This window comes from Odocoileus virginianus, unplaced genomic scaffold (assembly GCF_023699985.2).
Source record: "Odocoileus virginianus isolate 20LAN1187 ecotype Illinois unplaced genomic scaffold, Ovbor_1.2 Unplaced_Scaffold_15, whole genome shotgun sequence".
NCBI classification, from domain to species: domain Eukaryota; kingdom Metazoa; phylum Chordata; class Mammalia; order Artiodactyla; family Cervidae; genus Odocoileus; species Odocoileus virginianus.
In genome coordinates this window covers 234238-306326 of record NW_027224277.1, presented here as the reverse complement: position 1 = coordinate 306326, position 72089 = coordinate 234238, and the positions used below count along the sequence as shown (strand labels likewise).

The following is a 72089-nucleotide window of genomic DNA, read 5'->3' as shown; positions in this document are numbered from 1 at the left end:
TGGCTAATTCATTTCAATGTATGACAAAAACTACTGTAATGATGTAAAGTAATTAGCCTCCAACTAATAAAAATAAATGGAAAAAAAAAATAAAGATGCTGTGAGGGAGGGGGTCTGCAGGGTCCATGGTCAACTTGTGCCCAATTCTTAAATTGGTTGGTATCAAGGTGAGGTTGCAAGCACCACCAACCTTCTGGTTTCAACCAGTCTGGGGTCTATGTCCTTATTGTCAGCAGTTTTCATCTGGTGGGGGTCTGCTCCCTGTAAAAACAATTTAGGAATGTGTGTCAGACTTTTATCTATATCTTTCAGGGAACTGGGAGTTCAGTGACTCTGCTGTGTGGCTGATTTATAGTCTAAATTATTACCAGTTTCCTAGCTCAACAGCTATTCTTTGTTTCTACGTCTCCACATTTCCTAATCATTAACTCTTGTGCAAGCCTTTTGAGACTCATAAGAGGCCTGAGAGACTAAACCAAAAGTCTTTTCTTTCAAGGACAGGAACACAGTATGTGGTTTCAAAACCACTGGACTGACTGCTTTTAAATATGTGGCATCTAGAATTCTAGGGCCCTCATAGAAGTGGGTCAGACGTCACGGCCGTCGTTCTCTCCCCAGACACCAGTACAGATGCCAGTGCCAGTCCAGTAAGGCTCACCCTGGACACCAGTACAGATGCCAGTGCCAGGCCAGTAAGGCTCACCCTCTAGCACATCCACAGCTACACCCTCTCACTCTCTGCCAGTGGCTGAGGGAGTTGACCTGTTCTCACAAGAGTCCCTCTTAGGATTTACAGATTTAATTTAGATTGACATAAAAAAAATCATGGACTATTTTCTGCAGGTTGCTGCTTAATTTTAGGGAGAGATAAGATGGGGTATGGTCTAAGGAAAGGGGGCAGCTGATGAGCTCCTAGAGTGATTACTTGTAACCTGGGACTGTGCCGTCCACTCTTGCTGGACTTACCAAATAGAGTTTCTGAGGGTGCTATAGGCTGGGCCCTGGAGACTGGGTCATCATGGACAGAGAATGTTCCCTGTCTTTAAGGGCAGGTGACTCAGGGAGTCCCACAGAGGACAGACTTGGAGCCGGGCTGGCAACTTCCTAGCTACTAACCTTCAGCACCCTCTGCTTTCCCAGCCAGGCATGGCTGGGGCCTGGGAGCAGATGGGCTAGGCATTCAGGGGCCCAGAGATCTCCATTTCCCAGAGGTCATGGCATGGGTCCCTCTGATTGGAGGCCCACGTGGTAGGTGTGTGGCTCTTCTCTCTGCAGGGGCCTGGACCTTGTGAAGCCTGGCCTCTAGGTGGGGGAGTGTGAGCACCAAATTCAGAGTCTCCCTGGCCTGAGCACAGTTACTACTGGTCAAAAGCTTTAGTACTATTATCATTTTTGTTTAGTTTTTAGTATTCCTGCCTTTTTCTTCACAAAAGGGCAAATTAAAATGAAGTAAGGCTTGTACCAGGACTGACATTTCCTCCTTGAAGCCTCCAAGACTAACATAATTCAAATTCTGACCAGTGTAATTTGAAATGCAGGTGGATTTTCACTTCCATCCTGTAGTATTTCCCCCAACCAGATTCAGTTTAGATTAAGGAGAACCAAAGTAGGGCATGTTTGCCTTTGGCTCCATCTATGGTACAGCTGTCACCCTCCTATCCTGCTGTGTGACTTGGTCTGAAAGTCAGTCCTTTGGTCTAAAAGGGATTGCAGAGAGGGGCTTTCCTAGAATGGATGGGATGGGTTGCTTTCGGACTCACTGCACCCTATGGCTAATCCTTTCCTTCTCATTATCCCTGTGTATGTTCTCCTGATTTGTCCCTCACCGTCTGCATGCCTCCTCCACGGTAGGGATTTCCAGGCCCTTGCCTCACCTCAGCCTTCTGAGTTCAGCTGCTCTGAGTCCCTTCACAGTCCTCCTCTGTCTGGGTTTTCTTTACAGACCGCGATAAGATGGTCTTGTTTGATGAGGAAGTCATAGAGCTCCCCAGCCCTTCTCAGCATCCTCACTGCTTCCTGCCACCACCTGGAGCCCACACTCTTTATCTCATCTCCTCCACCCTTCACCGGTGCTCTCGCCTGGGCCTTGCCTCCGCAGCAGCAGTGACCAAGGGAGACTGGCATAAAGGATGCTGCCGAGCACCTGGTGTGTGCCCAGCAAGGTGCTAATGTGCTGTGACTGAGAGCACAGGCTCGGGGCGTAGTAGTTTGTCCACATCTGACCCCAGAGTTAGAATCTGTGCCGGCTGGTGCAAGAGACACTGACCCTCTGGGCCTCCTCCTGTGCATGCATGCTCTGTCACATCTGACTTTGTGACTCCGTGGACTGCAGCCTGACAGGCTCCTCTGTCCATGGGATTCTCCAGGCAAGAATACTGGAGTGGGTTGCCATTTCCTTCTCCAGGGAGGGGATCTTCGCAACTCAGGCAATGGACTTGTGTCTCCCGTGGCTTCTGCATTGGAGGTGGAGTCTTTACCACCAAGCCACCTAGAAGACCTGGGCCTTCTCCTACCATCCATCAAATAAGAACCTGAAGAGATGTTTTCAGGTGCTCTAAGGTTCCTTTTGACTTTCCTCTTGCCTACCAGAGTCCAGATGTGACAGAAGGGATTAAAAGGCTCACATTCAAGTGCAGGACTGCCCTTAACTGTGGGGAAGATGGAGCCCCCTTCCTGGTCCTATATACAGAGGGCCCTACTCTGACCTCTCCATTTCTCATGAGTAGATGAATAAAAGGGTCAAAATGGACGTGTCTGCCCAAAGCCCATGCTCCCCTTCTGATCCATGCTCTATCTACCCAGGGCCCTGGAATTCCTGCTCAGGCAGTCTTGAACCTGCTTCCAGGGGCAACAGAAGGCACTTCCTTGTGTCTGTTCTCTGGAGGATGGACTGCTCTGTGCTATGCATATCCATATGGCAGGGGCTGCCTTATTCCCCTGTAGTCAAGACTTCAGCTTTCTAGGACTTGAGACTCAGGATAGATTAATGATCATAACTGGTCTGAAAGGAATGTAATTATTGATATTAATAATCTACTCCTGATGGAATAAAGCTTTGCTTTCTTGTCCCAGCTCTGTCACTATCTAGAAAAGGCTGGGGAGGGTCACATTAATCACGCTGTCTTGATGTTCCTGCCCACTCAATAGTCACAGGGATGAATATATTGCTCAGAAGACAGGGGAGGGATTGTTACCACACACACACTACAAAGGCATTATTGTCATTTCAGGCTGCTTGATGGTTTCATAATCTTAATAAAAGAACTGGCTTTTAGACTCAAAGGAGTGACTAATAAAGAAGTCCACAGCCATGTGGTAATGGCTAAAGTGCTCCCAACAGGGGAGGGCTGAGTTCTCTCGGAGTCTGAGGGCTCTCCTGCTGTCTCATCACTCCGCATCCAGCCCTTTGTCCTGCCTGCACAGCTCTCCTGCTTAAAGCTGTACAGTGAAACATTTCTCTAATCGGAGAGAAAAATATGCAGATAAGAAGCTTCTAACCGCTTGCATGAGTCAGGACCTTCTTGGTTGTCTGTGATAGAAACCTAACTCTGATTTAAGAAAAAAGAAAACGCAGCCTGAGCTGGGCACATGTGGATCGGCTCAAAGGACAACACAGACCGGGAGGACAGGTGTCCCTCCAGGCAAGACTGAAGCTCAGAGAATGGAAATGTAGACCTCCAGGCCCCAGCCCTGACTGCTCACCCCTTGCTCAGTTCCGCTTTCTCCTGGGTGCGCTGGTTGTCAGGCCATCCCCAGCAGCTGAGCCCAGGGGATGAGAAGCCGCCCTGCAAGCTTCTCCTCTGTCTGCTTTGCTTCTCACCCCCAGGCACCCCTTCCTTTGTCTGTTTGTTGTCTCCCTCCGGGGAGAGCAGGGGCTTTGCAGGATTCATTCTTTTATAGCCAGAGCTTCCAGCAGCACCTGGAACAGACAAAGCCCTGTGAAACATGTTCATAATCTTTCTAGGCAGAGAGGTTGACACTCAGAGAGAAGAAACAAGTTCCCTGAGGTCATTCAGCACACACGTGACAGAGCCCAGGTTTGCACACACATGATTAGATTTCAGACCCTCTGATGATGCACATTGTGTGGCAGAGTCTTGGATCCAGTGTCTATCTGAGCTGGGCAAGGAGGCCCTGGAGGGAGACAGAGGGAGGCAAAGAGAGAGAAGGGGAGGAAGGGAGAGGAAAGGCCAGGATACCAGGGCAGTGGGCAGCTCATCTGGTCCATCTCAGGGAGGGGAGATGGCACTCACTTCCCCCCCCAATGACAGCACTGGAATATGCCAGTTTGGGGAAAGGAAACTATTAAAGGAGCCTTTAAAATTGTTAGCAAAATCAAATTACTGCACAGTTCTGTTTTCCATGGGTCCTGACTCAAGCCATAGGTTCCTTTTCTATGATTCTCTGTACCAGACCACTGGGGCGCCTCACCTGTGTCCTGCAAGTGTCTCCAAGGTCAGGGCTTGGAAGGTAGGAAGATGGCTACCCAGAGAGGTCTGCATCCCCAATATATTTTGCTGTACTGGGAACACTAGTTTCAGAGCACCTGCTCGGGAATCTGACACTCTGAGGCTGAGGTCCAGCTCTGCCCTTCTCACTTCATGTGCTTGTAAGGCTCCTCTTTCGTGGGGCTGTTGAACAGATGCAGCTGGGTGGATGCGCTCTTCTCTCTCTGTGAGTGGCTCCCTGTGCTGCTTCTCTCACAGGGACTGAATGAGTGGTGGGGACGTGGCAGAGTCAGGGTCCTGCTGCTGTGGTTTTGGCTCCTTGCCTGCAAGGAGCCTGCAAGATGATGCCTGCAAGGTCACAGGCACATCCTCAAAACTTGCAAACTCTCCCTCCCTCCACAAAGTAGTCATGGAGTAGACCATCTCATTAGGTAGCTATTGGGTGCACATAAAAGTGGCTGCTACAAAGCCCATTAGTTAATTGCAAAGTAATTGCCAGCACACTGAAAGGAACATCTGTTTGATTTATTCTAATTGCCTAGATGTGATTAAGTCATCCAGACTTGAGTAAGAACCTTAGGAGGCTGGCAGCTTCCAAGTTCAGGAGCACCCTTGTGCTGAGATGGGATGGGGTGGACCTCAGGGCTCATGGAGTAACATAGTAAGGAGGCAAGGGTCCGGCCCCCAGTGAAGTTCTCAAAGCCCTCTGAAGCTCAGGGATGGAGCTTTCTTTGGAGTCTGCCAAGGCTTCTGTAGGGCTCCTCAGCAGGTGAACAGGGTTGCACATGGGGCATATGGAGAAGGAGGCCCAGGGCTCACAGCCAGTCCCCGGTTCTGCTGATGCAATCTGACCCTTGTCCCCACCTGTTCCATTCACACCCCAAGGCACTTTCTCAGACATGAATTTGCTCAGGTTGCCATGAAGTAGTACCGCACACTGAGTATGTTTATAGAAACTTTCTCACAGTTCTGTATGACAGAAAGCTGAAATCAAGGTGTCAGTTGGGCCATGTTCCCTCTGAAGCCTTCAGGGAGGCTGATTCCTTGTCTCTTCCAGTTATTCATAGCCTCAGACATCCATTCCTTGGCTTATAGTTGCATCATTCCAACCTCTACCTCCAACTTTACGTGGCTTTCTCTGCACATCTCTGTGTCTTCACATGGCCATCTTCTCATAAAGACATGAATCATATTGAATTTGTGTCCATCCCAACTCTAGTGACACTTCATTTGAATGAGCTACATCAGCAATGACCCTTCCACATCACCCCAGAAAGAATATGAGAGGAATGATAACCATAGAACCCTGTGGTCCTAATAGACTGAATGTCCTGCCTCCGTCCTGATCAGTTGACATTGTTAGACTGGGCTCAAAAGGAAGGCCTCTCCCAGTGATGGTCTAGTTAGAAAGATAATGCCAAGGCAAACTGGCCAAATATGTCCTTCCATAGAACCCAGAGACGAGAGATTATTTCCCAGAATAAGTGACTTTTCTGTTAAAATAACTCTTATATTTTTGCTTTCCTTACACATGACCTGTCTTTAGAATGATGTTGGAGAATAGAATAAGAGCCTTTCACACTTGAGAAATTAGCTGCAAGTTGACTTGTGTTTTCTCATTGACTTTCACTGTCAAATCAGAGATATGTTCTCTGACCACCTACTAGGCCTGCACATTTCTCTCTTCTTTCTCTGTATCTTTCCTTTCTGTGACCTTCATTTTAAGCTCACATGGAGTCTGCTAAACAGGACCCAAGTAGGTCCTCCCCTTTGCCAATTCTTTGCTCCAGTTCTGCAGTGGCCTTCTTATGTGGCTTTTTAAAATGCCATACCATCCACCTGAATCCCACAACTTCCCACCAAGGAAAAGGAGAGACCCCTATATTAGCATCTCCATGACCTAGTTCTTTTGCTCATTAACCCATGGTGCTCTCATCTTCCCAGCAGGGTTTCAGGGCACAAGCAGGAACCCTTCTTCACCACGCCATGGGTGTATCTTGGGAAATATGCAGGTTTCTTTTCCTGGATTACCCCACTACTTTGCTTCCAAGCATCTGAATTCCCTTTGGATTTTGCATCCCTCATAAAGTCGCAGTGAGAAGGTCATGTCTGCTTTGGCAAACTCCTGCAGCACCCCGTAGGAAGCAGGATGCAGCACGACAAGAGCCAGGTGACAAGAACAAGACAGACTTGACTGCTGGTCTCTTCTCTCTGAGTGTGTTCGGGGTCTCTTTCCCTTCCTTCCTCTTAAGGGGGTGGTTTGCTGCATGGGTAAAATGAAGGACTGTTCTCCCTAGTGATGCTAGCAGTAAAGAACCTACCTGCCAATGCAGGAGGTGTAAGAGACACAGGTTCTATCTGGGTCAGGAAGATCCCCTGGAGAGTCATCATGAACAAAAGAACTACAGTCCATGGGGTGAGATGCAACTAAAGCACCTTAGCATGCACTTATGCAAAATGGAGGACAAGTCTAGCTGGTAGGTCTCCAGGTCAAAGAGGTTATTTTCTGTTTATTGTTGTTTAGTCCCTTGGTTATTGTTGTTTAGTCACTTGGTTATTGCTGTTTAGTTGCTAAGCTGTGTCTGATTCTTTTGTGACTCCATGGACTATAGACTTGCTAGGCTCCTCTGTCCATGGGATTTTTCAGGCAAGAATACTGGAGTGATTTTGGAACCCAAGAAAATTAAGTCTGTCACTGTTTCCATTGTTTCCCCATTTATTTGCTATGAAGTGATGGGGCCAGATGCCATGATCTTAGGTTTTTGAATGTTGAGTTTTAAACCAGCTTTTCACTCACTTTCATCAAGAGGCTCTTTATTTCTTTTTCACTTTCTGCCATAAGGGTGGTGTCATCTGCATATCTGAGGTTATTGATATTTCTCCTAACAATCAGCTTTCAGCTTGTGCTTCATCCAGCCTGGCATTTTGCATGATGTACTCTGCATATAAGTTAAATAAGCAGGGTGACAATCAGTCCATTGTTCCATGACCAGTTCTAACTGTTGCTTCTTGACTTGCATACAGATTTCTCAGGAGGCAGGTAAGGCAGTCTGGTATTCCAATTCTTTGAAGTATTTTCCACAGTTTGTTATGATCTACACAGTCAAAGACTTTGACATCATCAATAAAGCAGAAGTAGATGATTTTATGGAAGTCTCTTGCTATTTCTATGATCCAACAGGCATTGGCAATTTGATTTCTGGTTCCTCTGCCTTTTCTAAATCCAGCTTGAACATCTGGAAGTTCACAGTTCACATACTGTTGAAGCCTGGCTTGGAGAATTTTGAGCATTACTTTACTAGCATGTGAGATGAGTGCAACTGTGTGGTAGTTTGAATGTTCTTTCGTGTTGCATTTCTTTGGAATTGGAAGGAAAACTGACATTTTCCAGTCCTGTGGCCACTGCTGAGTTTTCCAAATTTGCTGGTATATTGAGTGCAGCAATTTAACAGCACCATCTTTTAGGTTTTGAAATAGCTTAGCTGGAATTCCATTACCTGCACTAGCTTTGTTCATAGTTATGTCCTCTATGCCCCATCTGAACTCACACTTCAGGATGTCTGGCTCTAGGTGAGTGATCACACCATCATGGTTATATGGGTCTTGAAGATCTTTTTTGTATAGTTCTTCTGTGTATTCTTGCCACCTTTTCTTAATATCTTCTGCTTCTGTTAGGTCCATACCACTTGTATCCTTTATTGTGCCCATCTTTGCTCCCTTGGAATCTCTAATTTTCTTGAAGAGATCTCAAGTCTTTCCCGTTTTATTGTTATCCTCTATTTCTTTGCACTGATCACTGAGGAAGGCTTTCTTATCTCTCCTTGCTATTCTTTGGAACTCTGCATTCAAATGGGTATATCTTTCCTTTTCCCCTTTGCCTTTCACTTCTCTTCTTTTCTCAGCTATTTGTAAGATACCCTCAGACAGACATTTTGCCTTTTTGCATTTCTTTTTCTTGGAGATGATCTTGATCATTGTCTCCTGTACAATTTCATGAACCTCTGTCCATAGTTCTTCAGAATCTCTGTCTATCAGATCTAAACACTTGAATCTATTTGTCACTTCCACTGTATAATCATAAGGGATTTGGTTGAGGTCATACCTGAATGATCTAATGGTTTTCCCTACCTGCTTCAATTTAAGTCTGAATTTTGTAATAAGGAGTTCATGATCTTAGCCACAGTCAGCTCCCTGTCTTGTTTTTGCTGACTGTATCTTCTCCATCTTCGATTGCAAAGAATATAATCAATCTGGTTTTGGTATTGACCATCTGGTGATTTCCATGTACAGAGACGTCTGTTGTGCTTTTGGCAGATAGTGTATGCTCTGACCAGTGCGTTCTCTTGGCAAAACTCTGTTAGCCTTTGCCCTGCTTCATTTTGTAGTCCAAGGCCAAACTTGCCTGTTACTTCCAGGTATCTCTTGACTTCCTACTTTTTCATTCCAGTCCCCTATGATGAAAAGGACATCTTTTTTTTTTTTTTTGGTGTTAGTTCTAGAAGGTCTTGTAGATCATCATAGAACCATTCAACTTCAGCTTCTTCAGCATTACTGTTTGGGTATAGACTTGGATTACTGTGATATTGAATGATTTGCCTTGAAAACAAACAGCGACCATTCTGTTGTTTTAGATATTGCACCCAAACATTGCATTTTGGACTCTTTCATTGACTATGAGGGCTACTTCTAAGGGATTCTTGCCCACATTAGTAGATATAATGGTCATCTGAATTAAATTCACCCCTTCTTGTCCATTTTAGTTCACTGATTCCTAAAATGTCAATGTTCACTCTTGCCATGATAGCTTACAGTGAATGATGTCAGATTCGTGATCTCCAAAGAAGATTTAGCTTTGGGACCAGGGACCAGGCTTGATCACTCAAGAGCTTTTGTGTAGCAGAGTTTTATTAAAGTATAAAAAGGGACAGAGAAAGCTTCTGACACAGACATCAGAAGGGGGACAGAGTGCCCCCCTCGCTAGTCTTAGCAAGGGAGCTATATACTTTTTCAATTGGTTATTACAGTAAATCAAAAGAATGTCTCAAGGTTGTAAAGGTCTTACTGGATCCATTCCCACAATATACATTTTAAGATAACAGGATTAGTCAGAAGGTTCTCAAGAAGGAGAAACATGTCCTCAAGCAGGATACATTGTTGTTATATAATCATTAGTACAGAGTTTAAGGAAAAACATATCTTTGAGCAAGATGAGTTGTTTTGTTGTGCAATCATCAGCTCTGGAAAAAGAAAAAAAGTTTGTCCTTTTCTCCTCCTTGAGAACTCCAGGCCTTTATTTCCTCCTCAAGAGCCCCAGACTTCTTATCAACCTGCCCAGGAATTGACTCTCTCAGCCATCTCCTGTGTGACTGCTTCCAATTTACCTTGATTCATGGACCTAACATTCGAGGTTCCTATGCAATATTGTTCTTTACAGCATTGGACTTTATTTCCATCACCGTCATATCCACAGCTGGGGGTTGTTTTCACTTTGGCTCGGTCTCTTTATAGTTTCTGGAGTTCTTTCTCCAGTCTTCTCCAGGCGCACCTACTGACCTGGGAGTTCATCTTTTAGTGTTATATCTTTTTGCCTTTCATACTGTTCATGGGGTTCTCAAGGCAAGAATACTGAAGCGGTTTGCCATTCCTTTTTCCAGTAGACCACGTTTTGTCAGAACTCTCTACCATGACCCATCCATCTTGGGTGACCCCTACATAGCATGGCTTATAGTTTCATTGAATTAGACTAGGCTGTGGTCCATATGGTCAGTTTTGTTAGTTTTCTGTGATTGTGGTTTTCAATTCTATCTGCCCTCTGATGAATAATGATAAAAGGTTTATGGAAGCTTCCTGATGGGAGAGGTTGAATGTGGGGGAAACTGGGTCTTGTTCTGATGGGGGAAACTGGGTCTTGTTTATATACAATGACCAGGCTACTTTGTTAATTACAATTTAATTAGATTTTAAACATGCCTTGTATGGTTTCACTCTCATGCCTTTAAAAAAATACTGCTAGTTCTTCAAGATTTATAAAAAAGACTTTTCTAAGATTAACTGATAAATTTTGTTTGTTTGCTATCTGGTAAATTGGTAACAGACTGGAATTTAGTCTACTCTCTATGTTAAGAGAACAAAGTTTTCTTAGAATGAATCTTTCAATAACAGATTATGAATTTCTTTGCCTTTAAGTGATTTATATTTGTTTTTAAAATCTTTTGTTACTTTAGTAAAGTAAATACATGTAAAAGCTCATTCTGCTTCTACCAAAAATAACCCCTCACTGTTAGACTTGTGCTATCTTAATGTCTTAAAACTGACAATGCCCCTGCTTACACTTCTAAATCTTTTCAAGACTTTTGTACAAGGTTTCATATAAAACATAGCACAGGTATCCCTTATAACCCACAGGGACAAGCCATCGTAGAAAGAGCACATCAGACCCTAAAAACTCAAATTTTAAAACTACAGGAAGGTGAATTTAAGTATAGTTCCCCTCACCAGATTCTACAACACGCTCTTTTTGTGATAAACAATCTAAACACTGATTCATTTGGGGTTACTGCAATGCTCCGACATTGGAGTCCAGAGCAGCAGAGTACAAAACCTCTGGTTAAATGGAAAAACCTTCTTTCAGGACAATGGAGGGGTCCTGACCCATTACTAACCAGCGGCCGAGGGTGTGCTTGTATTTTCCCCCAGGGTGCTGAGTAGCCAATTTGGATCCCGGACAGACTGATTCGCCATGTTGCAGTCCCCCAGACATCCGGTTCCCCCATTGCTTCGACCACAAAAGAAGAAGGACACTCCTCTGCCCCTGCCTCCGCCGCCCACCTGAAAGGTCCAGCAGACTCTGAAACAACCGGCAGCGGAGATCCCGGGAAAACAAACGGAAATCACCAGGACATCCTGCGCGAGCAACTCAACAAGCTTCCATACCCACATGGGGGCAAATGAAGTCGCTGTGCCATCAAGCACAGGGAATAGCTTCCTACAGGGATCTTCAGCCTCTCCTGAAAGGGTTTTTATTGCTATGCTTGCTTTACTTTCTTGCCAGGCAAGTGCTACCTCTTCTACATCAGAAAAATATTGGGCATATTTCCCTGATCCCCCGACCTTCCAAGTAGTTACTTGGAACAATGACCCTATACGGTCAACACAGACCAGCCTCATCTCTTGGGAGGACCCTATACTTCTTATAATAAAGATCATTATCTCATCAATTTAAACTATACTTTTAGGGGATTAACGGATGGCCTCCCCCTTTGCTTTAACCTCCCGCATAGTCATACAAGCGATCTCATCACTCCCTCTAAGGAGGGGTGTGTTGGAGTCTCCAAGAAAGCAATTCTGACAGATTCTCCAGCATTAAGATTTTCAGACAAAACAGGAGATCAGCTGGTTTGGATATTACAGGCCTGTATGCCCAGGGTCCTTGACCCCTATAAATCCTTGTTCCTCAACGCTCCACCAAAATATCCAAATTGTATTGATGTTGCTCCTTCAGACGTCATATGGAAAACTATAGACAACCGCCTTGGATACCTGGTATGGAAATCTTGTACTTATAATTCAAAAATAGATTATAGAATACCGGGAGGCGGAAACTATTCGGTACAAGACTGGAGCAATCCAAATCCAAGTCAGGATCCAGGATCTGTTCCTGACTATGTCAATAGGTTTAGCAATTGGAAAAATGATTCCCTCCCTTGGCCATTGGTGGCCAGCAGATGGCGCTATAGTCAATTTGTTCCCCCCATGTTGTCCTATACAACTAAGGGGAAAACTTTTTGGCAACCAGAAATTTGGAGAGCCCTTGCTGCCACCTCCCTTGTTACTCTATCTCGGCCAGAAAATGATTCCACCTATTCTGTGCTGGCTTGTTTACCCTCCCCTTACGTTTTTTTGTTCACTAATAACTCTAAAAAGGCTTCATATACAGATGAACTATTCAGGTGGACCAAATATAGTCTACTGTGAACAGTGCATGCTCTCATCCTGCCTAACCCCTCAATATAATATTTGTTCTTTTGTGGTGCTGCAACGCCCACCTTACCTTATGGTGCCCGTCGCAGTGAATGCCTATTGGTATGACAATTACAGTTTAGCCGTTCTGCAACAACTACAAGATTTAATGCGTTCCCAAAGGTTTGTAGGGATTATTATTATTATTATTATTATTATTATTATTATTCTAGGGATTTCAGCTTTGATAACAGCAATTACCTCTGTCACTGTGGCAACGATATCATTGACTCAACAAGTACATACTGCTCAATATGTCAATGATATGTCAAAAAATGTTTCTTTAGCTCTAGCTATGCAAGAGATTATAGATAGGAAATTAGAAGTAAAAATAGATGCCCTAGAAGAAGCAGTCATGCATATTGGAACTGAGTTGCAGGCTTTAAGGGTAAAGTTAGCATTATCCTGTCACGCCGACTATCAGTGGATTGTGTAACACCCCTAAAAGTAAATGATACAGACTATAATTGGGAAAAATCGCATTTCAGGTGTATGGAATAGCTCCAGCATTAGTTTAGATCTTGGAAAGCTTCACGGTCAGATAAAAACCTTAGAACATTCCCGCCTGGACTTTACTGCTGCAGGAGCTGCTAATGACTTTTTCATACCTTTTCTAACTTTATTACTGGAAAAAATATCCTATCAACTATCTTCAGTTACGCTGCTGTAGCAGCCCTAGTTTTACTTCTCATTATAATCCTTCCTTGCATTGTCAGAACTCTCCGGCAGAGCACTCAGAAGCTCGCGACTGAGATCCATCTGGCTGTCTTAAAAAGTAAAAAAAGGGAGAGATGATGCAAAACAGAAAAAGAGACACAGATGTATAGAACAGACTTTTGGACTCTGTGGGAGAAGGCGAGGGTGGGATGTTTCAAGAGAACAGCATTGAAACATGTATATTATCTAGGGTGAAACAGATCACCAGCCCAGGTTGGATGCATGAGACAAGTGCTCGGACCTGGTGCACTGGGAAGACCCAGAGGGATCGGGTCGAGAGGGAGGTGGGAGGGGGGATCAGGATGGGGAATACATGTAAATCCATGGCTAATTCATGTCAATGTATGACAAAAACCACTACAATATTGTAAAGTAATTAGCCTTCAACTAATAAAAATAAATGAAAAAAAAAAAAAAAAAAAACGAGGAGAAAGCCTGACAGGCAAGGCAGATCAGGTTTTCAGGGATTTCAAAAAGCTGCCCCCGGCACTCACCTTAAAGATGATATCTGTCTTTCTGATGCCTGCCTCAGTAGACTACTCCCTAATTTCTGTGACATAGGCAGAAGGCCTTCCCCGATCTCTTCCCAAATAAGAATCAATTTAGAACTTTAATCAATAAGTTTCCCAGGTGGTGGTATTTTATGAGATTATCCAGGGTGAAAGGAGTGTTTTAATTTAAACTCCTTTGCTGGTATTTTAGTTTGTTTAGCAAATGCGTTTATGCCCTTGGTACTAATATGCATGATTGCTTATAATACCCTAATCATAAAATAGCATAAAGAACCTGATTTATAAAAGCTCTAATAGTTATAGAGCTCTTTTGAGGGGTGAAGGAGTCCTATTAGAAAACATAAGAAAAATTATTCTAAAGGTGGTTATTGGGTTAACATTTGCTTGCTGTGTTTTTGCTCTTAATGTGCTAAGGTTGTGTTATGGAAACCATTGTTAATATAGTTAAAGATCTAGAAAAATAAGAGCTTAGCCCTAGTGTGGTAACAATGAGATGGTTGTTAATTGTCAGCCAGGAGTGCTAGGCAGAGGCTGCCTCACCAAAGTCGCAGAGTCAGTGTGGGGTAAACTTCTTAGATAAACTCAACTGACAACTTCTGCAGAAGGATTAATTTTTGTATTAACAGGGTTATACTTCTACTCTGTACTGTTGCCCTATGAAACTGCCTTTCAGTTAAGGTCACCATAGAAACAGAAAATAGGTTTACATTCACCTGACTTGCATAAAATGTTAATAGGCCCCAAGGCCAGAAGATAATGTACAAGACCCTCATAAACAAAGAAGTATGCAGAAAACACCCTGGTTTTGTGAAGAACAAGCTGATGTAATGTTAAACTATCTTCCCCTTAGAAATGTACTAACTTAGGGTATAAAAGCTACAGTAAAAAATAAAACATTGCCAGACCCTGCAAAACACCCCTGTCTGGTCACTCTCTCTCTCTCTCTCTCTCCCTCGCAGACTTGGCCCTATCAAGGCTGGTCTCACGTGTCTTCTCTCACCAACGCCGTTCATCCCGAGGGTACCCCCTGGATCCTGCCGAGGCTGGACATATCCTACTGGTTTTGTTTTTCTGGAGAAAACTGGCTAATGTAGGGATGTAGTAGCAAGACTGCAAGGCTCCTGGGCAGAGGTTTCCCTGATGTTAGTCAGTTGGGCTTGACTGATAAAGGGCTACAATCTGGTTGGGGCGGGAGGCAGGGGTGGGATACAAAAGCAAGGGCCCTCATGAGAGAGAGTTGACATCGTGGACCACAGGGTGTAAACCATATAGGAGGCTGTCAGTCCAGGAGGGGCAAAGAGGAAGAAAGCAGAGGCCTGAACAAGAGTGCGTGTGTGGGGTGGGGGGAGTGTGACTAAAGGGATAAGCAGGCAGGCTGAGAGACTGTGGTCTGAGAATGGAAGACGCAAATAAATCTTTTGGGGGCAAGGGACTCTGCTAGGTTACATTCACTATAGGCCGAGGAGGGCTACCAGCTGGGGAGAGTGGATGGCCCCCTGAACAGAACATCCTCACAGGGCCACCCAGCGAATGCTCAGCTCTTAGGGAAACTTCTTTTCAGTATTGCTGTCTGCAGTATTGATCTGATGGAGGAAGAGCCATGCTCTGCATGGAGACCATTATCAGGGATTTTATGGACTATTGCTTCAGGTGGAGTGTGGAGTAATTATTTTCTTAAGACTCTTTGTATGTATAATTGTATCCTTACTTCTCAGGATATGTTCAGAAAATAATTACTATCGAATTAACTGCACTGACAGTCTTTCAATTCTACTACCAACACTGTTTGCATTTAAGCTAAGCTTCCTCCTTGCCAATCTGTGTCTGTTACAATAAGCATTTCAGCTAAATTAGCATCTCAGTAACAATCAAATTATCTTTAATATGATGTAATTACTTTTTTATTAGGCTAAACTAGAAACTAGCAGGCCTGGCGTGCTTCAGCCCATGGGGTAGCAAAGAATCAGACACAACCAAGCGACTGAACTGAACTGAATTAAAACTTGAGATACTGAACTGTGAATGTCTAGCATAGCTTTGAGAAGTCATTAAAACAAATCCAGATGCATCTGTAAGGCAGGAGTATATTTTCCAACAGTCCTGTTAAAATGCATACCTTGTGCTACATCCACTTCTTGCAGGACACCTTCCTGATGCAGTCACACTTCCCAGCCCTCACATAAGAAGTTCTATGCATCTGCACCGGCTACAGTTGCCTACACAGCTTCTTCACGTGTGGACCTCACTGCTAGGCTGAACCATGAGGCTTGTCAGCATAAAAGGAGTGAATGTTTGTTGAGTTTCTTGTGTACAAAGCATTGTGTGTTGAATTGCCATCCCCATTCACATGTTGAAATCCTACATCCTGGTACTTCAGAAAGTGATCTTATTTGGAAATAGAGTATCTATAGGAGTTAAAATGAGGTCATTATGTGGGCCCTAATGCAATGTGACTGGTACCTTTTTTAAAAAAGAGAAACCTGGACACAGACATGTACAGAGGGAAATAATGTGAAGACACCAGAAGAAGACCCTCTACAAGCCAGAGAGAGGCTTTTTCTCCCAGACCTTAGACGACACATTGGTATCAGATTTCCAGCCTCCAAATCTATGAGGAAATGAATTTCTGTTGTTTAAGCCACCCAAATTTCAGTATGTGTTACATCAGCCCTAGGAAAGTAACACAGACTTTAACCATAGTGCTTAAGGGCAAGGCATTGGAGTAAGAGTACCACAGTCTGAATCTCAACACAACTGTTTATCAGCACTGGGAAATTATGTGCCTCAGTTTTCTCATCTTTAAAATGTGGATAGTAACAACATCTGTCTCCTCAGTTCAGTTCAGTTGCTCAGTAGTGTCCGACTCTTTGCAACCCCATGAACTGCAGCACATCAGGCCTCCCTGTCCATCACTCCAACTCCTGGAGTCCACCCAAACCCATGTCCATTGAGTCGATGATGCCATCCAACCATCTCATCCTCTGTCATCCCCTTCTCCTCCCACCCTCCATCTTTCCCAGCATCAGGGTCTTTTCAAATGAGTCAGCTCTTCACATCAGGAGGCCAAAGTACTGGAGTTTCAGCTTCACCTTCAGTCCTTCCAATGAACACCCAGGACTGATCTCCTTTAAGATGGACTGGTTGGATCTCCTTGCAGTCCAAGGGACTCTCAAGAGGCTTCTCCAACACAGCCCTTCAAAAGCATCAATTCTTCAGCACTCAGCTTTCTTTATAGTCCAACTCTCACATCCATACATGACCACTGGAAAAACCAAAGCCTTGACTAGACGGACCTTTGTTGGCAAAGTAATGTCTCTGCTTTTCAATATGCTGTCTAGGTTGGCCATAACTTTCCTTCCAAGGAGTAAGCGTCTTTTAATTTCATGGCTGCAATCACCATCTGCAGTGATTTTGGTAGCCCCCCAAAATAAAGTCTGACACTGTTTCCACTGTTTCCCCATCTATTTACCATGAAGTGATGGGACCAGATGCCATGATCTTCGTTTTCTGAATGTTGAGCTTTAAGCCAACTTTTTCACTTTCCTCTTTCACTTTCATCAAGAGGCTCTTTAATTCTTCTTCACTTTCTGCCATAAGGGTGGTGTCATCTGCATATCTGAGGTTGCTGATATTTCTCCCGGCAGTCTTGATTCCAGCTTGTGCTTCATCCAGCCCAGTGTTTCTCATGATGTACTCTGCATATAAGTTAAACAAGCAGGGTGACAATATACAGCCTTGATGTACTCCTTTTCCTATTTGGAACCAGTCTGTTGTTCCATGTCCAGTTCTAACTGTTGCTTCCTGACCTGCATACAGGTTTCTCAAGAGACAGGTCAGATGGTCTGGTATTCCCATCTCTTTCAGAATTTTCCACAGTTTATTTTGATCCACACAGTCAAAGGCTTTGGCATAGTCAATAAAGCAGAAATAGATGTTTTTCTGGAACTCTCTTGCTTTTTTGATGATCCAGCAGATGTTGGCAATTTGATTTCTGGTTCTTTTGCCTTTTCTAAAACCAGCTTGAACTGCCTCCTAGGGTGGTTCTCATTCATATAAAGAATGCAGTATAGCAAAAATTGAAAAAAATTTTGAAAAAATTATTTATTTATTTTAATTGAAGGATAATTGCTTTACAGAATTTTGTTGCTTTCTGTCAAACATCAACATGAATTAGCCATGGGTGTGCATGTATCCCCACCCTCTTGAACTTCCCTCCCATCTCCCTCCCAGTCCTGCCATTCTAGGTTGATACAGAGCCCCTGTTTGAGTTCCCTGAGACATACAAAAAATTCCCATTGGGTCTCCATTTTGCATATGCTAATGTAAGTTTTCATGTTATTCTCTCTATACATCACACTCTATCCTCCCTGCTCCCCCCATGTCCATAAGTCTGTTCTCTATGTCTGCTTCTCCATTGCTGCCCTGCAAATAAATTCATCAGTACCATCTTTCTAGATTCCATATATATGCATTAGTATATGATATTTATCTTTCTCTTTCTGACTTACTTCACTCTGTATAATAGGCTCTAAGTTCATCCACCTCATTAGAACTGACTCAAATGTGTTCCTTTTTCCATTCTGACCAGTGTGAGGTGATATCTCATTGTAGTTTTGATTTGCATTTCTCTAATAATAAGTGATGTTGAGCATCTTTTCATGTGTTTGTTAGCCATCTGTATGTCTTCTTTGAAGAAATGTCTGTTTAGGTCTTTTGCCTGTTTTTGATTGGGTTGTTTGCTTTTCTGGTATTGAGTTGTATATTTTGGAAATTAATCCTTTGTCACTTGTTTCATTTGCTATTATTTTCTCCCATTCTGAGGGTTGTCTTTTCACCTTGTTTATAGTTTCCTTTGCTGTGCAAAAGCTTTTAAGTTTAACTAGATCCCATTTATTTACTTTTGTTTTTATTTCCATTACTCTAGGAGGTGGGTCTTGAGGATCTTGCTTTGATTTATGTTATCAAGTGTTCTGCCTATGTTTTCTCTAACAGTTTATATTTTCTGGTCTTACATTTAGGTCTTTAATCCATTTTGAGTTTATCTTTGTGTATGGTGTTAGGAATGTTCTAATTTTCATTCTTTTATGTGTAGCTGTCCAGTTTTCCTAGTATTGAACTATATTGAAGAGGCTATCTTTGTCCCATTGTATATTCTTGCTTCCTTTGTCAAAAACAAGGCACCCATAGGTGTGTGGGTTTATTTCTGGGCTTTCTATTTGTTCCATTGGTCTATATTTCTGTTTTTGTGCCAATACCATTACTGTCTTGATGACTGTAGCTTTGTAGTATAGTCTGAAATCAGGAAGGTTGATTTCCTAGCTCCATTCTTCTTTCTCAAGACTGCTTTGGCTATTCGGGATCTTTTGTGTTTCCATATGAATTGTGATTTTTTTTTTTCTTTTGTTCTAGTTCTGTGAAAAATGCCATTAGTAATTTGATAGGGATCACATTGAATCTGTAGATTGCATTTGGTAATATAGTCATTTTCACAATATTGATTTTTTTCTACCCAGAGTCATGGAATATCTCTCCATCTGTTTATGTCATCTTTGATTTCTTTCTCTAGTGTCATAATTTTCTGTATGTAGTTCTTTTTTCTCCTAGGTAGGTTTATTCCTAGATATTTAATTCTTTTTGTTGTAATGGTAAATGAGATTGATTCCTTGACTTCTCTTTCTGATTTTCATTTTTAATATATAGGAATGCAAGTTATTTCTGTGTACTGAATTTGTATCCTGCAACTTTGCTAAATCCACTAATTAGCTCTAGTAATTTTCTGATAGTATCTTTAGGGTTTTTCATGTGTATTATCATGTCATCTGCAAACAGTGAGAGGTTTACTTCTTTTTTTCTGATCTGGATTCCTTTTATTTCTTTTTACTTCCTGGATTGCTGTAGCTCAGACTTCCAAAACTATGTTGAAGAATAGTGGTGAGAGTGGAGGCCCTTATTCCTGATCTTAGGGGGAATGCTTTCAGTTTTTCACCATTGGGAATAATATTTGCCATGGGCTTATCATATATGGCCTTTACTATGTTGAGGTAGGTTCCTTATATGCCCATTTTTTTTTTAAAAAGAGTTTTAATCATAAATGGGTGCTGAATTTTGTCAAAGACTTTTTCTGCCTCTATTGAGATTATCATATGGCTTTTTTATCTTTCAGTTTGTTAATATGGTATATCACATTGATAATTTGCATATATTGAAGAATCCTTGCATCCCTGGAATAAACCCAACTTGATCATGGTGTATGAGTTTTTTAATGTGTTGTCTGAATTCTATTTGCTAGAATTTTGTTGAGGATTTTTGTATCTATGTTCGTCAGTGATATTGGGTTATCAGGGTGATGGTGGCCTTGTAGAATGAGTTTGAAAGTGTTCCTTCCTCTGCAGGTTTTTGAAATAGTTTTAGAAGAATAAGTATTAGCTCTTCTCCAAATGTTTGGTAGAATTCACCTGTCTGGTCCTGGGCTTTTGATTTTTTGGGAGATTTTGATCACAGTTTCAATTTCAGTGCTTATAATTGGGTTACTCATAATTTCTATTTCTTCCTGGTTCAGTCTTGGAAGATTGAACTTTTCTAAGAATCTGTCCATTTCTTCCAGGTTATCCATTTTATTGCCATATAGTTGCTCATAATAGACTCTCATAATCCTTTGTATTTCTACATTGTCTGTTGTAACCTCTACTTTTTCATTTCTGATTTTGATTTGATTCTTCTCTCTTTTATTCTTGAAGAGTGTGCCTAAAAGTTTGTCAATTTTGTTTATCTTCTCAAAAGACCAGCTTTTAGTTTTATTAATCTTTACTATTGTTTCATTTCTTTTTCACTTATTTCTGCTCTTATCTCCATGATTTCTTCCCTTCTGCTAATTTTTTTTGTTCTTCTTTTTCCAGTTGTTTTAGGTGTAAATTTAAGTTTTCTATATTTTTTTTTCTTGTTTTTTAAAGTTAGGATTGTATTGCTATAGTTCAGTTCAGTTCAGTCTCTCAGTCGTGTCCGACTCTTTGCCACCCCATGAACCACAGCACACCAGGCCTCCCTGTCCACCACCAACTCCTGGAGTCCACTCAAACCCATGTCCATTGAGTCGGTGATGCCATCCAACCATCTCATCCTCTGTTGTCCCCTTCTCCTCCTGCCCTCAATCTTTCCCAGCATCAGGGTTTTTTCCAATGAGTCAGCTCTTCACATCAGGTGGCCAAAGTATTGGAGTTTCAGCTTCAACATCAGTCCTTCCAATGAACACCCAGGACTGATCTCCTTTAGGAAGGACTGGTTGGATCTCCTTGCAGTCCAAGGGACTCTCAAGAGTCTTCTCCAACACCACAGTTCAAAAGTGTCAATTCCTCAGCGCTCAGCTTTCTTTATAGTCCAAATCTCACATCCATACATGACCACTGGAAAACCATAGCTTTTTTTCTTTTTATTTATTTATTTATTTTTTCTTTACAATATTGTATTGATTTTGCCATACATTGACATGAATCTGCCATGGGTGTACATGTGTTCCCCATCCTAAACCCCCCTCTCATCTCCCTCCCCATGCCATCCCTCTGGATCATCCCAGTGCACCAGCCCCGAGCACCTGGTATCATGCATCAAACCTGGACTGGCGATTCATTTCACATATGACAACTTACATGTTTCAATGCCATTCTCCCATGTCATCCTGCCCTCGCCTTCTCCCTCAGAGTCCAAAAGACTGTTCAGTACACCTGTGTCTCTTTTGCTGTCTCGCATACAGGATTATCATTACCATCTTTCTAAATTCCATATATATGCGTTAGTATATTGTATTGGTGTTTTTCTTTCTGACTTACTTCACTCTGTATAATAGGCTCCAGTTTCATCCACCTCATTAGAACTGATTCAAATGTGTTCTTTTTAATGGCTGAGTAATATTTCATTGTGTGTATGTACCACAGATTTCTTATCCATTTGCCTGCTGATGGACATCTAGGTTGCTTCCATGTCCTGGCTATTAAAACCATAGCTTTGACCAGATGGACCTTTGTTGACAAAGCAATGTCTCTGCTTTTCAATATGCTGTCTAGGTTGGTCATAACTTTCCTTCCAAGGAGTAAGCGTCTTTTAATTTCATGGCTGCAATCACCATCTGCAGTGATTTTGGAGCCCCCCAAAATAAAGTCAGCTACTGTTTCCACTGTTTCCCCATCTATTTGCCATGAAGTGATGGGACCAGATGCCACTATCTTCGTTTTCTGAATGTTGAGCTTTAAGCCAACTTTTTCACTCTCCTCTTTCACTTTCATCAAGAGGCTCTTTAGTTCTTCTTCACTTTCTGCCATAAGGGTGGTGTCATCTGTATATCTGAGGTTATTGATATTTCTCCTGGCAATCTTAATTCCAGCTTGTGCTTCCTCCAGCCCAGCATTTCTCATGATGTACTCTGCATATAAGTTAAACAAGCAGGGTGACAATATAAAGCCTTGATGTACTCCTTTTCCTATTTTGAACCCATCTGTTGTTCCATGTTCAGTTCTAACTGCTGCTTCCTGACCTGTGTACAGGTTTCTCAAGAGGCAGGTCAGGTGGTCTGGTATTCCCATCTCCTTCAGAATTTTCCACAGTTTATTGTGACCCATACAGTCAACGGCTTTGGCATAGTCAGTAAGGCAGAAATAGATATTTTTATGGAACTCTCTTGCTTTTTTGATGATCCAGCGGATGTTGGCAATTTGATCTCTGGTTCCTCTGCCTTTTCTAAACTTCCCTCTTAGAACTGCTTTTATTGCATCCCATAGGTTTTGTGATTTCCCTGGTGGCTCAGTCAGTAAAGAGTCTGCCTGCAGTGTGGAAGACGGTTCAATCCCTGGGTCGGGAAGATCCCCTGGAGATGGAAGTGGCAACCCACTCTAGTATTTTTGCTTGGAATTCCATGGACAGAGGAGCCTGGTGGACTGAAAGTCCATGGGGTCTCAAAGAGTTGGACACGGCTGAGGGACTAACTTTCACTTTCATAGGTTTTGAGTTGTCATTTTTTCATTGTCATTTGTTTCTAGATATTTTTTGATTTCCCTTTTGATTCTTCAGTTACCTGTTTATTATTTAGAAATGTATTGTTTAACCTCCATGTGTTTGTGTTTTTGACAGTTTTCTTTTCTTGTAAATGATATCTAGTCTCGTAGCACTCTGGTCAGAAAAGGTGCTTGACACAGTTTCATATTTCTTAAATTTACTGAGTTTTGATTTGTGACCCAAGATGTGGTCTATCCTGGAGAATGTTCCATGTGCACTTGAGAAGAAGGTGTATTCTTCTACATTTGGATGGAATGTCCTGAAGATATCAATGAGATCCATCTCATCTAATGTATCATTTAAGACTTGTGTTTCCTTATTAATTTTCTGTTTTGATGATCTGTCCATTGGTGTAAGTGGGGTGTTAAAGTCTCCTACTATTATTGTGTTACTGTCAGTTTCTCCTTTTATGTCTGTTAGTGTTTGTCTTATGTATTGAGGTGCTCCTATGTTGGGTGCATAGATATTTGCAACTGTTATGTCTTCCTCTTACATTGACCCTTTGGTCATTATGTAGTACCCTTCTTTATCTCTTGTAATATTCCTTATTTTAAGGTCTACTTTGTCTGATATGAGGATTGCTACTCAAGCTTTCTTTTTTAAAAATTAATTAATTTATTTTAATTGTAGGCTAATTAATTTGCAATATTGTGGTGGTTTTTGCCATACATTGACATGAATCAGCCACGGGTGTACATGTGAATCTCTTCCCCACTACCTCCCTATCCCATCCCTCTGGGTTGTCCCAGTGCAACAGCTTTGTTCCATGTTCTGAGCTTGGACTGGTCATCTATTTTGCATATGGTTTCACACGTTTCAGTGCTATTCTCTCAAATCATCCCACCCTCACCTTCTCCTACAGAGTCCAAAAGTCTGTTCTTTACACCTGTGTCTCTTTTGCTGTCTCACATATAGGGTCATTGTTACCATCTTTCTAAATTCCATATATATTCATGAACAGGCTGTATTGGTGTTTTTCTTTCTGACTTACTTCACTCTGTATAATAGGCTCCAGTTTTATCCACCTCATTAGAACTGATTCAAATGCATTCTTTTTAATAGCTGAGTAATATTCCATTGTGTATATGTACCACAGCTTTCTTATCCATTCATCTGCTGATGGGCATCTAGGTTGCTTCCATGTCCTAACTATTGTAAACAGTGCTGTGATGAACACTGGGGTATATGTCTCTTTCAAATCTGGTTTCCTCAGTGTATATGCCTAGCAGTGGGATTACTGGGTTACATGGCAGTTCTATTTCCAGTTTTTAAAGGAATCTCCACACTGTTCTCCATAGTGGCTGTACTAGTTTGCATTCCCACCAACAGTGTAAGAGGGTTCCCTTTTCTCCACATCCTCTCCAGCATTTATTGTTTGTAGACTTTTTGATAGCAGCCATTCTGACTGGCATGAGATGGTACCTCACTGTGGTTTTGATTTGCATTTCTCTGATAATGAGTGATGTTGAGCATCTTTTCATGTGTTTGTTAGCCATCTGTATGTCTTCTTTGAAGAAATGTCTGTTTAGATCTTTGGCCCCATTTTTTGATTGGGTAATTTATTTTTCTGGAATTGAGCTGCAGGAGTTGCTTGTATATTTTTGAGATTAATTCTTTGTCATTTGCTTCATTTGCTATTATTTTCTCCCATTCTGAAGGTTGTCTTTTACCTTGCTTATAATTTCCTTTGTTGTGCAAAAGCCTTTAAGTTTCATTAGGTTCCATTTGTTTATTTTTGCTTTTATTTCCATTACTCTGGGAGATGGGTCATAGAGGATCCTGCTGTGATTTATGTCAGAGAGTGTTTTGCCTATGTTCTTCTCTAGGAGTTTTATAGTTTCTGGTCTTACATTTAGATCTTTAATCCATTTTGAGTTTATTTTTGTGTATAGTGTTAGAAAGTGTTTGAGTTTCATTCTTTTACAAGTGGTTGACCAGTTTCCCCAGCACTGCTTGTTAAAGACATTGTCTTTTCCCAACTGTATATTTTTGACTCCTTTGTTGAAGATAAGGTGTCCATAGGTTCATGGATTTATCTCTGGGCTTTCTATTTTGTTCCATTGATCTATATTTCTGTCTTTGTGCCAGTACCACACTGTCTTGATGACTGTGGCTTTGTAGTAGAGACTGAAGTCAGGCAGGTTGATTCCTCCAGTTCCATTCTTCTTTCTCAAGATTGCTTTGGCTATTCGAGGTTTTTTGTATTTCCATACAAATTGTGAAATTATTTGTTCTAGTTCTCTGAAAAATACCGTTGGTAGCTTGATAGGGATTGCATTGAATCTATAGATTGCTGGGTAGTATACTCATTTTCACTACATTGCTTCTTCTGATCCATGAACACGGTATATTTCTCCACCTATTTGTGTCATCTTTGATTTATTCATCAGTGTTTTTTAGTTTCCTATATATAGGCCTCTTGTTTCTTTAGGTAGATTTATTCCTAAGTATTTTATTCTTTTTGTTGCAATGGTGAATGGTATTATTTCCTTAATTTCTCTTTCTGTTTTCTCATTGTTAGTGTATAGGAATGCAAGGGATTTCTGTGTGTTAATTTTACATCCTGCAATTTTACTATATGTATTAATTAGCTCTAGTAATTTTCTGGTGGTGTCTTTAGGGTTTTCTATGTAGAGGATCATGTCATCTGCAAACAGTGAGAGTTTTACTTCTTCTGGGCATACACACTTCTGGGCATAAACACACAGAATTGAAAGAGACATGTGACACATGTACCCCAATGTTCATTGTAGCACTGTTTATAATAGCTAGGGCATGGAAGCAACCTAGATAGCCATTAGCAGATGAATGTATAAGAAAGCTGTGGTACACATACACAATGGAATATTACTCAGACATTAAAAAGAATGCATTTGAATCAGTTCTAATGAGGTAGATGAAACTGGAGCCTATTATACAGAGTGAAGTAAGTCAGAAAGAAAAACACCAATATAGTATATTAACACATATATATGGAATTTAGAAAGATGGTAATGATGACCCTATATGCAAGACAGCAAAAGAGACACAGATGTAAACAAACAGACTTTTGGACTCTGTGGGAGAAGGCGAAAGTGTGATGATTTGAGAGGATAGCATTGAAAATGCGAAAGTGTGATGATTTGAGAGAATAGCATTGAAACATGTATATTACCATATGTGATATAGATCGCCAGTCCAGGTTCAGTGAATGATACTGGGCACTCAGGGCCAGTGCACTGGGACAACCCTGAGGGATGGGATGGGGAGGGAGATGGGAGGGGGATTCAGGATGGGGGACACATGTACACCCATGGCTGATTCATGTCAATGTATGGCAAAAATCACCACAATATTGTAAAGTAATTAGCCTCCAATTAAAATAAATAAATTAATTTACAAAATAAAATAAAATAGACAAACCATTAGCCAGACTCATCAAGAAAAAAAAGGGAGAAGAATCAAATCAACAAAATTAGAAATGAAAATGGAGAAATCACAACAGACAACACAGAAATACAAAGCATCACAAGAGAATACTGTCAGCAACTATATGCCAATAACAATGGACAACTTGGAAGAAATGGGCAAATTCTTAGAAAAGTATAAGCTTCCAAAAGTGAACCAGGAAGAAATTGAAAATCTCAATGACCCATCACAAGAAATCAAAGCTGTAATGAAAAATCTTCCAACAAACAAAAGCACAAGACCAGATGGCTTCACAGGTGAATTCTAACAAAAATTTAGAGAAGAGCTAACACCTATCCTACTCAAGCTCTTCCAGAAAATTGCAGAGGAAGGTAAACTCCCAAACTCATTCTATGAGGCCACCATCACACATCAAAACCAGACAAAGATGCCACAAAAAAGGAAAACTACAGGCCAATATCACTGATGAACATAGATACAAAATCCTCAACAAAATTCTAGCAAACAAAATCCAACAACATATTAACATATATCCACTTTCTTTTGATTTCCATTTGCATGGAATATATTTTTCCATCCTCTCACTTTCAGTCTATATGTGTCTTTAGGTCTGAAGTGGGTTTCTTGTGGGTTTTTTGTATCCATTCAGCCAGTCTGTGTCTTTTGGTTGGAACATTTGATCCATTTTCATTTAAAGTAATTATTGATATATATGTTCCTATTGACATTTTCTAATTGTTTGGGATTTGCTTTGGTAGATCTTTTTCTTCTCTTCCATTTTCTGACTATATAAGTCACTTCAATATTTGTTGTAAAGGTGATTTGGTGGCACTGAATTCCCTTAACTTTTGCTTGTCTGTAAAGCTTTTGATTTTTCCATTAATTTTGAAGGAGAATCTTGCCAGGTAGAATAATCTCGGCTATCAATTTTACCCTTTCATTACTTTAAATGTATCCTGCCATTCCCTTCTGGCCTGCAGAGTTTCTGCTGAAAGATCAGCTGTTAAACATATGGGGTTTCCCTTGTGTGTTACTTGTTGCTTTTCCCTTGCTGCTTTTAATACTTTTTCTTTGTGTTTAATCTTTGTTAGTTTGATTAGTATGTGTCTTGGCATATTTCTCTTTGGGTTTATCCTGTATGGAACTCTTTGCACCTCTTGGAGTTTATTAACTATTTCCTTTTCCATTTTGGGGAAATTTTCAACTATAATCTCTTCAAAAATTTTCTCATACCCTTTCTTTTTCTCTTCTTCTTCTGGGACCCATATAATCCAAATTTTGTTGTGTTTAATATTGTCCCAGAAGTCTCTGAGATTACCCTCAGTTATTTTCATTCTTTTTACTTTATTCTGCTCTTCAGCAGTTATTTCCACTGCTTTATCTTTCAGCTCACTGATCTGTTCCTCTACTTCAGATGTTCTGCTATTGATTCCTTCTGGAGTATTTTTAGTTTCAGTAATTGTGTTGTTTGTCTCTGTATGTTTATTCTTTACTTCTTCTAGGTCTTTGTTAATCAATTATTGCATTTTCTCCATTTTATTTTCAAGATTTTTGGATCATCTTTACTAACATTTTTCTGAATTGTTTTCCAGGTACTTTGCCTATTTCCTCTTCATTTTTTTTTTTGTACTTGTGTGTTTCTAGTTTGCTCCTTCATTTGTGCAATATTTATCTGCCTTTTCATTATTTTTTTAACTTACTGTATTTGAGATCTCCTTTTTTCAGACTTCAAGGTTGAATTCTTTCTTTCTTTTGGTTTCTGCCCTTGTAAGGTTGGTTCAGTGGTTGTGTAATCATCTTGTAGAGTGTAAGTTGTGCTTGCATTTTGGTGCAAGGGAGTGAGTTTTTTTTCCTCTCTGATGGGCAGGGCTGAGTGAGGCAGTGATCCTGTTTGCTGATGATTGGGTTTGTATTTTTGTCTTGTTTGTTGTTTGGATGATGTGTCTTGCACTACCAGGGTGCTACTGGTAGTTGAGTGATGTTGGGTCTTGTATACAAGTGGTTGCCTTTGTGGGAGTTCTCACTATTTGATACTCCCTAGGGTTAGGAGTTCTCTGGTAGTCTAGAGTCTTGGAGTCAGCTCTCCCACTCCAAAGGCTCAGGCTTGATCTCTGGCCAGGAATGGAGATTCCATAGGTGGTTTGTTGTAGCATTAAATGAGACTAAAACAAATACCCAAAAATGAGAATCCAAGGATGAATCCCAGACAAGTGACAATTGCAAAATCAGGCAAATAAAAAAAAAATAATGGAATATAAAAACATACATATACACCCATAAGCAAAATCAAAACAGTCCAACAAAAATAAAGTACAATAGATTGACCTGGTGAACAAAGGAAACAAAAAATGATATCCACCAGTTAAGAACAAAACTAACTAAAGCACAAACTGGAAAACAAAATTAAACCAAGGTACCAATTGGTGAATAAAGCAATGAAAGCAAAACTAACAAATATGGTGAGAGAAAGAGAGTAAAGAAAGAAAATAAATAATAGAAATTCGAAGTTAAATAGAATTAGATAAAGAAGATTTACATATATATTAAAGATTAACTGCAAGGGGAAAAGAACAGTAGGAAAAGTAAACAAAGGAATAAATGCAGAAAAATAATAATACATTTAAAAGATTTAAAAAATTAAAATCAAGAGCGAAAAAAGGAAAACTCTATAGAACTGCAAAAGGCCAACATAGAAGCAGAAGTTTGTAACAGAAATAAAAGGTGTGATTGATAAAAAAATCTCAAAAGCTTAAATAGATTTCGTAGTGCTAATAAAATTGACCACTACAACAGAGGGAAGGAAAGGGGAAAAAGGAGGGGGGAACATGAAAAAGTAATCCAATAGAAAGTACAGAACAAGTCAAAACATTAGAATAATAAATGTTTTTCTTTAGTCTCTGCTGTCAGTGTCCTTTCCCTCTCTGGGAGTCACAGTCCACCTCACCTCCCTCAGATGCCCTCCAGCACTGCACTGGTCTCTGGACCTGCTATGGGGGCAACTGGGTCTCTGATCTGGTCCTACTCCTGCGTGTTCTTGCCTGCAACTTCCACAGCTGTCAGAACTAGTGCATTTTCTTTTGTGAGCTCTCAATGTCCTTTTATATATTCCATAGATGCAGAGTCTGCTTAGTTGATTGTGTGGATTTAGCCTGCAGCTTGTACAGTTGGTGGGAAGGTTTTGGGTCCTCGTCCTTAGCCACATTGCCCTGGGTTTCAAGTTTGGTTTTATCTCCACCTCTGCATGTGGATCATGCACCGGGGTTTGCTCCTGAGGCCGCCCTGCAGGACTTGGGTGTGCCCCAGTGAGTGTCAGGTGTGGAGGTGTTGCAGCTGCTTGGGTCACAGGGGCCCTGGCATCACCAGGCACTCAGGGGGGCTGGAGGCTAGGAAAGCAGGAAATACTGTGCTCTAGGAGGGTGTGACAACTCGCTCTAGCATTCTCACCCGGAGAACCCCTTGACAGAGAAGCCTCGCAGGCCACAGTCCACAGGGTCACAAAGAATTTGGACATGACTGAAGCGACCCTGCATGCATAGACACAAGACTTTTTTTTTTTGCCTGTGGCAGCTCTGCCCCAGTGAGAGTTGAGCATGAAGGTGGCATAGCTGCTTGGGTTGTGGGGACCCTGGCGGCGCCAAGTGTGCAGGGACACAGGTTGCCTCAGCCGCAGGAGTTATGGCCCTATCAGTCTTTTTTCCACGCCTCTGGCAGCTGGCGATCAGAAGGTCTGTTTGGTTTGCCTTTCTCCGTTGTTCCGCTAGTTCAGGCACTTAGAGGGCTCCCTTGCCTGGGGTCCTTCTCTGTTGTTTGGCACATCAGGCACATACAGTGGCCCCCCGGCTGGGCCCCTACTCTGTTTTTCCACATGTCGGGCACTTGATGGGCCGGGCTCTCTACTGTTCCGCTGCTGGTGCTGACATGTGGGCAGAGAGAGGCTGCGGTGATGGCTCCACCGCTAACGTGACTCAGCAGTATGGCCTTGCTTTCTGGCTGCCTGGCTTTCCTCCACGGGCACTTCCCACCACAGCCTCCTCCCTCGGTCCCCTCGGCCCCTCTCCCAGGAGCCGACAGCAGCCGCTGCCCTGGGGCTGCTCTACAATCCCTGTGCTTCACTCCCCGCTGCTGTGCGTTGTGGGGGACGCACATCCCTGTCTGGGGAACGTATGGCTGCGACAAGGACTGTCTGATTCTCCTTCCATTCAGGCTGTCACAGATCAGCTGCTTTACTGTCAGCCTCAGATGCTTCTCCTCTGACTCAGACAACCGCCCTGATGTGGGGATCAGACCCCTGCTTCAGTTTCCCCTCTAGCTGAGGGCAGGTCCAGTCTTACAAACACTCCTGTTTCCCCCCCCCCCCCCACCCCCGCCCCCAGTTCCTTCATCCTACAGAGTTTTACATGGTTTATGTATTCTTTATGGTGGTCAGGTACTCCTGCCCACTCTCAGCTGGTGTTCTGAAAGCACTTCTGGGTCTGAAGGTGTATTCCTGATGCATCTGTAGAGAGAGATGTACTCCACATCCACCTACTCCCCCACCACCTTATTCCTTCAGCAAATGTTTGATGCATTTTAACTTTTACTATGCCCCAGGCACAAGTACTAAGTGCTTTATATATATTCACTGCATAATCCTAGCCACAGACTTATGAAGTAGCAGTTTTATTTTTCTGTGAGGCGAATGAGTCAGAGAAGTCAAATGCCACCTGAAGGGTGGATTCAGGACTGGATCTGATGCCTTGAACACCAAGTAGATTGCCTCAGACTGGCCTAGAGGATGCAGTGTATCTGTTGTGATTTTTAAATTTATCCATTTAATTAGTTTGACTTTTAAATTTACTTTAGTTCAAGTAACTCTGTCATGTGGACTCTGTCTTGAAAAAGTCACATGTATCACATGTAGATAAGGAATTCAAACAAAGATATAGAGAAAAATCTCCCTTCAGCAGGAAGTGGGTGTTTTGATGCTGTTTGGCCTTAAAATTTTATGTTTTATTCATTCATTTATTATTCAACATTTTATTGACTACCTACTACATGCAATCACTGTAGTAGATGCTAGGAACAAATGAGGAACAAGACACATATGGCTCCTCTCTCCTATGGGGCTTAAATTCTAGGTGTAAGTTACAGAAAATTAACAATAGTACTGTGTTTTGAAAATTTCAGCAACAACAACTGCAATTTTTAAGAAGCAAATAATTAGGGTGAAGTGATAGTGTTTCATAGATCCGTTTTATGGAGAGAGGTTAGGAAAGCCTTCTGAGAACTTGACATTAGATTTGAAAATACAAGAGTGAGAATGACCCAGCTACAAGAATTCTTTAGACGAGGCAGAGAAGAAGCTAAGGCAGCATCCCCGAGGCAGAACATCACTAATGTGAGTGTAAAAGACATGCTTTTTTCTGCTTAGGAGCTTTCATAGTCTTTATACTTCCATTTCCTCAAGAGTGTATGTAATTATTACTTTTTACTATGTTCTCAATGTTTTTTTAAATCAGAAATCTAACTTTAGCATAACATATCTGAAAAAAAATTCCGTTGCTTTCTTCAGACATACTAATTAGCTCTATATTGGATCTCTGTTGCTTTTACTCTTCATAGCCATCATTTGCTCTTTACTTTTTCTTTTTATTCACCCTTCTTTATTTCTGTGCTATTTTTAAAGTCTGTCCTCTGTATTATGGATTTTGTTTTCTCTAATCCCTCCCCCCCTTTTTACACTGCTTCAAATGCTGTTTAAGTTCTCCAATGGTGTTTTCTTTCCCTTAATTTCTTGCATTTCCTTTGCCAGTTCTTTTTTCATCTTATATTTTTATCAAATCATCTCATCTTTCACGTCTTGTGTTAGAGTTCTTGATTGCTCTCATTTCCTTTAGATGTCTAAGCAATTATTTTACTTTTTGTCTTTTAAAAAATTATTTCAGCTTTATTGAAGCATTGTGTATATTAAGGTGTACAAGTAAATTAAAATTGTGTATATTAAAGTGTACCACTTGAAGTTTATAGTCATCACAGTCAAGCTAAGTAACATGTCCATCTTCTCACCTAGTTGTTTTTTCTCTCTCTTTCTGTGAGTGCGTATGTGTGTGTAGTAAGAACCCTTAAAACTGACCCTTTTTGCAATTTTCAAGTATGTGACATTGTTAATTATAGTCACAGTGCTGCATATTAGATCTCCAGAACTTAGCATGCATAACTGAAATCTTATACTTTTTGACCAATATCTCCCCATTTTCCCTCCCTCTAGGCCCTAGAAACCACTATTCTATTAATATTCTCTGCTTCTATAAATTTAAGTATTTTAGATTACACATATAAGTGGGACAATCACTTCCTGTGTCTGGTTTATTTAACTTAGCATAATACGCTCTAGGGGCTTCCTTTGTAGCTCAGTTGGTAAAGAATCTACCTGCAATGCAGGAGACCCCAGTTCGATTCCTGGGTTGGGAAATTCCCTGGAGAAGGAAATGGCAACCACTCCAGTATTCTTGCCTGGAGAATCCCATGGACAGAGGAGCCTGGCAGGCTACAGTCCATGGGGTCACAAGAGTCAGACACGACTTAGCGACTAAACCACCACCACCACCACTAATGCCCTCTAGGTTCATTTATGTTCTCATAAATTACATGATTTATTTCTGCAAAGAACATGGGAGTGCAGATTCCTCTTTGAGATACTGATTTCATTTCCTTTGGATATATACACAGAAATGAAACCATTGGTTAAATGGTGACTTTATTTTTAAATTTTTAAGGAAGCTTCATAATATTTTCCATAGTGGCTACACTAATCTATATTTCCAACAACACTGTACAAGGGTATCTATTTTTCTACATTCTTCCTCACACTTGTTAGCATTCATCTTTTTTTTTTTTTGACCACAGTTTGCAGGATCTTAGTTCTCTGATCAGGGATTGAACCTGGATTGGGAGCAGAAGTGTGGAGTCCTAACCACCGGACCTTCAGGGAATTAATTCCCAGTGTTTGTCTTTTTGATAATGGCCATCCTGACAGATGTGAGGTGATACCTCTCTGTGGGCTGAATTTTCACTTCCTGATGATTAGTGATGTTGAGCTCCTTTCATATACCATTTGGCCATTTTTATGTCTTCTTTGAGAAATGTCTATTCAGGTCCTTTGCATATTCTTAAAATCAAGTGAGGTGGATTTTTTTTTCTTTTTTTAGCTATTGAGTCATATGGATTCCTTATATATTTTTTATATTAAATCCTATATCAGATATATGGTTTCCAAATATTTTCTCCCATTCCCTGTTGATTTTACCTCTGCTGTACAGAGGTTTTTTGGTTTGAGGCACTTATTTTTACTTTCATTGGTTGAACATTTGGTGTCAAATTTCAAAATCATTGCCAAGAGCAATATCAAGGCATTTACTATCTTTGTTTTCTTCTAGTAGCTTTAGTTTCAAGTCTTACATTTAAGTCTTTAACCCATTTGAGTTTGTTTTTGTATAAAATGTGAAATAAGGGTTTAGTTTCATTCTTTATGTGGATATAAAGTTTTCCCAACATCATTTTGTTAAAGAGACTATCCTTCCCTTTTGTGTGTTCTTGGTAACACACAAATGATCAGTTGACCATATGCACATGGCTTTATTTTTGGCCTCTCTATTCCACTCCACTGGTCTATGAGTCTTTCTTATGCCTGCACTATGCAACAAAGGTCCGTCTGGTCAAGGCTATGGTTTTTCCAGTGGTCATGTATGGATGTGAGAGCTGGACTGTGAGGAAAGCTGAAAGCTGAAGAATTGATGCTTTTGAACTGTGGTGTTGGAGAACACTCTTGAGAGTCCCTTGGACTGCAAGGAGATCCAACCAGTCCATCCTAAAGGAGATCAGCCCTGGATGTTCATTGGAAGGACTGATGCTGAAGCTGAAACTCCAGTACTTTGGCCACCTCATGTGAAGAGTTGACTCATTGGAAAAGACCCTGATGCTGGGAGGGATTGGGGGCAGGAGGAGAAAGGGATGACAGAGGATGAGATGGCTGGATGGCATCACCGACTCGATGGACATGAGTTTGAGTAAACTCCGGGAGTTGGTGATGGACAGGGAGGCCTGGCGTGCTGCGATTCATGGGGTGGCAAAGAGTCAGACAGGACTGAGTGACTGAACTGACTGATTGACTGACTGACTGATGCATTGTTACATACTGTTTTCCTTACTCTCTCTCTGCAATATAATTTATAATTTAATTTGAATATATTATGCCTTCAGTTTTGTTCTTTTTAAGGTTGCTTTGGCTATTCTGGGTCTTTTGTGGTTACATATGAATTTTAGGGTTCTTTTTTTCTACATTTGTAAGGAATGAATTTGGGATTTTGGTAAGAATTTCATTGAACCTGTAGATCTTTTGGGGGCAGTATGGCCATTTTACTAATGTTAATTCTTTCAATCCATGAATACAAGATGTGTTTCTGTTTATTCATGTCTTTAATTTTCTTCACCAATATTTTATAGTTTTCAGAGCACAAGTCTTTTACCTCTTTAGCTAAGTTTACTTGTAAGTATTTTATTCTTTTTTATGTGAATGGCATTTAAAAAAAAACATTATTTGTCAGGTAGTTGTTGTTTATATACAGAAACTATTGATTTTGGGCTGTTGAATTTGTATCGAGCAACTTTACCAAATTCATTTATTAAATTCTAACAGTATTTTGATGAGTCTATGGGGTTTTCTATCCATATAATGTCATTCACAAAGAGGGATGATTTTTACTTCTTTCTGATTTGGATGCTGTTTTTTCCCTTGTTCTTGCCTAATTGCTCTGGTTAGGACTTTTAGTACTATGTTGAATAGAAATACTAAGAATGAGCATCTCTGCCTTGTACTGGATATTAAAAGAAAACCTTTCAGTTTTTCTTCTCTGTGTGTGTGTGTGTGTGTGTGTGTGTGTGTGTAGTAAGAACTCTTAAAGCTGACACTTTTAGCAATTTTCAAGCATGCAATGCTGTCAACTAAGTCACAAACTTTCAGTGTTTCCTTATTGATCATGATGCTAACTGTGGGCTTTTAGTATAAGGCCTTTATTGTGTTGAAGTAAGTTCCTTCTATGCTTATTTATTGAGTATTTTTTAAAAATCATGATAGTATGTTGAAATTTGTCAAATGCTTTTTTATGTACATATTGAGATTACTATGTGATTTTTATCTTTAATTCCAATGACATAATGTATCATGTTGGTTGATTTGTGTATGTTGAACCATTCTTACATGCCAGGGATAAATCCCACTTGGTCATAGTGTATAATCTTTTCAATATTCTGCTGAATTCTGTTTGGTGGTATTTTATTGAGGATTTTTACATCTATGTTAAATAAGATGTTGACTTGTATTTTTTAATCTTGTGATGTGCTTATATGCATTTGGTATCAGTGTGATGCTGGCCACATAAAATGCATTTAGAAATAACCCTTCAATTTTTTTGGTGGAAGGAGTTTAAGAAAGATTAGTATTAATACTTCTTTGAATTTTGGTGGAATTCTCTTATGAAGATTTCTAGTCCTGGACTTGCTTTTTTATGAGATTTTTGATCACTGCTTACCTCTCTTTATTTGTCATTTACCTACTTGTGCTTTTTATTTAGATTAACTTTGTCATTTTCTTGCTGTTACTGATTCCTAGGCTATTTCCATTTTGTTTAGAAAAGATACTTGGAATATATTTTTTATTTTCTTGAGTTTTTAAATACTTGTTTTATAACCCATCATGTTATATCCTGGAGAATGATCTGTGTGTGCTTGAGAAGAATGTGTATTCTTGTGATGTTGGGTAGAAATTCTGGATATGTCTGTTATAACCAAATCGGTCCATAGTGTTGTTCAAATCAGTTGTTTCATTATTGATTTTCTGTCTAGATATTCTAGTCATTATTGAAAGTTGGGTATGAAGTCTCCTACCATTATTGTATGGCTATAAACTTCTCCCTTCAGATATGTTAAATTTGCTTTATATATTTACATGCTCTAAAGTTGATTGTGTATACAGTTAAATTTTTATACTCCTCTGCTGAATTGATCCCTTTATCATACACAGACCTTCTTTATCTCTAGAGGCGATTTGGACTTAAAGGTGTATTTTGTCTGATGTAAGTATAAGCAGATCTGCTGCTTTCACTTATCACTTGCATGGAATATTTTTTCCATCCCTTCCTTTTCAGCTTATGTGTGTTCTTAAATATAAAATGACTCTTTTGTAGATGCTATATGAATGAATCTTGTTTGCTTGTTTGTTTTCTAATCCATTCAACCAGCCTTTTGATTGGGTGGTTTGATCTATTTATATTTAAAGTAATTATTTATAGTAAGTAATTACTATTGCCATTTTGTTAATTGTTTTTTGTTTCCATCTTCCTCTCTTGATGTCCTTCTTTGTAATTTAATAACTATTGCAATGATATGCTTTGATTCTTTTATGTTTATTTTTTGTGTATCTATTGTAGGTTATTTCTTTGTGGTTGCCTTAAAGTTTGTATAAAATATCTTGTTATAATTGTCTATTTTAAGTTGATAACAACTTAATTTCAATCACATAAAGACTTTACACTTTTATCCCATCCTGTACATATTTTATTCTTATACTCAGTTTGCTTCTTTTATTATTGTATTGATAATCAATTCTGCTTTGAAGCACTTTACAGTAAGTCCCCTACATATGGACCTTCAAGTTGCAAACTATCCAAGATGCAAGCATATGTTTACATGTCTAATTGCATAAGTTAGCTCATGTGTCCAGCATACATTGTCACCTGTGTTATCCTCTACAAGTGGTTGTGTTTTTGTGTACTGTAGTGTACAGAAATAGATAGAGTACAGTAGTACAGCATTATTTCAAGCCAAGGATGTCTGGAAGCAAGGATAAAAGCAGTGGTGATGTAGCTGGTACTGCTAAGAAGTGCCAAGCAATAATGGAAACAAAACAAAAACTAATTGAGAGAGAGGAGCAAGGTGAAAAGATGGTAGATGTCACTTGTTCTTTTTTTTCATTTATTTTTATTAGTTGGAGGCTAATTACTTTACAATATTGTAGTGGGTTTTGCCATACATTGACATGAATCAGCCATGGATTTACATGTGTTCCCCATCCCGATCCCTCCTCCTGCCTCCCTCCCATCCCCTCCCTCTGGGTCTTCCCAGTGCACCAGCCCTTTGCACTTGTCTCATGCATCCAACCTGGGGTGGTGATCTGTTTCACCCTTGATAGTATACTTCTTTCAGTGCTGTTCTCTCAGAACATCCCACCCTCACCATCTCCCACAGAGTCCCAAAGTCTGTTCTGTACATCTCTTTCTGTTTTGCATATTGGGTTATCATTACCATCTTTTAAAATTCCATATATATGCGTTAGTATACTGTATTGGTCTTTATCTTTCTGGCTTACTTCACTCTGTATAATGGGCTCCAGTTTCATCCATCTCATTAGAACTGATTCAAATGGATTCTTTTTAATGGCTGAGTAATATTCCATGGTGTATATGTACCATAGCTTCCTTATCCATTCATCTGCTGATGAGCATCTATGTTGTTTCCATGTCCTGGCTATTATAAACAGTGCTGCGATGAACATTGCAGTGCACATGTCTCTTTCAGATCTAGTTTCCTCGGTGTGTATGCCCAGGAGTGGTATTGCTCGGTTATGTGGCAGTTCTATTTCCAGTTTTTTAAGGAATCTCCACACTGTTCTTCATAGTGGCTGTACTAGTTTGCATTCCCACCAACAGTGTAAGAGGGTTCCCTTTTTCCACACCCTCTCCAGCATTTATTGCTTATAGACTTTTGGATAGCAGCCATCCTGACTGGTGTGTAATGGTACCTCGTTGTGGTTTTGATTTGCATTTCTCTGATAATGAGTGATGTTGAGCATCTTTTCATGTGTTTTTTAGCCATCTGTATGTCTTCCTTGGAGAAATGTCTGTTTAGTTCTTTGGCCCATTTTTTGATTGGGTCATTTATTTTTCTGGAGTTGAGCTGGAGGAGTTGCTTGTATATTTTTGAGATTAATCCTTTTTCTGTTGCTTCATTTGCTATTATTTTCTCCCATTCTGAGGGCTGTCTTTTCACCTTGCTTATAGTTTCCTTTGTTGTGCAAAAGCTTTTAAGTTTCATTTAGGTCCCATTTGTTTACTTTTGCTTTTATTTCCAATATTCTGGGATGTGGGTCATAGAGGATCCTGCTGTGATTTATGTCTGAGAGTGTTTTTCCTATGTTCTCCTCTAGGAGGTTTATAGTTTCTGGTCTTTCATTTAGAGCTTTAATCCATTTTGAGTTTATTTTTGTGTATGGTGTTAGAAAGTGTTCTAGTTTCATTCTTTTACAAGTGGTTGACCAGTTTCCCCAGCACAACTTGTTAAAGAGGTTGTCTTTTTTCCATTGTATATCCTTGCCTCCTTTGTTGAAGATAAGTTGTCCATAGGTACATGGATTTATCTCTGGGCTTTCAATTCTGTTCCATTGATCTGTATTTCTGTCTTTGTGCCAGTACCATACTGTCTTGATGACTGTGGCTTTGTAGTATAGTCTGAAGTCAGGCAGGTTGATTCCTCCAGTTGCATTCTTCTTTCTCAAGATTGCTTTGGCTATTTCGAGGTTGTTTGTATTTCCATACAAATTGTGAAATTATTCGTTCTAGTTCTGTGAAAAATACCGTTGGTAGCTTGATAGGGATTGCATTGAATCTATAGATTGCTTTGGGTAGTATATCCATTTTGACAATATTGATTCTTCCAATCCATGAACACGGTATATTTCTCCATCTGTTTGTGTCCTCTTTGATTTCTTTCATCAGTGATTTATAGTTTTCTATGTATAAGTCTTTCATTTCTTTAGGTAGATATACTCCTAAGTATTTTATTCTTTTTGTTGCAATGGTGAATGGTATTGTTTCCTTAATTTCTCTTTCTGTTTTTTCATTATTAGCATATAGGAGTGCAAGGGATTTCTGTGTGTTAATTTTATATCCTGCAACTTTACTGTATTCATTGATTAGCTCTAGTAATTTTCCGGTGGTGTCTTTAGGGTTTTCTATGTAGAGGATCATGTCGTCTGCAAACAGTGAGAGTGTTGCTTCTTCTTTTCCTATCTGAATTTCTTCTATTTCTCTTTCTGCTCTGATTGCTGTGGCCAGCACTTCCAAAACTATGTTGAATAGTAGTGGTGAGAGTGGGCACCCTTGTCTTGTTCCTGACTTTAAGGGAAATGCTTTCAATTTTTCACCATTGAGGATAATGCTTGCTGTGGGTTTGTCATATATAGCTTTTATTATGTTGAGGTATGTTCCTTCTATGCCTGCTTTCTGGAGAGTTTTAATCATAAATGGATGTTGAATTTTGTCAAAGGCTTTTTCTGCATCTATTGAGATAATCATATGGTTTTTATCTTTCAATTTGTTAATGTGGTGTATTACATTGATTGATTTGTGGATATTAAAGAATCCTTGCATTCCTGGGATAAAGCCCACTTGGTCATGATGTATGATCTTTTTAATATGTTGTTGGATTCTGTTTGCTAGAATTTTGTTAAGGATTTTTGCATCTATGTTCATCAGTGATGTTGGCCTGTAGTTTTCTTTTTTTTGTGGCATCCTTGTCTGTTTTTGGTATTAGAGTAGTGGTGGTCTCATAGAATGAGTTTGGAAGTTTGGCTTCTGAAATTTTCTGGAAGAGTTTGAGTAAGATAGATGTTAACTCTTAATTTCTGGTAGAATTCAGCTGTGAAGCCATCTGGTCCTGGGCTTTTGTTTTCTGGAAGATTTCTGATTACAGTTTCGATTTCCTTGCTTGTGATGGGTCTGTTAAGATCTTCTATTTCTTCCTGGTTCAGTTTTGGAAAGTTATACTTTTCTAAGAATTTGTCCATTTCTTCCAAGTTGTCCATTTTATTGGCATAGAGCTGCTGGTAGTAGTCTCTTATGATCCTTTGTATTTCAGAGTTGTCTGTTGTGATCTCTCCATTTTCATTTCTAATTTTGTTAATTTGGTTCTTCTCCCTTTGTTTCTTGATGAGTCTGGCTAACGGCTTGTCAATTTTATTTACCTTTTCAAAAAACCAACTTTTAGCTTTGTTGATTTTTGCTATGGTCTCTTTAGTTTCTTTTGCATTTATTTCTGCCCTAATTTTAAAGATTTCTTTCCTTCTACTAACCCTGGGGTTCTTCCTTTCTTCCTTCTCTAGTTGCTTTAAGTGTAGAGTTAGGTTATTTATTTGACCTTTTTCTTGTTTCTTGAGGTAAGCCTGTATTGCTATGAACCTTCCCCTTAGCACTGCTTTTACAGTGTCCCATAGGTTTTGGGTTGTTGTGTTTTCATTTTCATTCATTTCTGTGCATATTTTGATTTCTTTTTTGATTTCTTCTATGATTTGTTCATTATTCAGAAGCAAGTTATTTAGCCTCCATATGTTGGAATTTTTAATATCTTTTTTTCCTGTAATTGAGATCTAATCTTATTGCATTGTGGTCAGAAAAGATGACTGGAATAGTTTCATTTTTTTTTGAATTTACCAAGGCTAGATTTATGGCCCAGGATGTGATCTATTCTGGAGAAGGTTCCATGTGCACTTGAGAAAAAGATGAAGTTGATTGTTTTGGGGTGAAATGTCCTATAGATATCAATTAGGTCTAGCTGGACCATTGTGTCATTTAAAGTTTGTGTTTCCTTGTTAATTTTCTGTTTAGTTGATCTGTCCATAGGTGTGAGTGGGGTATTAAAGTCTCCCACTATTATTGTGTTATTGTTAATTTCCCCCCTTCATTCTTGTTAGCATTTGCTTTACATATTGTGGTGCTCCTATGTTGGGTGCATATATTTATAATTGTTATATCTTCTTCTTGGTTTGATCCTTTGATCATTATGTAGTGTCCTTCTTTGTCTCTTTTCACAGCCTTTATTTTGAAGTCTATTTTATCTGATATAAGTATTGCAACTCCTGCTTTCTTTTGGTCTCCGTTTGCATGAAATATTTTTTTCCAGCCCTTCACTTTCAGTCTGTATGTGTCCCTTGCTTTGAGGTGGGTCTCTTGTAGACAGCATATATAGTGGTCTTTCTTTTGTATCCATTCAGCCAGTCTTTGTCTTTTGGTTGGGGCATTCAACCCATTTACATTTAAGGTAATTATTGATAAGAATGGTCCTGTTGCCATTTGCTTTGTTGTTTTGGGTTCACGTTCATACAACCTTTCTGTGTTTCCTGTCTAGAGAAGATCCTTTAGCATTTGTTGAAGAGCTGGTTTGGTGGTGCTGAATTCTCTCAGCTTTTGCTTGTCTGTAAAGCTTTTAAATTCTCCTTCATATCTGAATGAGATCCTTGCTGGGTACAGTAATCTGGGTTGTAGGTTATTCTCTTTCATAACTTGAAGTATGTCCTGCCATTCCCTTCTGGCCTGAAGGGTTTCTACTGATAGATCAGCTGTTATCCTTATGGGAATCCCCTTGTGTGTTATTTGTTGTTTCTCCCTTGCTGCTTTTAATATTTGTTCTTTGTGTTTAATCTTTGTTAATTTGACTAATATGTGTCTTGGGGTGTTTCACCTTGGGTTTATCCTGTTTGGGACTCTCTGGGTTTCTTGGACTTGAGTGCCTATTTCCTTCCCCATTTTAGGGGAAGTTTTCAGCTATTATCTCTTCGAGTATCTTCTCATGGCCTTTCTTTTTGTCTTCTTCTTCTGGGACTTCTATGATTCGAATGTTGGGGTGTTTCACATTGTCCCAGAGGTCCCTGAGGTTGTCCTCATTTCTTTTAATTCTTTTTTCTTTTTTCCTCTCTGCTTCATTTATTTCTGTTATGCCCGATGTCCGAATCCCCGAGCGGGAAGAGAGAAGGCCTCCAAGACAATGCAACTCGCAAAAAGGGAAGTTTATTGCTGACTCGAGTCAGGGCTCCTGCTGCATCCAACACAGTGGTGCGGGGTCAGAGAGCCCCGAGCCCAAGCTGTTACACAAATTTATAGGGTGAGCACACGCCATTGGTAGTTGGTTTAAGCGGATTGGTTACAAGTTTGCAAAGCAATTTCATTGGTCAAACACACTCAAAACTTTCGCGCGCACGGGACTTTCCCGGGGGTTTCCGCCCTGTTCCTAATTGGCAAACAGCGGTCAGTGTTAAGCTGATTGGTTGTATCCAGGTGGCCTGATAATCTTACCACCCAGAAGTAGGAAGGCCTACTCCTAATCTAAGGTGCCTGCCATGGCGTTACTTCTGCTCGCCTCACAAGTTCCACCATTTTATCTTCTACCTCACTTATCCTTTCTTCTGCCTCCGTTATTCTACTGTTGGTTCCCTCCAGAGTGTTTTTGATCTCATTTATTGCATTATTCATTTTTAATTGACTCTTTTTTATTTCTTCTAGGTCCTTGTTAAACATTTCTTGCATCTTCTCAATCCTTGTCTCCAGGTTATTTATCTGTAACTCCATTTTGTTTTCAAGATTTTGGATCATTTTTATTATCATTATTCTAAATTCTTTTTCAGGTAGATTCCCTATCTCCTCCTCTTTTGTTTGGCTTGGTGGGCATTTTTCATGTTCCTTTACCTGCTGGGTATTTCTCTGCCTTATCATCTTATTTAGATTGCTGGATTTGGGGTGGCCTTTTTGTATTCTGGTAGTCTGTGGTTCCTTTTTATTGTGGAGGTTTCTCCCAGTGAGTGGGGCTGGGTGTTTGGCTTGTCAAGGTTTGCTGGTTAGAGAAGCTTGTGTCAGTGTTCTGGTGGGTGGAGCTGGATTTCTTCTCTCTGGCGTGCAATGGAGTGTCCAGTAGTGAGTTTTGAGATGGGTCTATGGGTTTGGTGTGACTTTGGGCAGCCTGTATATTGACGCTCAGGGCTATGTTCCTGCATTGCTGGAGAATTTGCGTGGGATGTCTTGCTCTGGAACTTATTGGCTCTTGGGTGGTGGTTGGTTTCAGTGTAGGTATGGAGGCTTTTGGATGGTCTCTTATTAATTAATGTTCCCTGTAGTCAGGAGTTCTCTGGTGTTCTCAGGTTTTGGGCTTAAGTCTCCTGCCTCTGGATTTCAGTCTTATTCTTTCAGTAGCCTCAAGACTTCTCCCTCCATACAGCACTGATAATAAAACTTCTAGGTTAATGGTGAAAGGATTCTCCACAGTGAGGGACACCCAGAGAGGTTCACAGAGTTACATGAAGAAGAGGAGAGGGAGGAAGAAGATAGAGGTGAGCAGGAGGAGAAAAAGGGGGATTCAAGAGAGGAGAGACATATCTAGGTTGTACTCTGTTCCCTAAGTGTTCTCCGCAGCCCAGAACACTCACAGAGATTCATAGAATTGGATTGAAGAGGGGGAGGGAGGAAATAGAGGTGATCTGGGGGAGAAAAAGGAGATTCAAAAGGGGAGAGAGAGTGATCAAACCAGTAATCACACTCCTGAGTAAAAATGGGTACTGAAGGTTGGATTCTTAAATGTCCAAAATTGATATCAAATACTGAAAAACAAAGATTAAAAATCTAGAGTAGAGGTTAGACTCTTAAAAATACAATAGTAAAAAACCACAAAAACACAAAAAAATTTAAGAAATATATATGGAGTTCACTTTAAAAATAGGGTAATTTTTTTTTTGCCAGGTTATAGTGGGTTATAAAAATGAAAATTAAGGAGCAATAGAGGACTTTAAAAAAAGGGAAAGAAAAAGTAAAAAAAGAAAGAAAAAATTTTTAATTAAAAATAAAAAAAATAGTAAAAATATATCTAGGAATTTCTCTGGAGCTGTTGCAGGCAGTGTGGGTTTGGTTCAGTTTCAGATAGCTCCTTGTTCCAGCTTACACTTCTCAATATCTATAGGCCCCTTCCAGTGTAGTCAGTGTTAACTACAGGGATTTTAATCTGTTGCACCGGTCACTTCTGAAGCGGTTCCCTTTGTTTATTTGGCTTCTGTTTGCAGGTCTCTTCAGTGTCTAATTTCTGCCCTGACACAAGCGGGCAGAGGTGGTCTCTTGTTTAGGTTCGCTTGTTCAGTCGTGCTGTGGGGAGGGAGGGGCACTGCAGACAAATGTCACTGGCCTGTGTGGGGAGCACTCGCGGTTTTCTGGCCACACGGGGTTTGTCCCCGTTGGGGGCGGGTGTGTGTGCTTTCCCCGTCTACACTGCTCAGGCTCCAGGCTGCTCTCCAGGGAGCGGGCCCTGCGTTGCGTGGACTTCCCAGGCCTAAGCCGCTCAGATTCAGGTTTTCGGGTATTCCACAAAAGCACAGACTCGGTTGGGCCTGCGTTTTGTGCCTTCCCCAGTCGGAGCAGCTCAGGCAGCCAGGAGCTTGACGAGCGCACTCTCCCTGGGGCAGGGCGCCTTCTCCCCTCCGCCGACCCTGCCTCAGTTTCTGTGCATGCCTTGTGTCAGTTCTGGGGAGCTGGACTCTAGCTGTGACCCTCCTGGCAGATATCGACCATTCAGAATCTCAAGGAAGTCTTTGGTTAGAAGCTGGAAGCCTGTTTGCAGTTTGGTAGGGGTGTCATCTCTGGGGCCGAGTTTGCCCCTTTCCCCTCCCCCTGCCTCCAGCCTCCTGCGGGGGATGGGCTGGTCCGCAGCTGGCTAGTTCTTCTGGTATTCTCTCAGTCCTTCGTTCTGAGAACCGGCGGGTATTGCCTAAGTTTAGGGCTTTTCCCAACTTAATTCTCTCTCTTGCTATCCAACAGTTTAAGTTGCTATCTCACGTTAGCTCCCTCCAATCACCCTCAGGGCATTCAGGCCCAGTCCTCACCCTAAGCACTGCCGCCTGCTCCTCTCCGTGCCACCCCCACTTGCTGGTGGCGGATGTGAGAGTCTGGGAATTCTTTTCTGCTGGGAGTTGCTTTTAGGCATGTAATCTGTGGGTTTTATTTATTTTTCCTCCCAGTTATGTTGCCCTCTGAGATTTGAAAACTTCCCCCAGACCCACCAGTGAGAGGGTTTCCTGGTGTTTGGAAACTTCCTCTATTAAGACTCCCTTCCCGGGACAGATTTCCATCCCTAACTCCATTGTCTCTCTTTTTATCTTTTATATTTTGTCCTACCTCCTTTCAAAGTCAATGGGCTGCTTTTCTGAGTGTCTGCTGTCCTCTGCTAGCGATCAGAAGTTGTTTTGTGGAGTTTGCTCAGCGTTCAAATGTTCTTTCGATGAATTTGTAGGGGAGAAAGTGGTCTCCCCGTCCTATTCCTCCGCCATCTTAGTTCCCTCCCTCCCTCATTTGTTCTTATAACATGAATCAGTCAACCTTTTGGCACAGTTCTTTTTTAATCTTGTAATAACATTTAATGGAGCATAATCTACAAAAATATTGAATCACTATACTTTACATCTGAAAATAACATAATATCATCATATATCAACCATGGTGGTGGTGGTTTAGTCACTAAGTCGTGTCCAGCTCTTGCAACCTCATGAACCATTGCCAAGCTCATCTGTCCTTAAGATTTTTTCAGGCAAGAATACTGGACTGTGTTACCAGTCCAGTATTTCCTCCTCCAGGGGATCTTCCCAACCCAGGGATCAAACCCATGTCTCTTACATCCTGCATTACAGGTAGATTCTTTACCACTAAACCACCAGGTAAGCTCATATATATATATATATATATATATATATATATATATACTACCATGGGTAAAATAGATAACTAGTGGGAAGCTTCCTTGTTAGTTCAGTTGGTAAAGAATCCAACTGCAATGCAGGAGACCCTGGCTCAATTCCTGGATTGGGAAGATCCCCTGGAGATGGGAAAGGCTACCCCCTCCAGTACTCTGACCTGGAGAATCATAAAGCTAGACACGACTGAGCAACTTGCACTTTCACTTTCTTTTTCAGTGGGAAGCTGCTGTATAACATAGGGAACACAGCCTGCCTCTTTGTGACAACCTTGAGGGGTGGGATGGGAGTGTGGGAGGGAGGCTCAAAAGGGAGGGGATATATATATATATATATAAAATTATGGCTGATTCACAGTGATGTAAGACAGAGACCACAACACTGTAAAACAATTATCCTCCACTAAAAAATAAAAATATATTATTTACTTTTCTGTATACTGACAATGAGCAAGTATAACTTCAAATTGAAAACATGATATTATTTAAATATCACCCTCCCAAATAAAATACTTATGTATATATCTAATAAAGTACATATAAGACTTAATGAGGAAATCTACAAAGTTCTAATGAAAGAAATAAAAGAAGAAGCAAATAACTAGAGAGCTATTCTATGTTCATGGATAGGAAAACTCAATATTGTCAAGATGTCAGTTCTTCCTAACTTGATCTATATATTCAATGCAATTCCAAAATATCCCAGCTATTTTATACATATTGACAAACTGATTTTAATGTTTATTTGGAGTTATGGGCAGAAATGCTTCCATGGCTTAAAAACTTGTATGGGAATTCCCGTATTCTCTCCCTTTGTCTCTGTGTCTCTTTCTATCTATTTGCCTATCAATCATCTACTTCACTCAAAGTGGAATTCTCACAAAATACGTATGTTATTATGCCTACATACTTTCCAAATTTTGTAGCTATTCATTCTTACATATAACACATATGCTTCAGGTGGTGACTAGAAAATCACCTTAGGGCAGGTCCATCTTTACTCACTTGATTCAGTGAAGAATGCTCATATGTGGAGATTTAACCATAAAACTTTCATGCTATAATGTGAATTAATCAGATAGAGACCTGAAATTTGATTATCAGAAAACCTAGTCAAATATCATTTTTCATGTGAAATCCAGTACTAGTCAATTTCTAGTATTAAGAATGGGACAAGACTATGAACAGTGTAAACTAAGTTACTGTGCCCTTGTTTGAGATTGTAGCTGTTTGTAAAAGCTTCTTGAAATAGGTCTGGACTAGAATGTGAAAGGATGTAGGAAATAACATGGTTATCACATGTTTTTTCATGCTGCCCGTCAAGGGTACTTTGCTCAATTTTTACACCCCAAGACCCTGGGAGCCACAACTATGGTAGGGAATATGCCTGCTGTAGCTCAGAACTTTCTCATGTTTTGTTTCTTCTGTCTTGGAGCTTCCCCACCCCACCCCCTTCCCCAGTCACCAGTCTGCAAATGTGCAGAGATGAGTCCAAAAACCCACTTGCTGTGAGACTCTTGCTTCCTGACCACATGTAGAATAACAGTCTCATGCTCAGAGCACCTAATATGAGTTACACACAGCTCTAGGCCACTTTGCAAAGTGGCCGCTTGGTCATATTGAGACAGGAGATAGGCTTCAGATTAGGTGTTTACAACTGGCTTCCTGTTTATATTTCTTGAGGCAGGAAAAACGTGGGCTTCAGGCTGGACATTTATGACTAGCTTCTTGTTTACTTTTCCTGAGACTGGGGATAGATGGGCTCCAGGTTAGGCCTTACAACCAGCTTCCTATTTTCTCTTCAAAATAGAAATAACAGAGACAGGGTAAATAGCCAGACTTTGTCTCTTGTGGACACCTGAAGATAATAGTCTTGGCAGGATCAAAGAGGGGCTAAACCTTGTTTGAGTAAAGATCAAGAGGTCACATATTTCCCCTCCTTGGGGCAAGGGAGACACTCTCTACATCTGCATATAAAGGCTTCTTGGGGGTCAAAAGGCAAGAGACTCCAGGCCATAGTAAGTCTTGCCATTTCCCCACCACCGGATGCCTTTGCGCTGAAATACGTCTTGGTTGAAGGGTGTGTGTGTACCTAGAGATAGTTCCTGAGAAAAATTTGCCAGGGAAGAAAAACAAGACAATTGGCTAAAGGCAAGACAAAGACCTGGAAAGCTGTCTGCTTATAAAGGATTTAAACTTCCCAAAGGCATGACTCCTTTGACTCCTGCTGAGTCCACCTATGCATCTTTCCACATGTACTCTGCTTTTTCAATAAAACAACTCCTCATCAGAATTTTCTTGTCAAGGCAAGCAAAGACTGGAGATTTAGGCTCTAGCCACTGGCTTTCATGGTCTAGCAGTTAAGACTTCTGGTTTTCACCCAGGCAACCCAGATTTTGATTCCTGGTCAAGGAATTAAGCTCTTTCTTTCAGCTACTGCTGCTACATACTGCAGGGTACCATTCACTGCAGCATGTGTCTGAAACCAAAATTTCCATAACAGAGATTCAACAATTTCTCACCTCCTTCCTTAAAAGGCATGCTCCTCCTCCAGCCTGAGAGGCAACTCTCAGTATCAGGTGACTCTTTTCCTTCCCAGTTGAGTTGATATCTTCAGGCTGGACCACTTAGATTCTCTCTCTGAGGGATGTGGAGCTGAATACAAAGGTTCAGGCCAGTGAGAAGCAGGCCCAGGGCCATGCAGGCCTGAGCTGTGATTTGCAGATGGGAACTGCAAGACATCTGTTTGCAGAAAGAAGGAAATGAAACAAATATGTAGAGGAGAGGAGAGATATTGAGAAAGAAGTGGAGTTGTTGACTACCAAGGCTTTTGACAGATTCCTGGCTTCCAGTTCCAACCTTTATAAGAACTCACTTTCTCTTAGATGTATTATTTTAATAAGTAGTTATTGGGCATTATCATAAGTCAGGCCATGTTCTAGGGCCAGTATACAGCAATCTCTGTCCTCATGGTGCTTGCTTTATAGCAGGTTCTGGGAGAAAGTCTTTCTTTGCTTGAGTGAACCCAAGTGGGTTTCTGTTTCCCACACCCAAGAGATCTTGCACTAAGATCCTATTCTACAGATGAACACTCAGAACTCTGAAGGGGTAAAATAAGCTGTCCCTCAGGTTCACCCAGAGACAGAGCTAGACTTTGAGGGCCGCACATCAGATCTGAAGCCTTAGCACAATTCTTATCACCTCCTAATGGGTGAAGTCATCCATTTGTGAGGCTGCCAGGGCTAACACCATGACAGGCGGCCCGGACCTAAGTTTAGATTTCCCCCGAAATGGTAAGATTCCCTACCCCATCAGGCCACCTGGAGCCAGCCAATCAACATGCGCCCAGTAAGAAAAAGGGAACCTATCAGGGGAAAGCTGAAAAGCCCGCGAACGCCCAAGTTTGAAAAAAGCCCGCGAAAGTTTGGACCAATAAAATTGCTTTGCAAACATGTAACCAATCCGCTTAAGCCAGCTACCAACTGCTTATGCTCACCCTATAAATTTGTGTAACAGCTTGGGCTCGGGGCTCTCTGACCCCGCACCACTGCGTTGGATGCGGCAGGAGCCCTGACTCGAGTCAGCAATAAACTTCCCTTTTTGCGAGTTGCATTGTCTTGGAGGCCTTCTCTCTTCCCACTCAGGGATTCGGACATCGGGCATAACACCACTCTGCCAGAGGATGTCAGGATTCTGCACCCAGAGGTAGCTCCTGTGGTCAATAGCAAAGATCCCAAGGGGTACATAAAGTTATGCTCATACAAACTCAACTTTGGAGTTTTATGTACTTTTTGACATTGGATTCTCACAACAGCCCTGCTGGAACCATAAGACAGGCATTCACTGATTTTTATAGTTGGGGAAACCCTGAGCTCAGAGCCATCAAGTGACTTGCCCAAAGTTACAGAATTGATGAAAAAGGAGCCAAGACTCCACCCAAGCTCTTAGCCCATACTTTTCCCCACTACCTACCTATGGCTTTAAATATGTAAAAACTATTTTACTTTATCTTATCATATAACTCCCTCCTTTCCTTGGGCCATTCACCACTTATTTTTTGCTTAGTTTGTACCTACAAATGGGTAGAGACTCAAAATTCTCAAAAATTTTCAAGCCAGGTTTCAACAGTACATGCATGGTGAACTTCCAGATGTTCAAGCTGGATTTAGAAAAGGCAGAAGAACCAGAGATCAAATTGCCAACATCCACTGGATCATTGAAAAAGCAAGAGAGTTCCAGAAAAAACATCTACTTCTGCTTTATTGACTATGCCAAAGCCTTTGACTGTGTGGATCACAATAAACTGTGGAAAATTCTGAAAGAGATGGGAATACCAGGCCACCTCACCTGCCTCTTGAGAAACCTGTATGCAGGTCAGGAAGCAACAGTTAGAACTGGACATGGAACAACAGACTTGTTCCAAATTGGGAAAGGAGTACATCAAGGCTGTATATTGTCACCCTGCTTATTTAACTTATATGCAGAGTACATCATGAGAAATGCTGGGCTGGAGGAAGCACAAGCTGGAATCAAGATTGTTGGGAGAAATATCAGTAACCTCAGATATGCAGATGACACCACCCTTATGGCAGAAAGTGAAGAACTAAAGAGCCTCTTGATGAAAGTGAAAGAGGAGAGTGAAAAAGTTGGCTTAAATCTCAACATTCAGAAAACTAAGATCATGACATCTGGTCCCATCATTTCATGGCAAATAGATGGGGAAACAGTGAGAGACTATTTTTTGGGCTCCAAAATCACTGCAGATGGTGACTTCAGCTATGAAATTAAAAGACACTTGCTCCTTGGAAGGAAATTTATGACCAACCTAGATAGCATATTAAAAAGCAGAGACATTACTTTGCCAACAAAGGTCCGTCTATTCAAAGCTATGGTTTTTCCAGTGGTCATGTATGGATGTGAGAGTTGGACTATAAAGAAAGCTAAGCAGGCTTCCGACTTCCCGGCTGCCAAGCTGAGCTGCCTCGCGCTCCGCCCGCCCGGCCCGCAGACGCGCCATGGGCCCCGAGCGCTGCCTGGCGCTGGGCGGCCTCCTCGCCCTGGCCGGGCTGCTGGAGGCCCGGCTGGTGCGCCAGGAGGAGACCGGCTTCGGCGAATGCGACCGCTTCTTCTACGCCGGGACCCCGCCCGCGGGGCCGGCGGCCGCTGCCCACGTGAGGATCTGTCAGCGGAGCCGCGCGAGCTGGTGGAGCCGCAGATTGATGACCCCAACAGCAGCCTGGAGGAGGTGACGGATGAGGCCGAGGCCGTCAAGTCTGTGAACAAACTGGGGAGCAACCAAGCCTTGAATGCAGATTTCCTGGGTTCTGATTACCGAACCGGGCAGCTCTACCCCTTCTCCCTCAGCAGTGACCCCCACTCGGCCACCTTCACGCTCACAAACGCGGCTCCGATGACCCCGTCCTTCCAGGAAAGGTGGTACGTGAGCCTCAACAGCCTGATGGAGAGAGCTCTGACCCCGCAGTGTGGCAGCGGGGACGACCTCTACATCATCACAGGCGCCGTGCCCTCGGACCTCAAGGTCAAAGACAGAGTGAGCATCCCGGAGTTCGTCTGGCTGGCGGCCTGCTGCGCAGTCCCTGCCGGAGGCTGGGCCATGGGCTTTGTCAAGCACACCGGTGACCGGGAGGTCATCGAGGATGTGATGCTGAGGGACCTGGAGAAGCTGCTTCCGTTCCCCCTTCAGCTGTTCCAGGACAACTGTGGGGAGACTGACCAAGACACGGAGAAGATGAAAAAAATCCTGGAGGTGGTTAACCAAGTCCAGGATGAGGAGCGGAGGCTGGACTCTGAGGGGGGCTCGGGGACCCTCTCCGGCGTGAGGGGCACCAGGTCCGCCCTGCCACCTCCCGAGACATCTGGGGAAGGGAGTAGCCTTCTGGGAAGACTCCTGGGCTTTGTCGCTACCCCACTCATCAAGCTCTGCCAGTTAATTTATTACCTTGCCTTCGGGATCCTGAAGTACACTGTGTATGTCCTGTGGTATGTCACGAAGCAGGTGATTAACGGTCTAGAAAGTTGCCTTTATCGCCTGGGGTCAGCCACCATCACCTACTTCTTGGCCATCGGGGAGGAACTGGGCAGCATTCCCTGGAAGGTCCTCAAAGTCACGGTCAGGATCGCCAGGGCCGTGCTCCGGATCCTCTGCTGCCTGCTGAAGGTGGTCTGCCGCGTCGTGGGGGTCCCCGTCCGGGTGCTTGTGGACGTGGCCACGTTCCCCGTGTACACCATAGGCGCAGTTCCAATCGTCTGCAGGGACATTGCCATGGGCCTTGGTGGCATCCTCTCTCTGCTCTTTGACACGGCTTTTGGCACCATGGGTGGTCTATTTCAGGTCATTTTTACTGTCTGCAAGCGGGTTGGCTACAAGATTACTTTTGACAATCCTGGGGAGTTATAGAAAAAAAAAAAATAATGAGTGCCCGGTCCCAGTGAATTTGATTTTTTTTAATAGAGAAAGCTGGAATATTTTGTCTATACTATGGGTTTCTGTTCACATCAGTTATATTTTGGCCTTTGGTAGGGGTGTCTGCCTGTTTCAACTTGACCCAAGAGACATGTTCAGGGGGGATTATGTGTAGGTTTCCTGCTCAGATGTGGGTGAACTTCCAAGCCGTCCACTTCAGTCAGGCACTCTGATACAGGAGACCATGTGAGAGATGCTGGTGTTCATTTGTGATCAGTAAAAATAACAGAAGGAGAATCTGGAGGAGGACCACTTTAAACCCAACTGTTTCTGAGAAAAGTAGAAAGGAATTTACTCCTGCTATTACTCTCTGAGACTCAAGACAAAACTGATATAAGTATTCCTGGCCAATTTGTTATCATTTTGCTTCTCTTTCTGCCCAACTCAGTTTGACTTGGTGAGGTGCAGACCACTTCCTTGTTGAAATAGCTCTCTTAAGATATAGAATCTGTTACATCCCTTAGCTTTCCATGTCTCCTGAGGATCTGTAAGGTTGTTTTGTTTCTCCAAAGTTGAATTTTGCTGCATTTTTCCTTTGAGTTAATGGTAAACATTATATTCAAATATGGCATAACAAATTCTGAATGCAAGGACTAAGATTGTTTGCCCCTTGAATGCTACCCAGGTATAAAAAAGGGAGTGCAAAGATCAGACCTCTGCTCTGAATAGGTGCCATAGGTCTGAGGATATCCTTAGCTAAGCTTGGATTAACTTGACATATATTAAATCTCTGGCTGAGAAGATGGAGCTCAAAGACCTACATGTTAAGCTAATACAGAAATTCATATTCTGCAAAATACTAGATCAGTCTTTCTTATACTTCCAGCAAGTACCCAATACAGTAAAATGCTCTGACTTCTGTCCTTAAATGGTGGTTTTAGTATAAAGTTATAAAAAATAGTCAGAAAATTATAACTTTTCTGGCCATCTTGGAAAACAAAATCCATAGACATATATCTAAGTTTATATGTATATAATCTTGATTAAGAATCATTATCTCAGGAAATTATTTTTATAGTGTGTTTGATGCTAGAAAACATAACTCTCCCATTAAAGCAAGTTATTTATGAGAGCTAATCTCTAATTTTTTGATCAAGCACTTGTCATGTTAATCCTTGCACTGAAAAGTGATAACAGGAGGAAGCTGAAGTTCTCAAACTTTGCTCTGCTTTCCAGAGCTCAGAGGGAATCAGCTGGAGTTTTCTGAGTGTTCTAAAGAGTTCCTGTGAGGTAGCATAGGACCCAGTGTAAACTACTGATTTGGGGGTGCAGGCCACCGTGCATCTGAAAGTTCAGTGCAGAGACCTGGGGTCCAGAAAGGCAGCAAGGAGAGAAGGATGGGTGAACCATCAGCATCAAGTTGATGCTCAAGAAATGTGAGTGTCATGAGAGTTACTTTTTGCAGAAAAATAATGGAGTTGGACCCGAAGTAGCAGGGCAGCCAGCAGGCTGCCGTCCTGATCAGTCTGTTACGTGAGGCAGGGTAGTGGACACGGACCGTGAACCTATCATAGCGAGCAGTGCACTGGATTATCTAAGACTCTAAAGCAGTATTTTACCAACACTTCTGTTGGTGACTGTAAAGATCTGCAGTCAGGCTTTCCTTCATTTCACTAGTGTGAGGAGCCATGAGGAGAAGGGTTTGCTTTGGTACTGATGGGTCAGGTAGAATCCTGCCAGATGAAAGAAAGGGAATTTCAGAGGGGACCAGAGAGATGGTCTGACCGGAGATAAGCTTGGCCTGACCAAAGCCGCCTCTGATGAGGAAGCTGACACCTGATGCTAACTGATGGTTGACCCAAGGCCTACCAGGAGCCAAGGTCTTCTGCTCGGGTCCCTTCAAACTTCGGATGTCAGATCTGTGCCTCCCTGGTCTAGGGCCGGGTTTTCTCTATCATCCGTTGAACTGGACTCTGATGAATTAAATGGGTTTGGCCCATGTGATTAAGCAACTAGCCGTCCATGCTCACCAGTATGCTTTCTGCCTCCCATGGAACTGATGTCCCCTCAGAGTACCTATCTGCATCACGAAAGGCCCATGGGGGCCATCCATGGCAGCTTGAGCCTCTTGGCACCATGCAAGGAGCAGGGCATCTGAACTTTTCTTGAGAACCATTCAAAAATGTCCTCCTTTTCAGTTCTAGTTGTTTAGCGTCTTATTTATTTATTATGGTGTGGCCTTTTTTGAAATCTGGAAAGGGATGATAAAGGGAGAACTAATCCCCAAGGTCAGTAGGTGGCTGAGAGCCTCCACTCTGGACCGCTGGCCCGTCCCAGTGAGCCTCTTTGGCCTTTGGGGTGGGATTTTGAGTTGATGAGCTCCATCTCTGGCTTGAAGATTTTTCTGTGGCTCTGCTATGTTCTTGGGCCCTTGGAGAGGTCAGCCAGCTCTTCATCATTGTGGAGCTGATTTTCTAGTCTGGATCAGCCACGCCTTCAGACACTCCTCTGTTCCACTGTGCCTTTTGAGTATCCGCTTCTCACTCAGCATCAGCACTTGCCCCTGAATGCAGATGAAGGAATCTGGAGAAGGAACTAGAGTGAAACACTGGTCATTCATCCATCCAATGTGTATTTGAACATCAAAGTTGCAGAGATTGACAATACGTGCATCCCATCTTTGAGGAGTTCAGATATCTAGTGGGGAGGACGTGGTGCAGCTGATCCATGTACCACATCGTGGTAAGCCTGCAATGGTACTAGCATCCCCGGAGCACAGCAGGAAAACCCACAAAACATGGATGTTGGGGAAGCCTTTATAAAGGGTGTGATGAGTCAATTTGACATTTTCAAGCTATGTACAATGCTGTGCACCTTGCAATGCTCAATAAAATAATTGTTGACAACTCAAAAAAAAAAAAGAAACCTAAGCATTGAAGAATTGATGCTCTTGAACTGTGGTGTTGGAGAAGACTCTTGAGAGTCCCTTGGACTGCAAGGAGATCCAACCAGTCCATCCTAAAGGAAATCAGTCCTGAATATTTATTGGAAGGACTGATGCTGAAGCTGAAACTTCAATACTTTGGCCACCTGAATGGGAAGAACTGACTAATTTGAAAAGACCCTGATGTTGGGAAAGATTGAAGGTGGGAGGAGAAGGGGACAACAGAGGATGAGGTGGTTGGATGGCATCACCAACTCAATGGACATGAGTTTGAGTAAACTCTGGGAGTTGGTGATGGACAGGAGGCCTGGCGTGCTGCAGTCCATGGGGTTGCAAAGAGTCAGACATTACTTAGTGACTGAACTGAACTACCCACAAACTACCAATTCTTTCATTACTTCTAGCCATCCTCACTGAATTCAGGTTCCTTCCTATCCTCATACACACATTCTGTCTCTTAACATGTCAAAAACCAGTACTTTATATTTCCCCATCACCTAAACTACTTCATGTGGGTGTATCTTATCCCAATTAAGTGTCACTGTCTCCAACTCAATGACCAGGCTAAACTCTGGAGTCAGCCTTAGCTAAAACATCATTCTACTCTATTAGCAAGATGTCAATATCTTGTGTAAAATTTCTGTCCAATCCAGCTACTTCCACTGCTGTGACTACAGCCTAATACTGTCTCAATTGGATGACTTCAGTGTCCTCCAGACTAATCATTCTGCTTTCTGAATTGTGACTACAGGATCTATTCTGTAGACTGCAGCCAGAGAGACTCCCATACACTCTTCTGTTGAAAGCAAGACTCAGGAGAATCAACCAAGGGCTACTGTTAAAATGCTGATTCCCAGGCCTTAAGCCTAACACCCTAAGTTGGCGTTGCTAAGAAAGGGGCCAGGGATTGTTGCTAATGAGCTCTCCAGTGATTTGTATGCACATAAATGTTTAGAACTACTGAGAGTTCTGACAAATGAAGAGGAAGATTTATGAAAGGCATGGCCTAGGAGCTGTCCTGCGACCCTTTAACTGCTAGATGGAGTCAAAATCTAAGCTCTGGGGTGGACGTTGAGAAAAGTAGTTTAGGATCAAGGGCCTATATCAAAGACCTCGCTTTGCATTTACTACATATGAGCCCCCTAGCTATGGCCCCAAGTTCCTAGTCACAAAATGAGATAATGTCACCTGCTAGTAGGGCTGCCGTAAGGATTAATACCTTCAGGATTTATCCAGCACTTAATACAGGCACTAAATACCTCACAAATGTGGGACATTTTGGTAATTAGTGATATGTCTCCCTGAAAACATCAGTTATTTTTTGGTTGATGTATTTATACAATTTGAAGGACAAATGGGGATTCCCTGTGGAATGTTTATCTTATTCCCAAGGATTATTAGATATTCTTCTCTTGTTACCTTCCCTCTACACATACACACCAAATACACACACACACACACACACACCCCTGGTATATGTATATACATGCCCACCTAATTCACACATACACATATTCCAGTCTTCCTCAACATTCCTGGACGCTATATTTTCTCTGTCCCTCAGTGCTGTTTACTATCTTATCCACAAGGAATTTTTTTTTACCTATAGCCTTTCTTGTGTCAACTACAGATTGGCACTTGCCTTTGGCATTGCCATCTACCTCTACAAAGAGTGAAATATGAGCTGCTGCAGCTGATGGCTTCCACCAGCCCCTGAAACGAGTTCAGTGTTTGTGTGTGTGTGTGTGTGTGTGTCTTCAGTCACTCAGTCATGTCTGACTCTTTGCAACCCCATGGATTGTAGCCCTTTGTCCATGGAATTTTCCAGGCAGTAATACTGGAGAGGGTTGCCATTTCCTATCCTAGGAGATCTTCTGACCCAGGAATTGAACCTGCATCTCTTGCATCTCCTGCAAGAAGGCTGAGCACTGAAGAACTGATGCCTTTGAACTATGGGGTCAGAGAAGACTCTTGAGAGTCCCTTGGACTGCAAGGAGATCAAATCAGTCCATCCTAAAGGAAATCAGTCCTGAGTATTCATTGGAAGGACTGATGCTGAAGCTGAAACTCCAATACTTTGGCCACCTGATGAGAAGAACTGACTCTTTGGAAAAGACCCTGATGCTGGGAAAGATTGAAGGCAGGAGAAGGGGACAACAGAGGATGAGATTGGTTGGATGGCATCACTGACTTGATGGACATGAGTTTGAGCAAGCTCCAGGAGTTGGTGATGGACAGGAAACCTGGCATGCTGCAGTCCATGGTGCTCAGCTTTCTTTATAGTCCAACTCTCACATCCATACACGACTACTGGAAAAACCATAGCTTTGACTAGACGGACTTTTGTTGGCAAAGTAATGTCTCTGCTTTTTAATATGTTGTCTAGGTTGGTCATAGCTTTTCTTCCAAGGAGCAAGCATCTTTTAATTTTATGGCTGCAGTCACAGAAAATTCTACCTTCTCTCTTCTAGGGCTTCTTAACTGCTGTTAGTCACACCACTTAATTTGGAATTTTCTGGCTTATTTCCAGTGAAAGTAGTTTGCTCTAAATCAGTGATGGGCTCCAAATAATTGATTTTATTTTTTGGTGGACAAAGATATTGATGCCAAAAATCTTGTCTCTCTGTGCACTGATGCTGAACAGAAATACAGAGTTTTGCAGGAAAAGAAAAATAGCTTTATTCTTTGCCAGTCAAAGGGCCAGACACAGCAGGCTAGACACAACAGGCTAGTGTCGACTTTGAAAAGATGCACAATGTTTTCTGTCAAACCTCAACAGAAAACAGCCAAATTCTGTAAAGCAATTATCCTTCAATAAAAAATAAATACATTTAAAAGAATGAAAAAAAAAGAAGAAGAAGGTGCACTACGTGAGAGTTGTGAGTTAAACTTTATACGGGACAAAATGAGGATGGTAGCTCAGAAGACAGCACCCCAGACAGCTCTGAGAAAGTACTCCAAAGAGGTAGGGAGGAAAGACAGTGTACATGAAATTCTGGTGAAGGGAGGGTACATGCAACCAAACACATATTTTCCCAGAAGGTTTCTTCTGGTCTCATAAAGTTTCCGCTAGTAACAAGAAAGAGTCATCCCCATGAAGGATTTTAGTGCTTTTCTAATATGAGGAGATATAAGAATTGGGCTTATAAAATCAGCTCCTAAGAATATCTAGCTATCTGATAAACTGTCCTGTCACTTTTTCCTAAGCACTGAATGCCTCATATTTGCTGTCCACCCTGAACTCCTTCGGGGGTATGAAGTTCATCAGTTGCAGCAGCACGTGATTTAATCCTTGTAGAGTTAGCACCCATGGCAAGTGCCGACTTGTAGCTGACAACTGTGTGCTCCGCTTGTTGGGAAATTAAGAGAGGTTATATATCCCAGACAAAAAAATCATAGAATAGAAGGACTTGCCAACATCTTCTCTTATGAAAACACCAAAATCTCCATAAGCTGCTGAACAACCATCAATAGGGGAATGTTGGAACCCACCAAGAAATGATACCCCACGTCCAAGAGTAAAGGAGAAGCAACAAGAGAGTAAGTGAGGGCACAATTGCATTTAAAATCAAATTTCAGAGCGACCAGAGATGCTTGGAGGGTACAAGCAAAACTTTGTGCAACCAGGGCCCAGGGAAAGGAACAGTGATCCCCACAAGAGACTGACACAGATCTACTTGTGAGTGTTTGAGGGTCTCCTGTGGATGCATGGGTCAGCAGTGGCCTGCCACAGGGACAGGGGCTCTAGGGACAGGGACAGGGACAGGAGTCCTAGGACGCATGGTGTGTGGCATAGGTCCCTTTGGAGGAGGTCGCCATTAGCCCCACTACAGAACTGCTGGTGGGCTATCTACAAACTGGAGAAAAAATATACCAAAGAAGATCTCTCACTGTTGTGAAAGGCCTAGTCCCCACAACAGACTTCCCAACCTGGGGATCTGGCAAAGGGACTGAGAATCCCCAGGGAATCTGACTTTGAAGGTCAGTGGGATTTGATTACAGAGCTTCCACAGTTCTGGGGAAACAGAGGCTCTTGGAAGACACAAACAAAACCTTGTGCACAGCAGGACTCAGGAGAAAGGAGCAGTGAATCCAGAAGACATTGAGCCAGATTTGTCTGTGAGTTCTTGGGAGTCTCCGGCAGAGGCATGGGTTGACAGTGGCTTGTCGTGGGGTCAGGGGCACTGACAGCAGCGGTCCTTGGAGACCTGGTGTTCTGGCATACGTCCTTTTGGAAGAAGTCATTATTATCCCTACTATAGTTTGGCCTCAGATCAAACTACAGGGAGGGAACACAGCCCCACCCATCAGCAGAAAATTGGATTAAAGATTTACTGAGCATGGCCTTGCCCACCAGAGCAAGACCCAGTTTTCCCCACAGCCAGTCCCTCCCATCAGGAAGCTTGCACAAGCCTCTTATCCTCATCCATCAGAGGGCAGACAGAATGAAAACCACAATCACAGAAAACTAACCAAAATGATCACATGGATCACAGCTTTGTGTAACTTAATGAAACTATGAGCCATGCTGTTTAGGGCCATCTGAGATGGATGGGTCATGGTGGAGACTCCTGACAAAATGGCACTCTTGCCTTGAGGGCCCCATGAACAGTAGGAAAAGGCAAAAAGATATGACACTGAAAGATGAACTCCCCAGGTCAGTAGATGCTCCTGGAGAAGACTGGAGAAAGAACTTCAGAAACTATGAAGAGACTGAGCCAAAGCGAAAAGAATGCCCAGTTGTGGATGTGACTGGTGATGAAAGTAAAATAAAATGCTGTAAAGAACAATATTTCATAGGAACCTCAAATGTTAGTTCCATGAATCAAGGTAAATTTGAAGTGGTCAAACAGGAGATGCCAAGAGTGAACATTGACATTTTAAGAACCAAAAATATACAAGCAACTCCTGCAGCTCAATTCCAGAAAAATAAACAACCCAATCAAAAAATGGGCCAAAGAACTAAACAGACATTTCTCCAAAGAAGACATACAGATGGCTAACAAACACATGAAAAGATGCTCAACATCACTTGCCGGGGTCCAGCCTCGGCAGGATCCAGGGGGTACCCTCAGGATGAACGGCGTCGGCGAGAGAGAGAGAAGACACGTGAGACCAGCCTTGATAGGGCCAAGTCTGCGAGGGAGAGAGAGAGAGAGAGAGAGAGATGACCAGACGGGGGTGCAGAGAGTCTGGAAGAGTCTGGCAATGCTTTATTTTTTACCATAGCTTTTATACCCTAAGTTAGTACATTTCTAAGGGGAAGATAGTTTAACATTATGTCAGCTTGTCCTTCATGAAACCAGGGTGTTTTCTGCATACTTCTTTGTTTATGAGGGTCTTGTACATTATCTTCTGGCCTTGGGGCTATTAACATTTCATGCAGGTCAGGTGATTGTAAACCTATTTTCCATTTTTATGGTGACTCTAACTGAAAGGTAACAGGGTCATAGGGAAATAGTACAGAGTAGAATTATATTCTTGTTAATACAAAAATTAATCTTTCTGCAAAAGTTGTCAGTTGCGTTTATCTAAGAAGTTTACCCCATACAGACTCTGCGGCTTCAGTGAGGCAGCTTTTGCCTAGCACTCCTGACTGACAATTAACAACCATCTCATTGTTACCACACTAGGGCTAAGTTCTTATTTCTCTAGATCTTTAACTATATTAACAATGGTTTCTATAACACTGCCTTAGCACATTAAAAGCAAAAACACAGCAAGCAAAACACAACAAGCAAAACACAGCAAGCAAATCTCAACCCAAGAACCACCTATAGAATAATTTTTCTTATGTTTTCTAATAGGACTCCTTTACCCCTTAAAAAGGCTCTATGTCTATTAGGGCTTTTATATAATCAGGTTCTTTATGCTATTTTATGATTAGGATATTATAAGCAATCATGCATATTAGTGCCAAGCGCATAGAATGCATTTGGCTAACAAACTACCAGCAAAGGAGTTTGAATTAAAACACTCCTTTCACCCTAAATAATCTCATAAAATACCACCACCTGGGAAACTTATTGATTAAAGTTCTAAATGGATTCTTATTTGGGAAGAGACTGGGGAAGGCCTTCCTGCCTGTGTCAGAGTCCATTGAGGCAGGCATCAGAAAGACAGATATCATCTTTAAGGTGAGAGCCGGGGGCAGCTTTATTCGAAATCCCTGAAAACCTGATCTGCCTTGCCTGCCAGACTTTCTCTCCTCGTGACCTTGTCATGGGTGGGATCTCGTGAGCTGGCCTTTTCGAAAACCCCTGAAAACCTGATTCGCCTTGCCCGTCAGGTTTTCTCCCTCACGGCCTTGTTAGGGGTAGGGTCTCGTGAGCTGACTTTTTCGAAAACCCCTGAAAACCTGATTCGCCTTGCCCATCAGGTTTTCTCCCCTATGGCCTTTTTAGGGGTAGGGTCTCATGTGTTGGCTCCCGGCAATCACTCATTATCAGAGAAATGCAAATCAAAACCACAATGAGGTACCATTATACGCCAGTCAGAATGGCTGCTATCCAAAAGTCTACAAGCAATAAATGCTGGAGAGGGTGTGGAGAAAAGGGAACCCTCTTACACTGTTGGTGGGAATGCAAACTAGTACAGCCACTATGGAGAACAGTGTGGAGGTTCCTTAAAAAACTGGAAATAGAATTGCCATATGATGCAACAATCCCACTGATGGGCATACACACTGAGGAAACCAGAATTGAAAGAGACACGTGTACCCCAATATTCATCACAGCACTGTTTATAATAGCCAAGACATGGAAGCAACCTAGATGTCCATCAGCAGGTGAATGGATAAGAAAGCTGTGGTACATATACACAATGGAGTATTACTCAGCCATTAAAAAGAATACATTTGAATCAGTTCTAGTGAGGTGGATGAAACTGGAACCTATTATGCAGAGTGAAGTAAGCCAGAAAGAAAAAGACCAGTATAGTATACTAACGCATATATATGGAATTTAGAAAGATGGTAACGATAACCCTGTATGCAAGACAACAAAAGAGACACAGATGCATAGAACAGTCTTTTGGACTCTGTGGGAGAGGGCGAGGGTGGGATGATTTGGGAGAATGGCATTGAAATATGTATATTATCATATGTGAAATGAATCACCAGTCCAGGCTTAATGCATGATACAGGGTGCTCAGGGCTGATGCACTGGCATGACTCAGAGGGATAGGATGAGGAGGGAAGTGGGAGGGGGGTTCAGGATGGGGAACACATGTACACCCATGGCAGATTCATGTCAATGTATGGCAAAACCAATACAATATTGTAAAGTAATTAGCCTCCAATTAAAATAAATAAATTTATATATATATAAAAAGAATCAGAGAACTAAAATGAATGGAAATGGGCTAATTTAATTCAGATGACCATTATATCTACTAATGTGGGCAAGAATCCCTTGGAAGAAATGGAGCAGCCCTTATAGTCAACAGAAGAATCCAAAATGCAGTACCTGAGTCTTGGTTTGTTTCCAAGGCAAGCCATTCAATATCACAGTAAATCAAGTCTATGACCCAACCACTAATTCTGAAGACCCTGAAATTGAACAGTTCTATGAAGACCTACAAGACCTTCTAGAAATAACACCAAAAATATATGTTCTTTTCATCCTAGGGAATTGGAAAATAAAAGTAGGAAGTCAAGAGATACCTGGAATAACAGGCAAGTTTGGCCTTGGAGTACAAAATGAAGCAGGGCAAAGGCTAACAGAGTTTTGCCAAGAGAACACACTGGTCATAGCAAACACCCTCTTCCAACAACACAAGAGATGACTCTACACATGGACATCACCAGATGGTCAATATTGAAATCAGATTGATTATATTCTTTGCAGCCAAAGATGGAGAAGCTCTATACAATCAGCAGAAACAAGACCAGGAGCTGACTGTGGTTCAGATCATGAACTCCTTAGAGCAAAATTCAGACTTAAATTGAAGAAAGTAGGGAAAGCCATTAGGCTACTCAAATATAACCTGAATCAAATCCTTTGATTATACAGTGGAAGTGACAAATAGTTTCAAGGATTAGATCTGATAGAGTGCTTGAAGAGCTATGGGTGGAGGACTGTAACATTGTACAGGGGTGATCAAATCCATCCCAAGAAGAAGAAATGCAACATGTTAAAATGGTTGTCTGAGGAGGCCTTACAAATAGCTAAGAAATGAAGAAAAGTGAAAGGCAAAGGAGGAAAAGAAAGATATACCCATCTGAATGCAGAGTTCCAAAGAATAGCAAGGAGAGATAAGAAAGCCTTGTTAAGTGAAGAATGCAAAGAAATGGAAGAAAACAATAGAATGGGAAGGACTAGAGATTTCTTCAAGAAAATCAAAGATTGCAAGGGAACACGATAAAAAGATGAGCACAATAAAGGACAGAAACAATATGGATCTAACAGAAGCAGAAGATATTAAGAAGAGGTGGCAAAAATACACAGAAGAACTATAGGAAAAGTTTTTAATACATGGATTACCACGATGGTGTGATCACTCGCCTACAACCAGATGTCATGAAGTGTGAAGTCAAGTGGGCCTTAGGAAGCAAAACTATGAACAATGCTAGTGGAGGTGATGGAATTCCAGCTATTTCAAATCCTAAAAGACAATGCTGTTTAAGTGCTGCACTTAGTATGTAAGCATATTTGGAAAACTCAGCAGTGGCTGCAGGACTGGAATCTTGGCTTTCTCTTCCCACTGAAGTTAAATAAAAACCTACAGAGGCAGGGTTTGGAGGAAATAAAAAGGTGTCTTTAATCCTAAGCTGAGAGAAGGGGAGAACACAGTAGGCTTGTGCCTCAAGAACTGTGGACACATTCCATGAGGAATCTGGGGGATTATATAAGATGAGGGCTTACTGTCAGGGGTAGGTGATGAGGAATAAAGGTGTAAGGATCTTGTATTCTTTCCCTTGCATTGTTTCAAAAACAGTCACAGGCTGAGTGTCAGGTAGCCCAGTAACTGAATCTGTCCATTGGCTTTTGTATATTGTACTGGGGCCTGCTTTCTGTAATTTAAAAAGAGGAGAACTACAAAGGGTGGTCCATGAAGAGAGTGCTGTAAAGGTGAGCACCCTATACAGGATGTAATTAGCTAGAATCAAAGGATAGCGGGTGCAAATATAACTCATGCTAGGACTTCCCTTGTGGCTCAGGTGGTAAAGAATTTGCCTGCAATGTGAGAGACCTGGGTTTGATCCCTTAGTTGGGAAGATCCCCTGGAGAAACAAAAGGCTACTCACTCCAGTATTCTGACCTGGAGAATTCCATGGACTGTATAGTCCATGGGGTCACAAAGAGTCGGACACAACTGAGCGACTTTCACTTTCATAGCTCATGTTGAGGTAGGGGGCAGAAAAACAAACTTAGTTACAGTCCACAGATTCAGTTCAGTTCAGTTCAGTCGCTCAGTCGTGTCCGACTCTTTGCGACCCCATGAATCACAGCATGCCAGGCCTCCCTGTCCATCACCAACTCCTGGAGTTTACTCAAACTCATGTCCATCGAGTCGGTGATGCCATCCAGCCATCTCATCCTCTGTCATCCCCTTCTCCTCCTGCCCCCAATCCCTCCCAGCATCAGGGTCTTTTCCAATGAGTCAACTCTTCGCATGAGGTGGCCAAAGTATTGGAGTTTCAGCTTCAGCATCAGTCCTTCCAATGAACACTCAGGACTGATCTCCTTCAGGATGGACTGGTTGGACCTCCTTGCAGTCCAAGGGACTCTCAAGAGTCTTCTCCAACACCACAGTTCAAAAGCATCAATTCTTCTGCACTCAGCTTTCTTCACAGTTCAACTCTCACATCCATACATGACCACTGGAAAAACCATAGCCTTGAGTAGATGAACTTTGTTGACAAAGTAATGTCTCTGCTTTTTAATATGCTGCCTAGGTTGGTCATAACTTTCCTTCCAAGGAGTAAGCGTCTTTTAATTTCATGGCTGCAATCACCATCTGCAGTGATTTTGGAGCCCCCCAAAATAAAGCCTGACACTGTTTCCACTGTTTCCCCATCTATTTCCCATGAAGTGATGGGACCGGATGCCATGATCTTAGTTTTCTGAATGTTGAGCTTTCAGCCAACTTTTTCACTCTCCTCTTTCACTTTCATCAAGAGGCTTTTTAGTTCCTCTTCACTTTCTACCATAAGGGTAGTGTCATCTGCATATCTGAGGTTATTGATATTTCTCCTGGCAATCTTGATTCCAGCTTGTGCTTCCTCCAGTCCAGCGTTTCTCATGATGTACTCTGCATATAAGTTAAATAAGCAGGGTGACAATATACAGCCTTGATGTACTCCTTTCCTGATGGAGCCAGTGGAACCAGTCTGTTGCTCCATGTCCAGTTCTAACTGTTGCTTCCTGACCTGCACACAGGTTTCTCAAGAGGCAGGTCAGGTGGTCTGGTATTCCCATCTCTTTCAGAATTTTCCAGTTTATTGTGATCCACACAGTGGCTCAGATCACAGTCTACAGATTAGGAGAAGTTAAAGTAAAACGTAGGAGTGATCAGGCCTTCTCACTGTTCTCTTTATCTTCTTTTTTCTCAGGAAGAAAAAAAACTCATCCTTTTGTTTCCTTTTCACTGCAACAGCAAGTGTAAGTGCCAGGTGCAGAATATAATTCACACAGTGTCAGAGAGTGTTAGAGGTTAGCTTTGTGAAGACAAAATCTAGTTACAGACACTATGGATTAGTAACAGTTAAAATAAAAACAGTATTGACTAACATTTTTAGGCTAGTTTATGCTGCTTCTCCAGCCTAAACTGTTCATTGTTCCCTTTATTTTTCTTGTTATCAAGAGAGGAAAAACCTCATTTCTATTTCTTTGTTGCAAGAGCATTTCTTTATTTTTCATTCAACTTTTTGTAGTATGATTTACATACAATAAGCTTGCATCCACTTGTAGTGTACAATTTAATGATTTTGACAGATGTGAACTTCCTTGAAACTACTGCCACAATCAACATACCAGAAAATTCAGTCAACTTCAAAGATTCCTCAAGCCCTGAAGTGTCTTGTTTAAATAACAGAAGGAAAAGAGACTCTCAGTGATCACAAGGCAGCAGGGAGAAGCAGCCTGGGTTTGCCTCTTGGGGGAAACTTTCTGGGCAGGAAACTACCTATTGTACTTCATGACAAAGCCTCAGGATGCCCTCATCCAGATAGCAGGTATCCAAAAAATAGAACTTTCTAAGATGATAAAAATAAAGCTGTATCCCCACTGTCCAATAAGGTGGCCACAAGCTACTACTGAGCACTTAAAATTAAAAAAATTTTAACAACCTGAAAGTTGAGAATTATGTTTTATTTGGTGGGAATTTTTAGGACTTCAAGCCTGGGAGGCAGCATCTCAAGTAACCTTGAGAGAATTGTCCCAAGTAGGCAAGGTGGCAAGCTAGGATACATAGGAGTTTTGCAACAAAGAGCAGGTAGTCTGTATGACAAAAATTATTATTAATTAAAGAAAAGCAGATATGTCAAAGTAAGAAATTTAACTATTTTCTATGCATGAGAAGATACTAGAAGCTGGGCTCACTGAAACCATTCCTTTGATATGCACTTCAGCTATCCATGGCCAGTATCCTGTGTTTTCATATCCTGGGTTTCCTCAGGGCTCACCATAGGGAGTGGTTGCAGCCTGATAGCTGCTAAATGGCAGATATTCTTTCCTTCCTGAGTTCTCTCAGGGCTTACCAGTTCACCAACTCATACATCTATGGTTGCCATCACTGATGACTCTGACAACCTTTGTTGATTATTGTGACATCCTTTGTTTATTGATATGGCAGGCAATATTCCATTTATCAATTTGAAATGTAGTAATGCAACTGAGGAACTAAGTATTCAACTTAACTAATTTACTTTTAATCTTGAATAGCTACATATGGTCAATGACTACCATATTGCACAGCACAGGAGAAATAAATTGACAGGTAATTCCCTATGGAAGGCTTATTGTATGGGAAGACGGACTGCCACAGGGGCTTTCAGCCTCCTAAGAAGATAGCTTGCAGCAAATAGACAAGAGAATGTGAAAAAAAAATGGTGCAAAATTATTGTCAGGCTACAAACCATAAAAACATATGTGGATGATACAGCATGAAGAAAGAGTGGGTATTGCTCAGGTTACATGATGTTTAGTGCCAGAATTATATAGGTCCTCATGATCTCAGAGCAGCAGCAGTGAGTGGTGGTGTGAAGTGAGATCTTAATTCCCTGCCCAGGAATTGAACCTGGGTAGCCTGGATGAAAACCAGGAATCCTAGCCACCAGACCAGCGAGCTTGATTTTGCTGCCAGTGAAGAATGCATTTCTCACAGAGGTAAAAATTGCAAATGCAAGTACAAAGTTTATTGGAGACATAGCACAACAGCAAGTGGAAGAGCACACAGAGAAATCATTTGTTTAGTTAATATAGAAGCAAGGCAGAGATGTACACTGAGAGAATGGTGTGAATGATCCTCCCAGTGAGGAGGAGCAAGGTAAAGAGGTGGTTAAATCATTTACATAGTTCTTCTGGGTCTTTGCTCTTCTTTAGCCAATTATCTTGTTTCTTTCTCCATACGTGACCTCCCTTCGGACCTTCCTCAACATACATGTACAACTTTTTCCCAAGATGGATTCTAGCCCAGAGGCCTATGGGGGCCTTAGCATCACATATTATGTGGTAGTGCCCCCTCCTTTTTGACCCCCAAGTGAGGTGTGAGATGGACTGGCTCCAGGCTGCAAATTTACAACTAGCCAGTCTCCTTTTCGCATTTCCTGAAGCAAAAAATAGGAGGGCTCCAGTTCAGGAATTTACAGCCAGCACCATGTTTACTCTTGGAAATGGAAATAACAACAGAAACAGGGTAAATAGCCAGTCTTTGTCTCTTGTAAAACCTCAAGGGAATAATCATGGCAAGGACAAAGAGAAGCAAAAATCCTATCTGAGTAAAGTCTAAAGGAGGCACTACACATGCTCAGAAAGGCTCCTTGGAGTCAAAAGTCAGAGGATAATTCCAGGCCATAATGAGTCTTGCTCCTCCCAGAAGCCTTCACTTCAAGATCCATCTTGGCTGAGGGTTGTGTGTGCACCCAAGGGGAGGGTCCCAGGGAAGGTCAGGTGTGGAAAAATAAAGCAGATCATTGGCTTGAAGAAAGAAAAAGACCCGGAAGAATTGACCTATATAAATGATCTAACTGCTTCTTCACTGTGCTCCTCCTCACTAAGGGGCCAGCCACACATTCTTCCTCTGGGTGTGCATCTCTGCCTTGCTTCTATCTCAACTGAGCAGTTTCTCTTGCTTCTATTTCAACTAAGTAGCTCTCCAACTTGTCGTTGTGCCATGTCTCTAATAATAAACTTTGTACCTGCATTTACATTTTCTGCTGCTGCGATAGATGCATTTTTCACAGAGGGCAAAGATCCAGGTAAAAACAACTTCTAGCCTTTAGCCCTTGCTGGTTCTGTGGCTATGATTCCTGGTTTTCACCCTAGGTTCAAATTCTAGGTTCAAATTCTCACTGCTGCCTTGCTGAAATCACAAGGAAACTTTCTATTCATTTGAAATGTCTCCCTTGTCCCATGGGTGGGGAATATACGACCTCCTGATCCTTTACTCAGACAAGGTTTAGCTCCTCTCTCTCCCTGCCATGACTGTTGTCTTAAGGTGTCCACAGGAGACACAGCCTGGTTATTTAGCTTATTTCAATTGTTACTTCCATTTTTGAGAGCAAAGAGGTGGTTGGTTATAAATATCTGACATGGAGTCCACTTATCGCATTTCAAAAAATACAAATAGAAGGCTAGTTGTAAGTGTCTGGCCTGAAGCCCACTTTTTTAAACCTGTCCCAAGAAATGTGAACAGGAGGCCAGTTGTAAATGCCTAGACTGGGACTCATCTATCTCCTGCCTCACTTACTCCCAGTCCTATAACCTGCTACACAAAGAACATTGGGCCAGATTCTGGGAAGGGCATTGAGGCAACCTGAGTACATGTCGTAACGTCCTAGGTTCTAAAAGAAGAGGAAGAACCACAGCATTTGCTCCTCCCTTGGATCTCATCCCAGGACAAAAACAGTCTTAGAATTTTTCTTACCAAGATAGTACCAAGCTTTTAAACATATCAATATTAAAAGCCAAGGAGACCTAGGCTTTCAAGCTGAAACTCTATACAACTCTATAAAACTGAAACTCTATACAATGGAACAAAAACTGACAAATGGTACATTTTTAAATGGTTGAAAGGGCAAATTTCATGTGTTTTGTTTTTTAATCACAATTTTTCAAAAGGCTCAGTGTGTGGGCTCATCTCTCTAGGTCTAGTGCTACTTCATACCTCCTGGATTTGGTGTCCCACATGCCACTGGAACTCGTGCCACTGTAAGCTAATGAAACTGGCACCCTCACATTCCTCCAGAACCAGTGCAGGACCTGCCTCAGTTGGTGTCCTTGTGCAAAACTTAAGTTGGTCTTTCCACACCAAACACAGACTGTTAAGACTGGAAAGAGATGACTCCTCCTTCAAACACACAGACACCAATGAAAGGCTCCATGGAGCATAAAAAGTCAGGGAAACATGACATCTCTAAAGAAAAAATAATATTTCCAGTAACTGATTCCAAAGAAATGAAGATCTATAAATAACCTGAAAAAATTGGAAGAAATTGTTTTAAAGAAGCTCAGCTCCAGAGAATAAGACAAGGTTCAGACTGGAAGAAAATAATTGCAAAAGACACATGATATCAAATGATATCTGTTATCTGAAATGTACAAAGAACTCATAAAACCCAACATTAAGTAAGCAAACAACCCAGTTAAAAAGTAGACTGAAGACCTTGTTAGACACTTCACCAAAGAAAATATTCAGATGGCAAACAAGTATAAGAAAAGATGCAGCACATCAAATGTCATCAGGAAAATGCAAATTAATGCAATAATGAGAAACCACTACATACCTATTAGATTAGCCAAAATATGAGATACTGACAAAAGCAAATGCTGAAAAGAATGTGCAGCAACAGGAACTTTCAAACATTGCTGCTGGGAATACAAAGAAGTACAGCCATTTTGAAAGATACCTTGTCAGTTTCTTATAAAACTGAATGTACTCTTATCACACAATCCAACAATTACACACCCTGGCATTTATTCAAATGAGTTGAAAACATATGTGCCCACAAAAAACCTGCACAGAAATCTTTATTGCAGCTTTATTCATAATTGGCTAAACTTGGAAGGAACCAAGGTGTTATTCAGTAGTTATACAGATAAATATACTGTGATATATCCAGACCATGGAATATTACTAAGCACTAAAAATATGAGCTCTCAAGCTATGGAAAGATATGAAATAAACTTAAATGCATGTGACTCAGTGAAAGAAGCCACTCTAAAAAAGCATCATGGTATAATTTCAACTACATGGCATTCTAGAAAAGGCAAAACTATGGAAACAATAAAATGATACATGTTTACTAGGGACTGGTGTTTGAAAGTGAAAGATGAATGAGCAGAGCACAAAGAATATTTAGGGCAATACATATTACAATACTGTAATAAAAATTACAATACTTTAATATCATGTGTAACAGATGAAGTATAAGCTCAATGAGCTGCAAGGAAACACAGACAAATCAATGAAATCAGGAAAACAATACATAAAAATATTGTTGAGAAGTTCAACAAAAAGATAGGAAGTATAAAAAAAAAGAACTAAAGATAAATTCTAGAGATGAAGAATTTCACAATGAATGAAATAAAATATTCAGTGCAGTTAAGTCCCCTACAGACAAACAAGTTCCATTCTGAGAGCACATTCATAAGTCTAATTTGTTTCTAAGTCCAACAAAGTTAGCTTAGGTACCCAACTAACACAATTGGCTATATAGTACTATACTCTAGTAGGTTTATAATACTTTTCATACAAATAATACATAAAAAACAAAAAATAAAGAAAATATTTTTAATCTTACAGTATAGTACTTTGAAACGTACAATAGTACAGTAAAACAGTTGACATATAAGGGGATGCCATCAAATGAAAAGGCAAGAAGAGTTAATGACTGGAGGCGGGAGAGAAAGTGAGAGAGGGTACAGCTGAAGGATCATCAGCAATAGGAGACAGAGGGCAAGCTGCAATTTCACTCATGCCTGACCTTGACAGCAAATGTTATGGCTCCTCGTTGCATTCAATTCTATCTACCCTCTTGAAAAAATGATCAAGATGTCTAGGTAGCAGTTCTTTCTTTCTTTTTTTGTCCATCATAGATGACATAGTAGCACTGGATTGCATTCTGAATGGCTGCTGCAACCTTCATGTACTGTTCTGTGTTCAGATTGTGTGCCTCAAAAACTAATAGGGCCTCCTCAAATAAAAAAATCCCCTTGCCATTTCCTGGATTGAGAATCTCTTTGATTATTCAGTTACTTCCTCTTCTCCTGTCTCTCTTCACCCTTTCTCTGGGCCTCCCATTCCATCAGGTCTTCATTAGTAACCTCCTCATGTTGCACAGCTAGGAGTCAGTGAAGTTGTCCTCTTGCATGTCTAGTTCCAGCTTCTCACTGAGGATCACTAAGTTCCTAAAATCCGCTTTGGACTTCTCATTCATGTCAAATCCACAAAAATCATGAACAAACTGCAGGCCAAGCTTTTTTCCCAACCCCATTCATAGTGACAGCTATAACATCACACAAGCAAAGTCAATGATTTTTTTATAGCCTTGTAGATATTATAGTCCTTCCAAAACTGTTGCAAAGTTGCTCCTGATTTGTCACTCAACTTTACTGCCTGAGGAGAAGTGTGATGCTAATAACGTTTCTTGAAATTCACTATAACTCCTTGATCCATAGATTGGATGAGTGATGTAGTATTTTATGGCAGATATACTACTTTGATGTTGGGATGAAAAGTCATCCATGAATAGGAGGTATTGTTGAGCATTGTTGAGCAGCAAAAGAATGTTGAATGGGATGTCCTTCTCCAAGCAATATTTCTCTACC

At 41.4% G+C, this 72089-nt stretch overlaps 1 protein-coding gene and 1 pseudogene across 1 annotated transcript; both read left to right on the top strand.

The window, feature by feature from the left end:
- Window positions 1-10346: 10346 nt before the first annotated feature.
- On the top strand, window positions 10347-13262 carry LOC139033536 (endogenous retrovirus group K member 8 Env polyprotein-like; annotated as a pseudogene).
- Window positions 13263-50683: 37421 nt separating this feature from the next.
- LOC110132285 (endonuclease domain-containing 1 protein) lies at window positions 50684-55079 on the top strand. Its single transcript, XM_070462876.1, is given in 2 exon segments — window positions 50684-50920; window positions 50923-55079. Coding segments are annotated over 2 exon segments (1401 nt in total). The 5' UTR covers window positions 50684-50745; the 3' UTR covers window positions 52149-55079.
- The last annotated feature ends 17010 nt before the right edge of the window (window positions 55080-72089 follow it).